We start from the raw sequence: 72,089 nt of genomic DNA, 5'->3' as shown, positions 1-72,089 counted from the left end.
ATAAAAATTATTAAGACATTTTATGCCCAAACCACAAGACAGGTAACTGCCAAGTCCGTGATCGGATGTTAGTCTTGATTAATAAAAAATTTCCAAAGTATTCTATGCTCAGGCCGCAAGGTGGGTAACCATCAGGTGTTAGTCTTGATTAATGAAAATTGCCAAAGCATTCTATGCCCAGGCCACAAGGCAGATAACCGCCAGGCGAATTTTCAGGTGTTAGTCTCAAAAGACAAATGTAAGTTTCTGTCGAAAAGCGCTACAAGGTGGGTAACCGCCAGACGAGTCTTCTAATGTTAGTCCTAAAAGACAAAGGAAAGTTTCTGCCTAAAAACGCCACGAAGCAGATAACCGCTAGACAAGTCTTTGGGTGTTAGTCCCAAAAAATAAAGGCAGGATTCTACCAAAAAGCACCACAAAGCTGGTAATCGCCAAACGAGTCTTCGGGTGTTAGTCCCAAAAGACAAAGATAAATTTTTGCAAAAAGGGCCACAAGGCGGGTAACCGCCAAGCGATTCTTCGGGTGTTAATCCCAAAAGACAAAGTTAAGTTTCTAACTAAAATGGCCATGAGGCAGATAATCATCAGAGGAGTCTTTGGATGTTCGTTCCAAAAGATAAAGGCAAGTTTTTGTCAGAAAGCGCCACAAGGCGGATAACTGCCAGGCACATGAGCGGATGTTAATCCCAAAGTTGTGAAACAACAGTTTTAATCTTCAAATTGAAGAATTAAAGACCGATGGGGAACATCTGATATAGCATAACAATCGTCCAAAGTAGGTCATAAGCTGACACTCGAATACAGGGCCACCTAGCAAGGGTCTGATCAAATGATACTCGGTCCCACGGGCAGAAAAGAAGACCCGAACACCATAGGTCTATACTCTTCATCAAGACTCGTCCTCTCAACTATAAGGTTAAACTCCATGAGAAGTTACCGTTAAATAATACAATCCAACAGATTTTCATTAGACCTATAATCGCAGGATCCTCTATTCATTGACCGGTACCAGTCAAATTTTCAGGAGATGCGATAACTAACTCCATCTTCTTACAATATAAAAGCAAATGACCATAGAGATCAAAATATACAATTATTGTACAACTACTATTGAGTTCAAAACATTACATTACACTCGCCCTTCTATTCAGTTTACTGACTTGAGCATTGGAGTGAATGCCGTAAGTGCCAATAACCTCACATTCTCTTTTTTGCAGGTTGACCAATCGCAGCACAGTTTCATTTCGGCCACGTCAATTACCATAAATTCTCATATTTAATATAGATTTGACTATAAATAAGATTAAAAATAGTTACAATACAGCATACATATTTAAGTTTAAATGTAACAATAATTTTATGACATGATAAAAAAATCATTTTAAGAATTCTCATTAGGAACATATATTCAAACAATTTTTAACAAAAAGTAGAAGATAATTGTTTAGGATCTATCTCTCTATATATAATTTCACATGATACAATTTATTCAATGAATTAAAACATTGAAATTTAAATTAAAAATGATTATAAGGTTTCACTTATAAGAATTTATAATCTAACCTGTATTAGTTTAGTTGATTGTTCAACTTAATTAGAAAGTCTTCATTTGATGCAGTTTAGATGGTTAGGCTATTATAAAAAGTGCAGGCTACATATACCTTATTTATTTATCTTTTATTTATTTATTAATAAATAAATCAAATTTTATTTTTTATATTTATTTTATCTTAATTTTATTATATGATATAATTTTATGATTATATTATATTATAATTAATATTAAATCATTTAAATTAAAATGTAGATTTAAATAGAAAAATTAAAAATGAATTCAACACAATTTAATATTTTTTACAACGTGAGATTCTTATGTGGATGTTTATTTGTTAAATTCTAATAAAAAAAATATAATATATTTTGAATTTAAAAACAAAACAATCAGTTTAAAGTTTCTAAATATTAATAATTTTAAATATTTTAAATTTTATTTAATTAACTCTTAACATTAATTTAAATGATGTGATAATGATAGCTATTATAAAAAGTTCAAATTATATATATTATTTATTTATTAATAAATAAATAAAATTTCTTCACATTTAATTTTTTAAATGTTGCAAGTATCTAAACTTTATTTTATATCAATTTTATTATATGGTATCATTTTATGATTATATTATAGTAAAATTAATGTTACTAATCTATGTATTACAATGTCGATTTAAATAGAACAATTAAAAATAAATTCAACACAATTTAATATTTTTTACAACCTGTATAAAATTATGAATAAAAAATTATAATATATTTTGAATTCAAATACAAAACAATTAATTTAAAGTATTTAAATGTTAATAATTTTATATATTTGAAAATCAATTTAACTAAATCTTAAAATTAATTTAAAATAATAAAAATATTATATTTTTTAAACTTAAATATAATTATAAATAAGTAAAATATTTATGGTTAACAGTATTAAAAATTATATATATGAATTTCATGAGCTAAAAGTGTTATAGATATTGTTAAAATTAATTAAGAATATCATTTTATTATTTTAATATTTGTTAAAATATATAAAATTTATTTTAAATTAATTTTAATAATTATTTAATTAATGATAAGGGAAAAAATATAATTCATAGGTAATTTGCTAAAACCAAGTTGATGAGATGGCCGAAATTGAATTGTGTTGCGATCGGCTAAACTTGTAAGAAAAAAAACGTAAGGTGGTGGGTGTCCACGACAGCCATTCCCACGCTCAAGTCAGTGAACTTGAGAATAGGGTGAATATAGAACTTGAGAGTATTTGTGTAAGAAAATTGTATATATTTGTCTCTATGATCCTTAATTTTTATACTGTAAGAAAATGAGATTAATTATAATATTTCTTCGAAGTCTAATAAAGATATGGCCGACTCATTGGTAAGGGATCTCGTTAGCTAATTTGGTTGAGAATCCTTGATTGCAGACGTAAAGTAGATTTACTGGATTGTAACTGTTAACGGTAATTTTCTTATAGAGCCTCGCACTATAGTTGAGAGGGCGAATCTTGATGAACTGAACCAATTTGAGGTTGACTTGAAGTGTCCGGATCTTTTTTTCTCTCGGTTGAAGGTACTATGGTCATCCCAAACTCCTTTCTACGAGTGAGACTGCGTATTGGTTTATTAGACCTTGCCACGTGGCCCTGTCTTATAGTGACAGCTCACTGTCTACTTTGGGCAATTGTTGTGTAGCATCAGAGGTCCGCTTGCTGGTCTTCAATTCTTTAGGTTTGAAGGTGACAGTTGTTTTCATGATCTGGAGTACGTGGCTTGCTTAGATTGGTCTTTTATACTCGCACCGCTTTGCCTTCCCTAGTGGTATGATCGTGAAATATATCACAGTCCTAAAATGTACATCATACTAATTATCCTAAGTGGAAATGTGCAAACTTAGTTTAATCTGTCAAACTAAGTCAGCCTTTATCAAGGCCGACCATTAAATGTCTTTACTCTCTTCTTACTTGCTCTGCCAACTAGTAAGGTTTAAGATCTTGTCTAGCAAAAATTGATTCGAATGATACAGTAATGTCTTGACGAGTTTCTAGGCTCTCTCTAGCACCAACCAACCCTGGGGATCATTCGGGTATTTTTCAGCTCTATCAAGCTTCTAACCCCAACCAGCCCTGTCGAGTTTTTTTGTATTTTTTAGCCTTGACAAGATTTCGGGTATTTTTCTAGCCTTTGCAATCTCCTTGGCTTTTTTCAGCCCTATTAAGCTTTCGGGCATTTCTTAGCCCTGGCGTACTTCCGAGCATTTTCTTGGCCCGATCAGCCTTGACGTGCTTTTGGTCATTTTCCTCCTTGCGGACTTCACTCGAGCTTCCGAGCGTTGTTTCAGCCCTATCGAGTTTTCGGGCATTCTTTAGCCCTGACAAGCTTTCATGCATTTTCTAGTCCTTGCGAGCTCTTTGGCCTTTTTAAGCCTTGACGGGCTTCCGTGCATTTTTCAGCCTTAACAAGCTTCCAGACATTTTTTTTAACCCTTGCGAGCTCCTTGACCTTTTCCAGCCCTATCGACCTTCTGGACATTTTTTCTGATCCACACCAAAATATGTGTTCATGAGTCATTCAGTAGAGTGTAATTCTTATACTTACCTTGGTCATTCCTTTCTCGGAAAACTGGGTAACTTTTGTGTTTTTCCCCATATCTTTGCCTCTTTTGGCTTTTGGTCTTGCTTCTTGCTCATCCTTTTATCCTCTTTCTATCCTTTTCGGTACCTTTAAGCTGTCCGTACCGGCTTTTAGTTGATGCCCTTTAGAGCATCGTTTGATGACTTCCCTTCCTTGAACTTGTCTTTGGACTACATCTGGATTGCCCTTGTCTGAGTTCTTCAGGTATCAACGGAGGCTTCCTCCCATCCCCTAGGAGCCATGAGTGACACCTACTCTTGAGCTTTACATTGCTCGAAAGTAACCTACAACGTTCTGACATACTGTAGCATTTGCTGGATGCTCAGATTGTTGAGATCTGCTTCGTTAACCATAGAGGGTGTATTTTGTTCACTGCCAGGATTAGAAGAAATGATAGCGTCCACATTGGTGGCAACCTTAGCAGTAGCTCGTGAAATGTCGACCACTTCGAGAAATAAAAGAGTGATTACTTTTTAAGAGAAAAGGAATAAGATACCAGTTTTAATCCAGATGAACAAAGAGAATTCAATAGATTTTTCGATAACGGAACCAAATGATGTTACTGAAACCAAGTTGATGAGGTGGTCGAAATGGAGTCGTGCTGCGATTAGATAAACCTGCAAAAAAGAGAATGTGAGGAGGTGGGTGTCCATGACAGCCACTCTGACGCTCAAGTCAGTAAACTAGAAAATAGGGTGAATGTAGAACTTGAGAATATTTGTGTAAGAGAATTGTGTACCTTTGTCTCTGTGATCCTTAGTTTTTATACTGTAAAAAAGTGAGGTTAATTATAGTATTTCTTGAAAATCTAACAATGATGTTGTTGGCTCGTTAGTAAGGAATCTCGCCCGCTAATTTGATCGAGAATCCCGTGATTGCAGGCATAAAGAAGATTTGCTGGATTGTAACTGTTTACAGTAACTTTCTTATGGAGTCCCGTCCTATAATTGAGAGGGTGAGTCTTAAAGCCGACCTGATCCGAGGTCGATATGAAGCGCTCGAGTCTTCTTTTCTCTCGGTTCTCTTTCTACTAGTGAGATTGCATATTAGTTTATTAGATCTTACCACATGACTCTATTTTATAATGACAGTTCACTGTCCATTTTGAGCGATTGTTGTGTAGCATAAAAAAAAATAATTTGATTTAATAAACATGATAAAAATAAAATTCATGATTTCAAAAAAATTATTTTTATTGGTCAAATAAAATTTCAAAGAATCATATTATAATTTATTATTAAGTTTGATTAATTTAATTAGTTTTAGCTATTATGAAAAGATTTGATTTGATTTTTAAAAAATTTAGAGGTTTTTTTTTTCTGGATATGTGAGCCGACAGCTATTATGTTTTATATTATAAGGGTAATTTTTTCTTAATAATGGAACATTATATTTCATAATTCCAAAGGTAACTCTAGTCCACTAAATTAGAATTGTTTGGTATTAGAAGGTAAATTTATCGGTGATAAAATTTAATTACTCATTTTCACTTTATTTTTTCCAAAAAAAAATAAAAAAAAATATACACTCTACTTTCCATAATTTTTATAATTTTTTAAACTGTTTAAAAATTATTATTATTTTTTAAAAATTATAATAATATATAAATTAATTATTATAATTCTATTTTATTTTATTTTTAAAAAAATTTAAATTTTTTAATATTTAATAAAATTTAATATATTTAATATAGATATAATTAAAAAATTAATAAACAATTATATTTTTAATATATATAAAAAAGTAAAGTAAATATAAAATAGAGAGCAGTTATTTTAGTTAAAATTAAAGTTTTCTATTAACTTTTCAATTATATTTATAAAATAATAACATTAATTTTTCTCAAAAGAATAAAATTATTATTAATTATATAATAAATAATTTAAATTTTTATTTTTAAAAATAAATAATAAATAATAGATTACATTTAATATAAAATAAAATAAAATAATAATAATCAATTTTATATTAATTATAGTGTAAAATATGAACGTGAACAAAATTTTGAAATAACTAAAAGAAATAGACACAAATTTTAGGATGAAAGTAAGTATCAATTAGGAAAAGAAAGAAAAAAAAAAGAAAAAAAAGAAAGCTGAGTACTCATTACTCTGAGGATCAGAATGCAAAATGGCTGGATATGAGTATCTCTTTAATTTCTACCATCCAATTAGTTTAAATTTTTTTCTTGAAAGTAATTATTAATTATTATATATTTTAACTAATAAAATAAAAGAATATTGAACGATTACTAATTGCCACTTAAAATCAGTGTTGCTAGCATTTATCGTATGATTATATTAAAATTAAAATAATGAGAAAGTGGCCCACTGTTTATTGGGAAAGTGACCCACCATTTAATAGATTCTGAATGACGACTGATTATCGAGGACCATTGTTTAGTATGCAATGGAAACGTCAAAGACGCAAAGACTTGCAATTACGATTTTAAATTGTTCAGTTGCTTTTCTTAAATTTGGTTTGTTCTCTTGCTTGTTTTCAACGCCAAATCCAACTTTAAATTTTTAATAAATTTAAGAAGAAAATTACACAATAAATTGAGAATACCACTTTTCAAGATAAGGTAAAAAAAATTAATATTTGAAGTTTATTAGTATTAGTACCACATTTCGACAATGGCCCACGACCCTTTGATGATTCAGGAGTCGCTCCAGAGTTTACTACAAATTCACACGCTACGCTGGCCAAACCGAGTCGCAACAACCTCATCATGGACACTTCCTCTGCCACTCCTATCCTCCATCAAAACCGGTGGTGGCACCGCTTTCTGCGTCTCAAAACCACCCTCTCCTCCGAACTCTCCGGCGCAGTGGGTGACTTAGGCACCTTCATCCCAATAGTTCTCACTCTCACACTGGTTTCCCATCTTGACCTTTCTACCACCCTCATCTTCACCTCCCTTTACAACATTTCCACTGGCCTCCTCTTCGGCCTTCCCATGCCCGTCCAGCCCATGAAGTCCATTGCTGCTGTCGCTGTCTCCGAGCTACCCCATCTCACCACTGCCCAGATCGCTACCGCTGGTGTAACCACTGCTGCCACCCTCCTTATCCTTGGTGCCACCGGCCTTATGTCCTTCTTCTACCGCTTCATCCCTCTCCCTGTTGTCCGCGGAGTTCAGCTCTCCCAGGGCCTTTCATTCGCCTTCTCCGCCATCAAGTATGTTCGATACAATCAAAATTTTGTCACTTCCAAATCTACCACTCGTCGGTCTTGGCTTGGTCTTGACGGTCTCATTCTTGCTATTTCTGCTCTTCTGTTTCTAGTTCTTACCACCGGATCCGGTGGTGATAATCACACAACCAACGACAATGATAACAATTCGTTGACTCGCTCTCAGCGACGGGTGAGTAAAAGATTGCGGGTTTTGTCAGCAATTCCTTCTGCTCTTATAGTGTTCTTATTTGGGTTGGTTTTATGTTTCATCCGAGACCCATCCATCATTAAGGATCTAAAATTTGGTCCTTCGAGAATCCAGCCGCTGAAAATTACATGGGAGGATTGGAAAATCGGGTTCTTGAGAGGTGCAATCCCACAAATCCCACTGTCCATATTGAATTCTGTAATCGCAGTGTGTAAATTATCCACAGATTTATTCCCAGATCATGAAGTGTCAGCGACAAAGGTTTCTGTTAGTGTTGGGATTATGAATTTGGTGGGTTGCTGGTTTGGAGCCATGCCAGTGTGCCATGGAGCAGGTGGGCTAGCTGGGCAGTACAGGTTTGGTGCCAGAAGTGGTGCATCTGTGATTTTTTTGGGGATAGGGAAATTAGTTATAGGATTGCTTTTTGGAAATTCGTTTGTGAGGATTTTGAACCAATTTCCAATTGGTATTCTGGGAGTGCTGTTATTGTTTGCTGGGATTGAGTTAGCCATGGCATCCAAGGATATGAATACAAAAGAGCAATCTTTTGTGATGTTGGTTTGTGCTGCTGTGTCGTTAACTGGTTCTAGTGCTGCATTGGGATTTGGGTGTGGGATTTTGCTTCATCTGTTGCTAAAATTGAGAAGCATGGAGTGTTCTTGTTTTGGTTTTCTCAGGTCGAAGTCTTCTGCTTCTGCTGTGGAGTCTACTCCTTCAGTTTAGCCCGCAAGGCAATGGAAATCGTAAAGAGAACCACCGATACTAAGCTGTTCATGAAAATTACCTCAAAAGTGGAGCTTGGTCATATTGAGTTAAACGAATAGATGTAAATAATTATCAAGATGATTAAGAATATATTTCTTTTATCATAATTCTGAAGATGCTCTCAATGAAATTAAAATTAATTTGTATTAGGAGAATTTGAGTGATGAAATTGGAATATTAGTTAAGAAAGTGAAAACAAAAGGCTCAGTGCTTTTTCTTAAAAAAAAAAAAGAAAAACAATGCATGTGGAGGCGGCCTCCAAACTTCGCTCATGGGAGTAGCAGCTGAACACAACAATTTGATGGTGATTTTGAAAAGTTAGTAAAACCAGAAGGAGGAGGTTGGTGATTACATGGGCTAGCCAACCAATTAGTGGCTTTTGCATGGTTACAAAAGAAAAGGCACGTCTTCATTCAGTTGTCTCTTCCTTCTTGTCACATATGGGATAGGCTGTGTTGATTGGGTCTAACAGAAGCACGGGACAAGACACAAGGGTCTAACCAGCACTGAAATGTGTATCGTGATGGATCAAGTAGCAAATTAAGCAAACCACGGCGCGTTCGTTGGCTTAAGATTCATTTGTCTGTATTTTGATTTATGATAAATCAAATTTAAATAAATATTTTTCTAATTATATATATTTTGCTGGACATAAAATTCAAACACATTATGCATAGGCCTTGTATAAGGAATGTATAAGGAATGAAGGAGGATTAAAGAAATGAATCTACTTCATCTAAGTTCTGATGATCTGAGATCCAATAGAATAGGGTTTTACAAGGGTTTATGTATTACGGAATAAGGCTTAAGTTTCCTGAGGAGGGGACTCCTCTTTTATACATTGTCTTGCTTGCTGGTGACGTGTAAAGGCCTCTCCAGGATTGGGCCACGCGTCTCTACCATGCGGATTCGGAGGTACTAGGGTATCAGCCGTCTACTCCATGCGTAACGGCCTCTGATTCTCCTCGTGCGTACGTTTAAGCGGATCTGCCAGGCTGTCTGGTGAATATTATTCTGGATCCTGGGTTGGGCCGAGAGTCGGGCCGGACGCTAGGCCTGAGAGGAGAGAGCATGCTTCGTGTGGGCTGGGTCGTTATGAGTGAAGAAGCTGGGCCGAGCCCGGTCTTGAAGGTTGAATGAGCCAGGCTTGTTGGGTATATCAGATACGTGGGCCTCTATGTTATGGGCCTTTAGCTGTGGTTAAGCCCCTGGTCCGGGGTGAAAAAATCCAGCGGTCATCAATTGCCCCTTCACCTTCTCGGGAGTTATTGCTCCAACTGCCGAGGGGGTGAATATCAAGAACCATTATGGCCGCGTCTGTTCGTGTCTAGGTGTCTTTATAATACCCTTTCCTCTTTTTATCGTTGCGCAGTTTCTGAATCCTATATGCTCTTTCCTCTTTCGGGCTTTTCTTTACTTTCCGCGTTCTCTGCTATCTTTGCTTTCTTGTCATCATTATCTGGACATGTCCTTTCTTTCCTTTCCCATGAATACCTTTTAAGGACTCTGACGGCATTAGTTGAGAATTCGGCTCCCCTGTCCTGCAAAATACAAACTTTCGGATATATATTAACATCACCTCCTTACCAGTCCCAGGCATTCTGTGGGAGCAAAGGGATTTTTCTTTCGAATTTGTCTGTCTGTTTCCTTCTTCCGGCGGGATTTTTGTATTGCCCCAGGAATTTGCTTTAATCTCGCTTTTATCATCTCGACGGAAGATTATCCTAACTTATCTCTGTTTTGGGACCCTTTTGCAGTACCTGAGATGAAGATGAGTCAATTCAAAATTTTTGAGGATTGAAGGTTACCTCTAAGGAGTTTGAACGTTGTTTCGGAGATCCTTCTGGTAGGGCGGTCGATGGGTGGGACCATTCGGCAAGTTGCTGAAACTACTTCGTCCAGGACTTCTGGTCGACCTCCCCCCCTGTTATCTTCTTTTGATATAAATGGAAGTGGCGCAAATGCTCAGCTTATTGTTCCTTTTGATGTGAAGTACCAGTATTATTGCTCCCTTCGATGTGAAGTACCAGTATTATGTGAGACTGAGATCTGCTGCACTCAGTCAAGTCTCCAGCGATTTCTTCGAATGTGTACTTCGCGATCTCTTCGGGGCCATAGCCCGAAGACTTATGTTTTTCATGTGTGGTGCACGGCCGGCATACAATATCTGAGCTTGTTCGAATGTACCGTGCATCACATTCGGGTAACCGAACGTTTGCCCAGGGGGACAGTGAGAAATGCTTATGGGAATCAACTTGTTCAGTTCCCCTATAATAGCGGGACGGATCTTGGCCTTTTCTGAAAAACTCACATTCCGAGCTGCGAGAAGTCCTCCGAACTGAAGACTAGAATAGTAGGGTAGGTGATAATCGTAGATGATGAAGTATCCGGATATGTAAATCCTTTAAGGGTGGTCTTCCATTCTGTAATGTAGGCCTTTGTAACGTGCTGTAATGTACTTTTCCTTTAATGAAATGCTTGTTTTTCATACTTGAGCTTGTTCTTTTCTCTGTCATGGATGAAGTACTGAGACTGCTCTTCTTCGTAGCTTTAGCCAACTAACTTTTGTTCCGTTTTTTCCGAGCTGAATCGACCGTATTTCGCGAACTTCTTCTTTTGGTCGATGAGCCGAGCCTCAGGCCTACTTAACCAATTTGACGGGCGGTTTACTCTTCCGAGCTTGACTAACCGACCCGTGAGCTCAGTCTTTTCTTGATGGATTGAGCTTTGAGCCTCCTTTAGCCGACCGAGCTCTCAAGTTATGTTTTCCGAGCTGGACTAATCCGACCTGTGAGCTCGGCCTTTTAATCCTTGAGTTAATCTCTGAGCTCTCAGCTCTGTATGATCCCGAGGTGCTCTTGGCGCCTCTTTCCGATCTCACAGCCTTTGTTTAACGATAAATCAAATCTTATAACTTTTTAAGTGATGAGCAAGTCTGACCTTTATCATGCTCCCATTTGCTTGTACTTTTGAGTCTTTTCATGACTTGCCCTTCTGTTTCCTCGGCATTTACCATAGGGATGGTAAAGTAGTAGGCTAAGTTGCTCTGACTGATGAGTTGGGCTTGTATTATGTGGATGGCGAATGGGCTTTTAAATGATGGGCTGTCATCGTATACTTGGCCCTTGATAGATGTAGATAAGCCCAGCGATCATCCTTTTGCTCCTTTACCTTCTCGCCGGGTATTACCTAACCGTTGAGAGGGTAAACTTCGAGAACAATTAATGATCGCGCCGCTCCAAGACAAAACTGTTCAGATCAACGCTCTGCCTCATAATTGCCTTTCTGTTCGAATTCCTTCGGTCTTTTGAAGAACTAGCTCTTGTCTGCTCTCTGTCTTCCTGCAACTCCTTCTACAGTTTTTCATCCCATCGTGTTCTCAGGTACGCTTCCTTATTCTTCCATGGCAAGTTCAAAGCTTCCTGATGTTTTTGACCTTGAGTCGCATATTACACCTTCCAACATAACTAAGCATATTTTCCGGAGGCTCTTAGATACTCCACTGTATCTTATTCGAGCGCCTCTTCCCAATGAGAGGATAGTTCTTCCTTACCCTCCCCCTCCTGGTTTGATCGATCCCCAAGAGAATCGCCGTATAGTGTTCTTTCTAAAGCAAAGGGAATTCGGTCTGCCATTTCCTTTTTCCCCTTTCTTTACTGAGGTCTTCGAATACTTCGGGGTAACTCCTCGGATGTTATCCCCAAACTCTATTTTGTTCATGTCTTGTTTTGAGTGTATCTGTCTGGGTTGGGGTTTTACACCCACGGCCTGTCTGTTTGTTACCTTTTTCCGCCTGGTTAGGGCGAAGCAAAACTTCTATTACTTTTCCCCCCGTAATGGGTTATCTCTTCTCACGGGTTATAAGGATTCTATAAAGGGCTGGGTAGAGAATTTCCTTGTGGCGGAGCTGAAATTAGGGTCCTGCCGATCATGGGAAGTAGATCTAACGTGGGGAGAGATTTTACCGGGCTGTAACGATTTGCCCCAATTGAGTTTTATTGAGCAGGTGGGGCTGCTTCGACTGACTTCCGTTGAGAGGAAGTATGACGTCGAAAAGTGTATGTTTGCTTCCAACCTTAGGGATATCCGTGATACGGGTATAGTGCTTTGTCCAGTTATTCTGTTTCTTCTTTGCTCGTAATATCAGAAAATATGCTGACTCTTTGTAACTTCTTGTTTTTTGCAGCTTCTGAGGTGAAAATGGATGGCATCAATTTCCCCAAGAATTTTGACCTGTCTCGGGAGAATATGCATGCAATTTTTGACGCCTTTGGGGATGGGCGTTCCGTAACTGAGATTGCTGCGGAGCTGGCTCAAACTGCTTCCTTCAAGAAGGTCAGCCGACCTCCCGTCAAAGCTTCTTCTCGAGCTTCCAAGCCGAGCTCTCGCAGCACCAAGTCAGCTCGGCCATCTAGCCGCGGTGGGTCGAGCTCAACTTTGTCGCTTGCTGAAGGGTCTAGATCTGCTCCAGCCTCCTCAGAGGTCGTGAGGGAAACTTCCCTAGCTATTGTGGAGCAGACCCAAGTTTCTGAACAAGTGGAGCGGGGTGCTGCCCATTCTACTGAGGGGGTGTCAGGGGGAAAGTCTGAGTCCCCTGTTGAAGACAAGGAGACCTCTGGGATAGGGATGGAGATCATCGTCCTAGAGGGTCAAAGCCCAGAGGTTTCTGCTGAAGGTGCCCCTGCCCCTGTGAGGACTGAGCCTGAGGGATCTGAGGGCGTCCCATCAAAGACCGGGGGCAAGCGTCCAACCCCTTCTGGAACGCCTACCCCATCTCCTGCTGGGAAGAAATCCAGGACTGCTGCGGGTCCTTCCCCACCTCTTCCTCCCATTGGGAAGGGGAAGGGTGTTTCTGCTGTTCCTTCGTCGTCCCCTACTGACAACATTCTGGACCTGTTAGGCATTTCCTCTGAGTCTCCGGCCTCTGCTGTTGCCGCACTTCTCCGGGAGCGGATGTTCGGCGGGATAACAGAGGCTTCGGATCCTCGTCTTCTGGCCTTGACTGGTCACTTGGCCAGTTCTACCAAGGAGCAGGTGTCCTTCCAATCTCGCTCTTGTGAGGAGCTCGGATCCACGATTAGAGAAATGCTTCTGATGGTAAGTTATTTTTTCACTTCTCTTTGAGTTTGCTTTGTTTCTTTTCTTGACAATTGTTCTTCCTTACTAGGTGTCGGGCCTATTTATGGAGGTGGATGCCCGTGACCTCTCTCTCCGGGAGTCCGTGGACCGCCGGATCGAGGAAGCGCGTCGCGATGAAAACCTGACTGCCACCAGCAACGCGAGGGGCCACCTGGCAGCCGCCCGGGAGCAGATCCAGTCTCTCCAAGTGGAGTTGCATTCTGCGGTGGAGGCCTCTAAAAGAGCTGAGGACAGAGCGGCTGAGGCGGCAGAACATAGCAAATCCCTGGAATCAGAGCTGTCTCGTACTCGCAGGGTTCTCCAGGAGTCCGATGAGAGGGCAGCTGAGGTGGAAGCTCGTTGTGTAGAGGTTGTAAAGCAGCTGTCCTCTATGACAGCGGCCCTTCAGGAGAGGGATGAGGCTGTAAGCCAAAAAGCTGAGGTCCAGCGCCAATATGAGGCCTTAAAGGCCGATTTTGAAGGGCTTCAAGCTCACCTGAATGAGGTGAGGGCTCAGAGGGAACGTGCCCTAGCCCGGGTGGAGGTCCTTGAGCAGGAATTGGGCACAAGTTCTGAACGTATAAAAGATCTGTCTTCATCGGCTGAAGAGTTCAACCTTCGCCAACAACAGCTAAAAAATGAAGTCAGGGCTTTGGAACGTAAATGTTTAGCCCTGCTCGAGGTGGTAAAGTATGCCGAAGGGAAGGCTCAGCTAAAGCGTGAACAGTGTATAGCGGAGTATCAAGAGTCTGATGAGCTGAAGGTTAAAATTGAACAGGCCTGTGAAGCTCATCTTCAGGACTACAAAGACTCTTTTGAGTTTAAGGAATTTGTAGCTGAGGCTTGTGAAGAACATCTTGATGAGTATAAAGCTTCTGGTGAAATGAAACAGGCAATCATTGATAAGGCCTTCCGCATGTATGTAATTGGCTACAATCGCGGTTTAAGAGAAGCTAGACAGGCTCCTGATATTCCTTTGGCCAAGCTTCGTAGGCGCGAAGTGGACTCAGATGGCGAGTCAGTGTTATACGGGGAGGATGATTTCCCTTTGCCCCGAGGAGATTCCCGGAGGAACATAGACCGGCCAGCTGAGTCTTCTTCAGGGGAATTCGAGCTAGGGTCGGAGGAAGATGACCCTGATTCTGAGAAAGAAAGCCTCCACCCTGGGTCAGAAGTTGCCCCTACTATTAATGTTGAGAGCTCTGGCCCAAGGGACACCGAGCTTCCTTCAGAGGTGGCTGTAAATAGAGATAATGCAGGCGAGGGTGTTCTTACTGATGTAAGTCCTTTAAGGACTATTTATCCTCCTGCCTCGCCGGAGAGATAAATTGTAATAGTCATTAATGAAATATCAGTTTCCTTCTTCTTTATTCTTGTTTTTCATATTTCTTGAAATTTATCTCTACTCTTCGTATTTGTGATGTAAACTACATATTTTCATTCATAAGCTCTGAATTAATCTTAAGGTGCGAGCTCAGCTCGTAGCTGATAGTCTGAGAGATCAAATCTCGTACCTTTTTAATGGCGACTATCATGTCTGTTTTGTGCTTTTAGTCCTTCTTTCTTGGTTGTGACTTTGTATATTTGTGCCAGATAAACTGATTTAGGCTTTGATTATAGCCTTTTTATCCTCCTAAGGATTTCTTCATTTATGAGTCCTTTTGGAGAGAGCTCGGCCTCTTTCATTGGCCTTTTATACTTTCAGCTTTTGAGGATGTAAGTCTATCCGTGCTGGGAGCTCGGTCTCTTGCTTTGTAGCTAAACTTTTATTGTTAGCATCTTAATTCGAGATCGGTGCTTTTTTAGCTATCAGGCCTGACTATCCGAGCTGGAAGTTCGGCCTCTTCCTTCGTACCTTGAGTTTTGAGAGGATAAGTCTATCTGAGCTGGGAGCTCGGTCTTCTTCTTTTTTTTTTTTTTTTTTTTTTACAGCTCTGGGCTCTTCTCTTTCTGAGGTCGGAATTGGATTTTATAAGTTGTCCCTGCATATGGTGTGGGGAAATTTGTCATTTCGGGAGGCTCTTAAGTCCTTCACCGACCTATTTTTGGTTCCAAGAGATCTTACGGGATCCTGGTTTTCTTTGAATTTCCGGGACGACCCCGGGGCCTCGCCGGTTGTTTTTTGTTTCCAGGAGATCTTACGGGATCCTGGTTTTCTTTGAATTTCCGGGACGACCTCGGGGCCTCGCCGGTTTTTTTTTGTTTCCAGGAGATCTTACGGGATCCTGGTTTTCTTTGAATTTCCGGGACGACCTCGGGGCCTCGCCGGTTGTTTTTGATTCCAGGAGATCTTACGGGATCCTGGTTTTCTTTGAATTTCCGGGACGACCTCGAGGCCTCGCCGGTTGTTTTTGACTCCAGGAGATCTTACGGGATCCTGGTTTTCTTTGAATTTCCGAGACGACCTCGGGGCCTCGCCGGTTGTTTTTGACTCCAGGAGATCTTACGGGATCCTGGTTTTCTTTGAATTTCCGGGACGACCTCGGGGCCTCGCCGGTTGTTTTTGACTCCAGGAGATCTTACGGGATCCTGGTTTTCTTTGAATTTCCGGGACGACCTCGGGGCCTCGCCGGTTGTTTTTTGTTTCCAGGAGATCTTACGGGATCCTGGTTTTCTTTGAATTTTCGGGACGACCTCGGGGCCTCGCCGATTGTCTTTGGTACTTACTTTGGGGTTTTGTACAAGATTCAGGCTCATTGGCCTTACTGTCGCTTCGTCATCTCAGCTGGTTTTGTGCCTAACTGAGGCCTTGTTTCAGGGGATCTTTTTATGTAGAACGTTATTCATAAAGATAATCACATTGTATAAACAATTTTTATTTACTCATGTCTGTCAAAATACAACGTTTTTTCTTTACGAATATTTTAAGGAAAATACCTTTTTAGGTGCTGGATGTTCCAAGCGTGGGGCTCGAGGTTTCCTTGTATGTCTTCGATTCGGTATACCCCTGGCTTGACCACTTTTGTTACCTTGAAAGGTCCTTCCCAGGTTGGTGCTAGTTTGCCTGCGGCTGCTCTTTTTCCTGTAGCTTCCAGGTTTCTCAATGCCAAGTCCCCTACCTTCAAGCTTTTTTCCCTGACCTTTTAGTTGTAATATCGTGCTGCTCGTTGTTGATAAGCAGCAGTCCGGACTTGAGCTTCTTCCCTGACTTCTTCAAAAGCATCCAGGTTGCTTCTTAACTTGTCCCCATTAGTGTCCTCACTAACAAATTGGACTCGATGAGTGGGGATCTGCAACTCAACTGGAACTACGGCCTTTGTGCCGTAAGCGAGTGCGAACGGTGTTTCTTTAGTGGGTGCTCTTGGAGTAGTTCGGAGTGCCCATAGGATACTATTGAGTTCTTCTGCCCAATTCTCCTTTGCACCATCCAGCCGCTTCTTTAATCCTTGGAGGGTTGCTCTGTTAGTGACTTCTGTTTGGCCATTAGTCTGAGGATGAGCCACGGAGGAGAACTTATGCCATATGCCCATGTTCGTCGTGAAGGTTTTGAAAGTGCTGCAGTCAAATTGTCTGCCGTTGTCTGAGATAAACACTCTGGGTATGCCAAATCTGCAGATGATATGCCCCCATACAAAATCTATCATCTTTCTGGCTGTGATTGTGGCAATTGCTTCTGCCTCTGGCCATTTCGAGAAGTATTCCACAGCCACTACTACAAATTTCCTTTGCCCCGTAGTCTTGGGGAAAGGTCCCAGGATGTCAATTCCCCATTGTGAGAAAGGCCATGGACTGGATATGCTTGCTTGAGGAGTGGCAGGGGTCCTGATGGCGTTAGCAAATCTCTGACATACGTCGCACCTCCGGACAAACTCTTCTGCTTCTTTTTTAACAATGGGCCAATAGTATCCTTGCCTGAATATTTTGTTGGCTAATGTCCCTGCTCCCTCGTGAGCTCCACATAGGCCTCTATGTATCTCTTCCATTATCCTCGTAGCCTCTTCCGGGCTCACACATCGGAGCCATGGGCTGGACTTCCCTTTTCTGTATAAGGTTCCTCTTATTACCTGGTAATTGGCAGCTCGAGCTGCTATCTTTCTGGCTTCGTCTTTATCTTCAGGGAGCTCACCCTTCTCTAAGTATTTTAGATAAGGACTTATCCATGTTAGGCTCTGTTCCACCTGCAGTGTCGTGTTTGCCTTTTTGAAAGCAGGTGTACGGACATGCTGTATATATACTTCATCGGGAAGCTGCTCTAGTTCTTCTCTAGACAACCGACTAAGCAGGTCTGCCTCCTCGTTTTCATCCCGAGGTATCCTTTGAAACCTGACGATAACTCCCCGACCCGTAAGCTCGGCCTCTATAGTTTTGACTTTATCAAGATAGTTCTGCATGATAGGGTCCCTAGCCTGATATACTCCCGTCACCTGGTTGATCACCAACTGAGAGTCGCTATTTACTTCGAGGTCGGTTACCCCCACTTCCAAGGCTACCAACATCCCATTCACCAAGGCCTCATATTCGGCCATATTGTTGGAAGCCTTGAACTCCATCCGTAAAGCATAACATACTTTAAAGCCCTCCGGTCCTTTAAGCATTACTCCAGCGCCACTGCCCTCAGCACCTGATGCTCCATCTACATATAGCTTCCAGCTAAATTCTTGGGAAAGCTCTCCCTCTCCCTCCTTTCTTGGTATCTCCGAGGATGATCCTTCCTTCTCCTCATTGAATGAGCATTCTGCAATGAAGTCAGCCAGCGCTTGAGATTTTATAGCTGTCCGAGGTCGGTATTCCAAACAATAGGGGCTGATCTCTACGGACCAAGCCAACATTCGCCCTGAAGTTTCCGGCCTGCGTAAAATCTTCTTTAGGGGTTGATCTGTCATCACAACTCCTTGGTGGCCTTCTAGATAAACTTTGAATTTCCGGACTGCCAACAGCAGGGCATAAGCCGATTTTTTTATGTTTGAATACCTGACTTCGGTATCTCTGAGCACCTTGCTGACGTAGAAGACAGGCTTCTGCTCTCCTTCTTCCACCCTTACTAGTACTGCGCTGACTGCTTGCTCTGAGGCTGCCAAGTATATCAGGAGTTCTTCCCCTTTTATGGGGCTGCTGAGCACGTGAGGCGAGCTGAGGTATTCCTTAAGCTCTATGAAGGCTTTTTGGCAGTCTTCTGTCCATTCAAAATTTGGAACCTTCCTCAATTTTTTGAAAAATGGCAAACACTTTTCTGCCGACTTCGACATAAATCGGTTAAGCGCCACTACTCTCCCAGTTAATCTCTGGACGTCCCTTACACAGGTCGGCTCCGGCATATTTAATATGGCTTCTACCTTCTCCGGATTGGGCTCGATGCCTTTTCCGCTTACCATGTATCCCAAGAACTTTCCTCCTCTAATGAAGAAGGCACACTTTGCTGGGTTCAACTTCATTCTATACTGATCTAATACCTTAAATACTTCCCTCAAATCTGCCGTGTGTTGTTGGAAAGTTGAACTTTTGACCACCATGTCATCCACATACACTTCCACGTTTCTGCCGATCTGGTTTCTGAAAATTTTATTCATCAACCTCTGATAAGTTGCCCCCGCATTTCTTAACCCAAAGGGCATAGCCCTATAACAGTATGTTCCATCTTCAGTTATAAATGAGGTTTTCTCCTCATCCGTCTTTTCCATTGGGATTTGGTGGTAACCAGACATAGTATCCAAAGAGGACATATAATCAAATCCGGCCGTTGAATCGACCATTTTATTAATGTCAGGGAGGGGGTAACAATCTTTAGGGCAGGCCTTATTCAGGTCAGTAAAATCTATGCACATCCTGTATTTGTCATTTGCTTTTTTAACTAACACAGGATTTGCCAACCACTGCGGGTACATAACTTCCCTAATAAAACCTGCCTCTTCTAGCTTCTGCACTTCCTCTCGGGTGGCTTGCTGCCTCTCTCTTCCCACTACTCTCTTCTTCTGCTTTACAGGTTTGGCCTCGGGGAGGACATTCAGTTGGTGTGTCATCACTTTGGGGTCAATTCCCGGCATGTCCGAGGGCTTCCATGCGAAGGTCGGCGAGTGACTTCGGATCAGGGCCATGGCTTTACCTTTTTGTTCTTTGGTGAGGCCGGCATTGAGACTGAAGACCTTACTCGCTTCTTCTTCTGATAGGGAGAAGGTCTCCAGCTCTCCAACGGGCTCTGTCCGGGCTTCCTTTGTCTCATCCCTGACCTCCAAAACTTCCGAGTCAAGCGCTTCTCCGGTTGAGCTCGGTTCCGTCACTGTGGCCAAGTATACTGCCCTTGCTTCTTCCTGGCTGCCCCGTACTATCCCCACTCCTTCCTCCGTTGGGAACTTGAGTGCCAAATATCTGATGCTAGTAACAGCTTCAAAGTTGAACAACGCCGGTCTCCCCAAAATCGCATTGTAACTCAGCGGGAGCTTGACCACCAAAAACACCTCATGATGGGTGCGAGCTCTGGGCGCTTCTCCCAAGGTAAGAGCCAGCTTCACTTTTCCTTCTACGAGTACCGGTGCTCCTCCGATCCCCTTGATTGGTGCCTGGTCTCGGACTAGCTGCTCTTCCGGAATCCCCATCTGCTGGAACACTCTGTATGGCAGCAGGTTGACCTTGCTCCCGTCGTCTACCAAAACCTTCTTTACCCGATAATTATGAATGACGGCTTCAATGACAAGCGCGTCATCGTGGGGCATCTGAATGCCCTGAGCATCTTCTGAGGAGAAGGTGATGGTCAGGGGAGAATGGTCAACGATCTGCATGACTTCCGCATTGCTGGTCTCTCCTTCCCGGTTTCTTTTCTTGCCTCGACGGCTCATCCGTCCTCCCGTTCCTCCAACAATCATGTTGATGGTCCCACTGGACCCATCATTCACTGGACCACCTCCAATTCTTCTCGGCGTCTGAGCTGCCGGACCGGGCTGAGGCCTCTGCCCCTCTGATTTCTTCACAAAATTCTTTAGGTGCCCCCTCTTTATCAACGTCTCGATTTCTGCTATCAACTGGAAGCAGCTGTTGGTATCGTGGCCATGCGTCCGATGATATTGACAATACTTGTCAGGATTCCGTTGGTCTGCTTCCGACTTCAAAGGTTTAGGCCACTGGAGAAACTCCTTATCCTGGACAGCCATGAGCACCTCGGCTCTGGACGCATTTAATGGAGTTGGTTTCTCCGGGACCCAAGGAGGAAGCACTCTTGGTTCAAGAACCCGAGGAGGAGGAGGCCTTTGATCCCTTCTTTCCCAGGCCTGCTTATACGGCTCAGGCCTCTTTCCACGCTTCTTCTCGTGTTTCTCCGGCCTCCCCTCCTCCGGGGCTTTCTCTTTTCCTGCCACCCCTTTGGCAAATCTACTCGTTACTAAGGCGTCATCCTGCCTTATATACTTTTCCGCCCTCTTCATCAACTCGGCCAGTGAGGTCGGAGGTTTCCTGCTCAGTGAACCAAAGAACTCGGCAGAGGTTGTTCCCTTTTGCATGGCCTCTACCGCCCTTCCTTCGTCGAGCTCGAAAATCTGCAGGGCCTCCGTATTGAAACGGGCGACATACTCTCTGAGGGATTCACCAGCTTTTTGTCTCACTGTTTCCAGATAGCTCGTCTTCCTATCTGCCGGCACCCCGGCTACGAACCGGCTGATGAAGCGGGTGGCAAGATCTCCGAAACTTTTAATGCTTCCGGCCTCCAGGCTGTTGAACCATGCCCTCGCTGGTCCCGAGAGCGTTGTTGGGAACACCTTGCACATCAGAGCATCTGACAGAGTTTGCAACTCCATGAAGGTCTTATAGTTCATGACATGCTCTCTCGGGTTACCAGCCCCATTATAGGCCGCCATCGGCAGCATCATGAACTTCTTGGGAACGGTCTCCTGCTGCATTAACTTTGAGAAGGGAGAAGAAGTAGGCAAGGAGGTTTGACTCTGATCTTTCTTACCTAGCTCGGCTAGGAGCTGCTCTTTCAACCTTTTCAGCTTTTGGTTCATCTTCTCATCTTCAGGGCTGGTGCTTTTGCCCAAGCTGCATTCCTCCTCCTCTGTTTCAGTTCCCGTTTCCCTGGTTGTTTCGGTGGAATAGTTGTCCGCCTCCTCATTTTCTATCAACTCCCTTGCCCTCCTCCCATGGATTCGGGCCTCCAGTTCTTCTTCTTCCCTGGCGTCATGGCTGTTAGTTTGGAGGCGGTCAGGGGTGGGTCGGGGCTCATTGGTTCTGGGTTCTTCCACCACTGGGAGTGTATTCATTGGGGTGCTAAGTCCCCTCTGTTGCATTATCTGCCCCAACCAGTGAGCAGTAGTCTGTAACTGGAGAGCCATAGTTTGAATGTCCTGGTTGGACAGGATCATGGTGGGAGTATTCCCTGCCAAGCTTGGTGAGGGATTAAGAGGAATAGGCGTTTGGTTATTCAGCGTTGTAGGGCTAGAAAAAGAGAACTGCTGCCCTTCTTGGGCAGAGTTCAAGTCATTTGGGGTGTTAAGGTTACTTTCTTGGTGGTTTGCCATCGTGGATCTCAGTGGGTTTTGAAAGTGAAAACTCCGGTGATGAAAAGATCTCCTTCGTTTCCTACAGACGGCGCCAATTGATGATCTGAGATCCAATAGAATAGGGTTTTACAAGGGTTTATGTATTACGGAATAAGGCTTAAGTTTCCTGAGGAGGGGACTCCTCTTTTATACATTGTCTTGCTTGCTGGTGACGTGTAAAGGCCTCTCCAGGATTGGGCCACGCGTCTCTGCCATGCGGATTCGGAGGTACTAGGGTATCAGCCGCCTGCTCCATGCGTAACGGCCTCTGATTCTCCTCGTACGTACGTTTAAGCGGATCTGCCAGGCTGTCTGGTGAATATTATTCTGGATCCTGGGTTGGGCCGAGAGTCGGGCCGGACGCTAGGCCTGAGAGGAGAGAGCATGCTTCTTGTGGGCTGGGTCGTTATGAGTGAAGAAGCTGGGCCGAGCCCGGTCTTGAAGGTTGAATGAGTCAGGCTTGTTGGGTATATCAGATACGTGGGCCTCTATGTTATGGGCCTTTAGCTGTGGTTAAGCCCCTGGTCCGGAGTGAAAAAATCCAGCGATCATCAAGTTCCTTTTCAAATATTTAAATGACAAAGTGAATGAGGATTAAAGAAAAGTGAAGTTTTTTTTGGGTTATTTTTAAGAATGAAAACTAAAAAGTAAATTAGAGCTAAACTCGTTTAAAATATACTTAAATTAAACCGAAGTTTTACTAAATAAGCTTTTACATTAAATTTCTAACCTGTATAGACCGATTCTTAAACATAAATATTTATTATTAGTTATTTATAGTTATATTTTTATTTTTACGTGTATAAATAAATTATATAGATTCTTGCATGATAGATTTAATAATAATAATAATAATAATAATAATAATAATAATAATAAGAAAAGTAAAATATTGTTCAATCGTAGATGCATAATAAAATCTCTGCTTTAGTTATTATATATATTTTTTAAAGTAGAAGGATTTCATTACAAAATTATTATAGGTTAAAGATTATAAAAAGAGTCTAAAAATTAGATAGACAGATTCAATGCTAATTTAAAATAAATATTTCAGAACTAAGGTTTGAGGGTCCAAAAAAAATTTTTTAATTAAATATTAAACCCTAAAAACTCTACCTGAAACTCTAATTTCCCAACTCGATTAACACAAATAAATACACTGCTACTTTGCAAGAACACTAGTATCCTCCGATGACCAGGAGGGATTCCTTTTTTCAGTGGCTGAAACTAATCACAACTAGAAACTCAAAGAGAAAACGCAAGTAAGATGACAGAGATTTTCAGAGTTTGAAAGAAAGGAAACACTCTTCTTAGATTGTGTCAAACTCTCTCCGATCTAAGAAAATACTCTCTTTTTATCTAACAGCTAGAAATGATCTTATTATTATGGATTAGTTATTATATTTTCAAAAACTAATCTTAATAATGCTCAACATTTTAATTAATATATTAAATAATCCATGAAATGGCTGTCCGTTTGAGGAAAAATATGCAATGCCCTTTACTTATTTGCTATTAAGTAGGGGTATGTTAAATTAAAAAAAAAAGTAGGGGTATGCAATTTTGGGTTAAAACACAACCAAATTAATTCAGTCCAATGGATTGAATGTTTTCCGATAATCAGGTGGTTCAATTTTAAAATTTTTAATTTTTTTTTTGATAAAATTTTAAAATCTTCAATTAATTTTGATTTGAATTTTTTCAAAAGAAAAATTGAAAAAAAAAATGCACTAACTGACATATATATAACTTATTAAATCAAATCCGTATTGACTAATAAATGTTAAAGATAAATGGTAATGTAATTTTTCCACTTAAGTGAAATTGAGAATTCAATTGTAATAAATAGAATAAATATACCATCCGAATTACTTTATTTTTTATTTCTTACGTAAACCGAATAAAGGCGATGATTAAAATTAATAAATAAAATAATTTCTTTCGAAACATGAAAATAGATTTAATTTCTTTTTTTCATTTATCTTAAATTAATTATATTTTTTTAATCACTATGATAACTATAAATTTATATTTATAGGACGGAAATAATAGCAATAATTATGTGGCGGAAATTGTTGCAAAGTTTGTGGGAGTGCTTGAAGTATACCTAACTATGTAGGGCGTGTTTATATATTTGCCTTTAAATCTCCTTCACTATAAGTAAGAAGTGGCGTGTTGCATTGCATGTTCCATTGATTTCTATGAAGAGAGATTTATAATTTAATTCCTGATTATTACCATTATTAATAAGTTAGTTTTTATATTTTTAGAAACTTATTAAAACGTCTTTATTTTTTCTCTTCATCAATAAAATAATATTTCCGTCTATTTTTACTATTAAAAATATAATAAAAAACTAAATTACCTCAAATTATTTTTCTCCTCCTTTTTTATTTTCATCAATTATTCCTCCTTCTTTTGTTTTTGCTTCTTCTTCTACTTCTACTTCTGCTTCTGCTTCTGCTTCTGCTTCTGCTTCTTCTTCTTCTTCTTTTTTTTCTTCTTTTTCTTCTTATTCTTCGGAGGAGGAGGAGGAAAGAAAAAATAGAAACTATTTCGTTGACAAAAATAAATGATAAGAACGTTTTAATAGATGTGAGAAAAGATAGGGACTATTTCGTTGACAAAAAGAAATGATAAGGACGTTTTAATAGATGTGAGAAAAGATAGGGACTATTTCGTTGACATAAAGAAACGATATGAACGTTTTAATAGATTTCTAAAAATATAGAGAGGGACGATTTCATTGACAGAAAGAAACGATGAGAATGGACTATTTCGTTGACGCAAAGAAATGATAAGGATCTATTATGATAAGGACATTTTAATAGATATGAGAAAAGATAGAGACTATTTTATTAACGGAAAGAAATGATAAAAACGTTTTAATAGATATGAAAAAAGATAAAAATGTTTTAATAGATTTTTGAAAATATAAGGACTAACTTGTTAATAATAATAATATCCAAGGACTAAATAAAGAGTTTTATTTGAGGGTAAAATTAAATTTTAAAAATTTTTTCACTTCTCCTTTATCTAATTTTAACAGAAAAGTGAATGAAATGATTATTTCGTTGACGGACAGAACATTTTAATAAATTTTTAAAAATATAAGAACTGACTTGTTAATAATATTAATACTCAAAAACTAAATTATAAATCTCTCTTCTATAGATCGTCGGAGCTTATGTCCTCACACTAAAGTAGAGTTTTGACTATTACTTCATACACATAGCTGAGAGTTAATTACTTAATTTTTTTTTTTTAAATGGAATGCCCATTAACGAAGATAAAATATTTATATTATTCTCTCGCTTGACACAAATAATTTTATAAAAGATAATTTAAATAAATTATTATAAAATTATCCATAATTTTATTTCTATACATAATAAAAAATTTCAAATTAAAAACTTTTAGATTTTTTATTTGAAATGAAAATTTTATAAAAGTATATGAAAATAATATTAGGAATTCTTTTGTGCTTTAAATAATTTTTTTTAAAACAACTATGAACAATATTTAAATTTTAATTAAACCTATAAATTTAAGGTTTTAAATTTGTGACAAGCTAATACTAAAGAAGTTGTAAAGATGTAGGGTAGGCCAATTTGTTTTGAATTACATGAAAATAAAATTTGTGATAAAATATATTTTCTCCCTCATTTTATTTTTTTCATAAATATTAAAAAATATTATTTTTATTAACTTTTTAATTATATCCATTTTAAATACATTAAATTTTATTAAATACTAAATGAAATATTTTTAAAAATTTATTAAAAATAAAATAAAATTAAATAGGGGTATAATAATTGATTTATATATTATTATAATTTAAAATATATAATATTTTTTAAAAAAATAAATAAAAATTATGAGATAGAGGAAATATTAAAATAAATTATTATTAATTTCTAAATTTTTATGAAATTAATTTATTTATTTCTACTTTAAAATTATTCAATTAGAATGTGTTTATATTTTATAAAATTTAACTTTTTAATCATGTTAAAAAAACTATTCAATTTAAACTAACCCATTTTATGGATGAATCAAATTTGAAAATAATTTATAATCGTATAGTATCAAGAAATAATTTAGTCGGACTCTATTTATTTCAGCGTTTTAATAGTAATATTTAAATTGTTTGATGAATAAATTAATTTCACCTTATTTTTAACAAAATAAATTATAAAATTTACCATTAATTTATGTATAAGAAATTTAATGAGATACTTTAATTAATTATGGCATAAAATAATTGAAAAATTACTACTTAAATTGTTCAGTTGCTTTTCTATTAAATTTGGTTTGTTCTCTTGCTTGTTTTCAACGCCAAATCCAAATTTAAATTTTTAATAAATTTAAAAAGAAAATTACACAATAAATTGAGAATACCACTTTTCAAGATAAGGTAAAAAAAATTAATATTTTAACTTTATTAGTATTAGTACCACATTTCGACAATGGCCCACGACCCTTTGATGATTCAGGAGTCACTCCAGAGTTTACTACAAATTCACACGCTAAGCTGGCCAAACCGAGTCGCAACAACCTCATCATGGACACTTCCTCTGCCACTCCTATCCTCCATCAAAACCGGTGGTGGCACCGCTTTCTGCGTCTCAAAACCACCCTCTCCTCCGAACTCTCCGGCGCAGTGGGTGACTTAGGCACCTTCATCCCAATAGTTCTCACTCTCACACTGGTTTCCCACCTTGACCTTTCTACCACCCTCATCTTCACCTCCCTTTACAACATTTCCACTGGCCTCCTCTTCGGCCTTCCCATGCCTGTCCAGCCCATGAAGTCCATTGCTGCTGTCGCTGTCTCCGAGCTACCCCATCTCACCACTGCCCAGATCGCTACCGCTGGTGCAACCACTGCTGCCACCCTCCTTATCCTTGGTGCCACCGGCCTTATGTCCTTCTTCTACCGCTTCATCCCTCTCCCTGTTGTCCGCGGAGTTCAGCTCTCCCAGGGCCTTTCATTCGCCTTCTCCGCCATCAAGTATATTCGATACAATCAAAATTTTGTCACTTCCAAATCTACCACTCGTCGGTCTTGGCTTGGTCTTGACGGTCTCATTCTTGCTATTTCTTCTCTTCTGTTTCTAGTTCTCACCACCGGCTCCGGTGGTCATAATCACACAACCAACAACAATGATAACAATTCGTTGACTCGCTCTCAGCGACGGGTGAGTAAAAGATTGCGGGTTTTGTCAGCAATTCCTTCTGCTCTTATAGTGTTCTTATTTGGGTTGGTTTTCTGTTTCATCCGAGACCCGTCCATCATTAAGGATCTAAAATTTGGTCCTTCGAGAATCCAGCCGCTGAAAATTACATGGGAGGATTGGAAAATCGGGTTCTTGAGGGGTGCAATCCCCCAAATCCCACTGTCCATATTGAATTCTGTAATCGCAGTGTGTAAATTATCCACAGATTTATTCCCAGATCATGAATTGTCAGCGACAAAGGTTTCTGTTAGTGTTGGGATTATGAATTTGGTGGGTTGCTGGTTTGGAGCCATGCCAGTGTGCCATGGAGCAGGTGGGCTAGCTGGGCAGTACAGGTTTGGTGCCAGAAGTGGTGCATCTGTGATTTTTCTGGGGATAGGGAAATTAGTTATAGGATTGCTTTTTGGAAATTCGTTTGTGAGGATTTTGAACCAATTTCCAATTGGTATTCTGGGAGTGCTGTTATTATTTGCTGGGATTGAGTTAGCCATGGCATCCAAGGATATGAATACAAAAGAGCAATCTTTTGTGATGTTGGTTTGTGCTGCTGTGTCGTTAACTGGTTCTAGTGCTGCATTGGGATTTGGGTGTGGGATTTTGCTTCATCTGTTGCTAAAATTAAGAAGCATGGAGTGCTCTTGTTTTGGTTTTCTCAGGTCTAAGTCTTCTGCTTCTGCTGTGGAGTCTACTCCTTCAGTTTAGCCCGCAAGGCAATGGAAATTGTAAAGAGAACCGCCGATACTAAGCTGTTCATGAAAATTACCTCAAAAGTGGAGCTTGGTCATATTGAGTTAAACGAATAGATGTAAATAATTATCAAGATGATTAAGAATATATTTCCTTGATCATAATTCTGAAGATGCTCTCAATTAAATTAAAATTAATTTATATTAGAAGGAGAATTTGAGTGATGAAATTGGAATATTAGTTATGAAAGTGAAAACAAAAAGCTCAGTGCTTTTGCTTGAAAAAAAACAAAACAAAACAAAAACCAATGCATATGGAGGCGGCCTCCAAACTTCGCTCACGGGAGTAGCAGCTCAACACAACAATTGATGGTGATTATGAAAAGTTAGTAAAACCAGGAGGAGGTTGGTGATTACATGGGCTAGCCAACCAATTAGTGGCTTTTGCATGGTTACAAAAGAAAAGGCACGTCTTCCTTCTTGTCACATATGGGATAGGCTGTGTTGATTGGGTCTAACAAAATTATTATAGGTTAAAGATTACAAAAGAGTGTAAAAATTAGATATGTAGGACCAATGCTCATTTAAAATAAATATTTCAGAATTAAGGTTTGAGGGTCCAGAGAAAATGATCCAATTAAATATTAAATCCTTAAAACTCTATCTGAAACTCCAATTCTCCAACCTGATTAACACAAATAATTACACTGCTATTCTGCAAAAATCAACATCCTTCGACGATAAGAAGGGATTCTTCTTCTTTAGCAGGCGAAGTATTACAACTAGAAAGTCAAAGAGAAATCGCAAGCAAGATGACAAAGAGATCTTCAGAGTTAAGCAAGAAAATGAGATGAACAATGAAAATACATGCAACTAGATCAGGCGGAGAATCAATCAGGTGGTTCAATTTTAAATTTTTTTAATTTTTTTTGATAAAATTTTCAATTAATTTTAATTTAAATTTAAAAAAAAATTAGAAAGAAAATACACCAATTCACATATATAATTTATTAAATCAAATCCATATCGACTAACAAATATTTAGAAATGAGTGGTAATTAATGTATTTTTTTCTTTACATGAGGTTGAGCGTGATGAATAGAGCAAATATACTCGCTGGGAATACTCCGTCTAAAACATGTTTTAAGTAAAATTTGTGTGAGTGTTTAGACTTATACCTAACTATCTTGAGCGTGTTTATTGTTTGCCTTTAAATCTCCTTCACTATAAGTAAGAAGTGGCGTGTTGCATTGCATGCTTTCATTAATTTTTATCAATTACTCGAGCTCATCGTCCTCACACTAAACATTTAAATCTCCTTTAAATCTCCTCGTTATCCGCAAAATGTCAAAATCTGCATCATCATACATGACACCTCTCAGGTGTATCAGGATGCACTTTCCACCAAGCTAAGTTTCGGAGTGCAATGGGGACCGAACTTTGAAGTTGAGTGTTTAGTAATGTACCAAATTAACAAACATTTTTCATTATTCATAAATGTAATTAATTTTAATTATTTTACTATATATTTAGACTCTTTAATCAAAATCAATAAATTGACCAATATTTTTAAAAAAATAATAAAAAATTAAAAGAGTTATTTTACATAATATAACAATGTTTTAATTAAAATTTTTAAAAATATGAATTAAATAATTTTATAAAATACAATAGTTAAATAATATTTCACTCAAATGAATATAATATCTATTTTTACTTTATTATTTTATTAATAATTAATAATATACGAATCAAGACCTATAAAAAATACTTTTAAAATCATCTACTATAAAAAATTGATTATAGATTTTAAATATCCACCGTTAATCATTCAAAAAGAGACGACTCCAAAAAGAGACGGCTGATCTATGGTATTTTCAATTTGTTATAGTTATAGACTCGTCAAATGAAATCTTACCAAACTTCGATGTTGAAAAGTCACCAATCAGATTTTAATTTTTTTTATAGGTGAGATTTTTACGATGATAATTAAATTGTTAGATTTTTTATTATTTTTTAATTAATTAGAAAAACTAGATTGAAAAATCAATACCACACCAGCTTAATAGATACATCCTGCACATTAAACTTGAAATCCAAAAATAACAGGATACAAAACAAGACAAAAAGTTTGGAGCCTTTATTTTTCCACATCATTCTCATTATTGTTCATTTCTTTATTATTTTTATATTTAATTATAATATTCTTATTTGTAGAGTTTTCTACCTAGATACTCATACTATATAATATTTAATTATTTATAAATAATTATAATATAACGATATATAAAATTAAAAGTTTTTCTCTGTAATAGTTACTCTCATTTGTTTTTTTTAAATCTAATTTTTTTTTTTCTTTTTATAGAAAACGATTTGCGTCAATTGACTATTCATAAACAAAAAGATATTATTGTTCCCGTTAAGAGTTTCAGAAATATTCCGATCGTCACATATGATTTCTGTATAATGGGGATATTTCTCACATACAATTCAATTAATTTTCTGAATATGCAGACCTCTTTGGTAGATCTATGGCATCCTTTAGGGGTATTTAGTATGGAATTAGAGGCAAAAAGATATCTGTTTTGGTTACAGGTTGTTATAGATTTTTATTCCTCTCAAACACTCCTGCGAATGTTAATTTGATAGGCAACAGTGAAGCGACTCATCCCGTCAAAGGTCGGGATAGTCGAAAGCAATGCTCGTCTGATAGCGGTTGTCGAAGCCGTCAAAAATAAATTTATTAAACAATCAACAATTAACTTGCAGATAGTAGCAATAGGGTCGAACCACATGGATTTGACACCAAATATTTTTCTAATAATGACTAAGGCAAATAAATGACAAATAAATAAAAGAGGGAGGTTTTATTTTAATGAATTAAATCTAGAAAGCAAGAGAAAGTAATAATTTAAATAAATGAGAATTTCAATGGGAAAGAGATTCTAGTTGAAATATGAGTTTAATTCAGTTTGTTCAGAATTGATCATTGACTATTTAAGACTCCTATTTTATTTCAATAAATTAGTTTTGGTTGTGGAAGACGCTTCTCACAACCAAATTCCTCCTTAGTTCTAGTTTGATTAGGAAACGTTCGCCAATCAAACACTAATCAACAAGTTGCCAAGGAACGTCCTTGGGGTATTTAGCATCGAACAACTGTTGACTGCATTAAGACTTAGAGAAACTCAATTCTATCCTTGCCAACTATGTGGCCAAGTCTAGATTATGCAACTGATTATATTTGTGTTCAAATAATATAAGCAATTACGGACTTAAATCATTCAAACAATTTATTACTCAAGCAATTTAAAAGCAATGGACCCTTATTGATTCTAAAAGCAAAGTAACAATCATAGAAAAGATCAAGTTGCATAAATATTGAAAGCAAATAAGAGTTTAACCATGAAGTTTTAAATCTCCCAATTCATCACAAATATGAATTTCCTCAACTATGATCACAATTAGATTGTTAGATTTTTTATTATTTTTTAATTAATTAGAAAAACTAGATTGAAAAATCTATACCACACCAGCTTAATAGATACATCCTGCACATTAAACTTGAAATCCAAAAATAATAGGATACAAAACAAGAAAAAAAGTTTGGAGCCTTTATTCTTCCACATCATTCTCATTATTGTTCATTTCTTTATTATTTTTATATTTAATTTTAATATTCTTATTTGTAAAGTTTTCTACCTAGATACTCATATTTTATAATATTTAATTATTTATAAAAAATTATAATATAATGATATATAAAATTAGCAGTTTTTTTTCATAATCTCTTTGTGTCTCGTACTCTCATCTTTTCTTCTTTTTTAAATTTAACTTTTTCTTTTTCCTTTTTTATAGAAAACGATCTACGTCAATTGACTATCCATGAACAAAAAAGATATTATTATTCTCGTTAAGAGCTCCAGAAATATTTCGATCGTCACTTATGATTTCTGTATAATGGGGATGTTTCTCACATACAATCCAATTAATTTTCTGAATATGCAGACCTCTTTGACAGATTTATGATATCTTTTAGGGGTATTTAGTATGGAATTAGAGGCAAAAAGATATCTGTTTCGGTTACAGATTGTTACAGGTTTTCCTTCCTCTCAAACACCCCTAAAAATGTTAATTTGATAGGCAACAGTGAAGCGGTTCATCCCGTCAAAGGTCGAGATAGCCGAAAGCAATACTCGTCCATTCTCGGACAGTTAATACATTGAAAGATTTGATTACTAATTACAAGCCGGATATTTTATTTTTGATAGAAACAAAAGCTCTTAGTTTTCCGTATGAAATTTTTTCATAGTCTTTTACATTTTGATGGTTGCTCTCGGTCAATAAATAAGGATTGTGATGAGACCTTTTGTTAATGTAGAAGAGTCATGTGTCTGTTTCTGTGATTGGTTTTTCGTCAAATTTCATTGATTCGGTTGTTTCAAAAGGTAATGTTCAATGGAGGTTTGCTAGTTATTATGGGTTTTCGAAATCGCAATGACGATGTCAGTTTTGAAATCTTATTTGAGTTTTATCTCGTAAGAACTTTTTTCCGTGGTTTTATTCGGGAGATTTTAATGATTTATGCTTGAGAGATGGGAAAGAAGGAGTAGCATCTTTGCCAAATTATCTTATGTAAGGGTTTAGACAAGTACTTAATGAATATTTTTGCCAAATTATCTTATGCAGGGATTTGATTTTGAATGAAAAAATTTTTGTTAGACCTTAATGGTTCGTCGTAATGCCACTCTAACTGCTCATACTTTAATTAGAGAATCTATTAGGTATAATCGTCTCTGTTTGAATTGATATCTTTTTATATTTAATAAAATTTTATTAACACGATCGCTAGTTTTACTTTAAATATACATATATATAACTATATATAAATTCTATAATTCATTAATGCTAAAGGTAGATTGTATTTTTTAAAAATTTTTACACTCAGATCTTTTAATTTTAAAAAATATTAAAATATTTCTAAAATTTTAAAAATATATTAATTAATTTTTTATTAATTTTAATTATTAAAGATTTTATTCTTTATTTTATATGATATAAAATAAATTTATTAATTAAACTTTTAATTCTGTAAAAATATTTTAGTAAATGAATTAATTAATATTTCCACTATTTTATAATTTTTATCTATTTTATTTTTTATATATATTAAAAACTAATTTTTTTTATTAATTTTTCATTTATATCTATTTTAAATATATTAATTTTTTATTAAATATTATGAGATATTTTAAATATTTATTTCAAAAATAATAATTAATGAGTAATTATTTTAAAAATAAAATAAAATAAATATGTTTAAAATATTTGATTTATATGATATTATACTATAAAAAAATACATAGATAATAATTTTAAAATAATTAAAAAAAAAATAAACAATAATGTTAGAATAATTAAAAAAAATTATGAGGTGAGAAATTTTTTTTTTTTTAATTTCCACCGAAGTTAACTATTTTTTTTATATATATAATTTACAAATTGAGGGACAGAGACCGATTTATATATCCTAGAGTTAAAACAATTTCATGCATATATATATAAGGCTAGGCTTCCAGGCACTTGGACCTACGCCCTAGGTTAGATTGAGCACACACCTACCTATGATCGTTTGAGGAAAGGTATATTGACTACAATTACTGGCGGAGTCGGTGAAATTGATGTACACAATATTGGTTTGCAAGAAAGGAAGAATTTGCTTGAGCGGTTAGTGAGAGTGGCGGATGAGGATAATGAAAAGTTCTTGTTGAAGCTTAAGAATCGTATTGATCGGTAAAATGAACAATTTCCATTAAACTGAAAGTAATGCAAGTATTTCAAGCCAAACAGAGGAACTCTGTTCTGGGTTTTTGATATTATTTCTTATGTTTCTTGGTTTTCTAGGGTTGGAATTGATATCCCCACAATTGAAGTTCGGTTTGAGCATCTAACAGTTGAAGCAGAAGCCTATGAAGGAAGCAGAGCTTTGCCTACGTTCTTCAACTACTTTACTGATATGCTAGAGGTAACAAACTGCAAATACTGCTCATGAGTTTTATATCACTCTACTTTTAATAGACTTTTCAAAACTACATGAACATTTTAATGCGTTTCTGAAATTCAAGAAACTAATTTAACTACCTATGACACATGGACTAAATAATAATTTTTATATTTAACTAATTAGTTTGAGAATTATGGAGCTAACATTTAAGTTAGCTATAACACAGAGACACAGAGACACAGAGACTAAATCATAATTTTTTCTTTTTTTTTTTCTCAAGTGTTTTTGGGAGCTGACTAAAAATATCAGATTGCCATTTCTAATCACGTTGCTATGTTTTCACGTTTATAACAGAATAACATTACTTTTCGGTCCTCCAAGTTCTGGAAAGACCACGATTTTATTGGCTTTGGCTGGAAAGCTTGATCCCACTCTAAAGGTGATAATTCACAGTTTTAGCTTCATATTTGTCTTGGGGATTTAATGTCAAGCCATTATTTATGTATTTATATACATAATTTGATGAGTTAAATTTGTAGTGCAGGTTTCAGGAAGGGTCACTTACAATGGTCATCACTTGCATGAGTTTATACCCCAAAGAACTGCTGCCTATATCAGTCAACATGATCTTCACATAGGAGAAATGACTGTAAGAAAGACTTTGGCCTTTTCTGCCAGATGCCAAGGCGTTGAAAGCCGTTATGATAAGTTCAATGGACACTTTTTTCCCTGTATAAGTCATGTTTTTTTTTTCTTCTTTTCTTTATTATTATTAATTTTTGAATTCAACTTGCAGATCTGTTAGCAGAGTTATCACGAAGAGAGATTGCAGAAAATATTAAACCTGATTCTGATATTGACGTCTTCATGAAGGTGAGGGAAGCCAAAGCATAATGGAAATATGAAACTTTTAGAGGGGAGCATAAAGGCTAATGAAAACTTTTTTTTCTGAATAAGAGGTTCGGATTGTTGTTTATATTTTTAATCATCAATTTTGAGTTTTCCGGTTTCTTCCGTGTTATATTCCAATTTCCAAGACAATTTTGAAGGTTGTCATGGAAGAATAAGTTGCATATTTGGTGCTTGGTTTTTATCGCCTCTACTTCTGCTATTACAGGCAGCTGCAACAGAAGCTCAGGAAGCCAATGTCATCACAGATTATATTCTAAAGGTAATATCTCCAGCGGTACAATAAAAATGATATCCCTTGATTTATTATAATTTATTTAATGACATTTCTCTTTTCTTTATAGGTTTTAGGACTAGTCTGTGCAGATACAGTGGTGGGGGATGAAATGTTGAGGGGAATTTCTGAAGGACAAAGAAAACGTGTTACAACTGGTAAACAAACTCTTTTGTGAATTGTTAATATCAAAGATTCTATTTGGAATTTTTTATATCCAAATTCGATTGTAGGCGAGATGCTGGTTGGACCAGCATTAGCATTGTTTATGGATGAGATATCTACTGGTTTGGACAGCTCGACAACTTATCAGATTGTGAACTCACTCAGGCAAAATGTTCAAATTCTGAAGGGAACTGCTTTAATTTCTCTCCTCCAGCCAGCACCAGAGACTTATGATCTCTTTGATGACATCATTCTTCTTTCTGATGGCCTGATAGTGTACCAGGGTCCTCGTGAGCAGGTGCTTCGGTTTTTTGAATTCATGGGCTTCCAGTGTCCTATAAGAAAAGGCGTGGCTGACTTCTTGCAGGAAGTAGGCAGAAAGATGGGTTTTCTGTCTTAACTATTTTTTTATTGGATGATTGAGACAAATATTATTTTAACTATCAAATTAATCTCAGTGAAACTGAAAATCATTGCAGGTAACATCAAGGAAAGATCAGATGCAGTATTGGGCTCGTAAAGATGAGCCTTACAGATTTATCACTGCCAAGGTATTTTCTGAGGCATACGAGTCATTCCAAGTAGGAAGAAGACTTGTGGAGGAGCTTGCAACACCATTTGAAAAAGCTAACAGTCACCCAGCCGCTTTGACAACCAAAAAGTATGGTGTCAACAAGAAGGAACTATTCAAAGCTTGCTTCTCGAGAGAACTCCTACTTATGAAGAGAAACTCATTTTTCTATGTCTTCAAGTTCTCTCAAGTGAGTATATCAACTTTGTTTTAACAATTACTTTGTAAATTTTTGCATCTGAGTTGTGATTTTTCATCTTTCTTTCTTCTGTTAGCTGACAATATTGGCATTGATTACAATGGCACTCTTTTTTCGGACTGAGATGCACCAAGATTCAGTAATTGATGGAGGAATTTACATGGGTGCTTTGTTCTTTATCATGCTTATGGTATTGTTCAATGGTATGGCAGAGATTCCCATGACCATTGCGAAGCTTCCTGTCTTCTACAAGCAAAGAGACCTCCGTTTCTATCCTGCATGGGCTTATGCTCTTCCCTCATGGATCCTTAAAATCCCCATCACATTCATAGAAGTTGCCATTTCTGTATTCTTGACATATTATGTTATAGGATTTGATCCAAATGTTGGAAGATAAGAAGTGAAATTTATTTTAAAACTTATCAGGAACTTTGATTGATATATGTTTTATTTCGATGATTGTCTCTTCAAGGCTGATATACAAGTTGATATTTCTTACATCCAAAGGTCATATATTTCTATGGCAGGTTGTTTAGGCAACACCTCCTGCTCTTACTTGTTAACCAGATGGCTTCTGGATTATTCCGATCTATTGCTGCAGTGGCTAGGAACATGATTGTAGCTAACACCTTTGGCTCATTCATACTGCTGCTGCTCTTCGTTTTGGGTGGATTTATCTTGTCACGAGGTATAATAAAATAAGCTTATGACAAGATTAATATATTTGTCAAACTTAAACCTTAATCAAATTCTATCTTAACTTTATTTAATGTTGCAGATCATATAAAGAAATGGTGGTTATGGGCCTACTGGACATCACCGACGATGTATGGGCAAAATGCTATTGTAGTTAATGAATTCCTTGGACAAAGTTGGAGTCATGTAAACTCAGAAACTACTCATTTTCTACATTTTGTTTTTCCGTCTTCATGATAAACTAAAATCTGAGCTTTCTTCCTTATTAAAGGTTCTCCCAAACTCAACAGGACCATTAGGAGTTCAAGTTCTAAAATCTCTGTGGCTTCTTCACGGAAGCATATTGGTAATGGCTAGGACTAGGAGCACTTTGCGGATTCTCAATTTTATTCTTCTTATACACCATAGCTCTCACTTATCTTAATGGTAAGTATCTTTACAGATTTCATGTTTTTTAAAAGCAAGTGGTTGTGTTTTATTGTTGTGTACTTAACTATAATGCAGAATTTAGCAAGCCTCAGGCTGTTACATCAAAAGAACCTCAAGACAATGGAACTGCTAGAATGGAAGATGGTGTTCATTTGAGTTATCTTCAGAGCAGCTCTAATCAACAAACAAACGCAGGTGGTGATGCTCATTAAGAATATGTGTTTATGTGCGAGTAATTTAATTCTTTGCCTTCTAAATAGAAATCAAAGTTTTGCTGATATATGCAGTCATTGGAGATGAAATTATAAGAGGGAAGTCACCCAAGTCTTCACAGAACAACCACAGAAAAGGAATGGTTCTTCCATTTGAACCACATTCCATTACATTTGATGAAATTGTATACTCCGTTGACATGCCAAGGGTAACAAAGATTGCCACAAGGTGTAATATCAATGCTATCAATTAGAAATGTGATGACTTATTCGTGAATTGGATTTTTCAGGAAATGAAAAATGAGGGCGTTTGTGAAGACAAACTGGTACTCTTGAACGGTGTGAGTGGTGCTTTTAGGCCTGGTGTTCTAACTGCTCTAATAGGTGTTAATGGTGCTGGTAAAACAATTCTGATGGATGTGGTAGCTGGTAGGAAAACTGGAGGATATATTGAGGGGAGTATCAAAATTTCTGGGTACCCAAAGAAGCAAGAAACATTTGCTAGAATATCTGGATATTGCGTGCAAAATGATATTCACTCTCCTCATATTACTGTTTATGAGTCACTGGTCTTCTCCGCCTGGCTACGACTACCCCATGAAGTAGACAATGAAACTACTGAGGTAAATATGTGCAGTACTATTTGAAACTTTTAACAAGTTCAATCACATCAATAAGCATGATTGAGATGAAGGGATGATTGCATGAGTACTGCTGGCCAATGGTGGATTTAGATGCTTATCTTCCTGGGGCAAACTAATCTAGAAGTCCTATTAGTTGTAAATTTTTCAAGTAGTTTTACTAACTAAATCCTTAGAACCACTGCTTGATGACAAAATTCTAAAGGTAACAAGTTCTATATTAATTAGTCCATATTAATTAGTCCATATCAGTACAACTCTTTTAAACTTTATGTGCCTTAGAACCACTGCTTGATTACAAAATTCTAAAGGTAACAAATTCTATATTAATTAGTCCATATCAGTACAACTCTTTTAAACTTTATGTGATACTAATTTTCTTTTGGAGTTTGTGATGAGCATTTACAGAACCTTAGCAAGAAGGGACCATTTTTTAAGTTTAGCCGGTAACGGTCTCCACGTGGCTCTGCCTGTACTGATTTTGCCAGAAAAATTGAGCTCAACTCGGGAAAAGCCGTTAGCAGTCAGATACAACAAAGTTTAATCTTCAGATTTTAATAATGGTGCAGATGTTCGTCGAGGAAGTCATGAGGCTTGTGGAACTGAATACATTGAGACAAGCATTAATTGGGTTGCCTGGTGTAAATGGTCTGTCAACTGAGCAACGCAAGCGTCTAACCATTGCGGTTGAGCTAGTGGCAAACCCCTCAATCATTTTTATGGATGAGCCAACTTCAGGGCTAGATGCAAGAGCTGCAGCAATAGTTATGAGAACTGTCAGAAACACAGTGGATACTGGAAGAACAGTAGTCTGCACCATCCATCAGCCGAGCATTGACATATTTGAAGCTTTTGATGAGGTAAGGAAGTGTTCAGATGACCATGAACTAAGTGCTTCATTGTATGTTTTTCAGTATATATGAGTATTTTTTTGACATGTTTAACATGGGATGATCAGCTATTCCTAATGAAGCGAGGAGGACAAGAGATATATGCGGGGCCATTCGGACGATATTCTTGCCATCTAATCAATTATTTTGAGGTATGCCATCACAGAATCAAAAACATGTTCAGATATATGTTCGTGTAAACAACTAACACTAATATGTTTAAAAACATGGGAATTGAAGTAGTCGAAAAAATCAAAGATGGTTATAATCCAGCAACATGGATGTTGGAAGTCACCTCAACAACACAAGAAATGGCTTTAGGGGTTGATTTTGCTGATATCTACAGAAATTCAGAGTTGCACAGGTAATTTCTTGATAAAACAACTTGATTATTTGGTTAGACTGAGAGTTCATTTAACCATATTTCCAATGTGTCGTAACATGGAATAAGCAAAGCACTGATTCATGTAAATTTCTCAGGAGAAACAAAGCTTTTATTAAGGACTTAAGCAAGTCTGCTCCTGGTTCAAAGGACCTCAATTTCCCTAATAAATATTCAAAGTCATTTTTGGGTCAATTTTCGGCATGCTTATGGAAACAGCATCTGTCTTATTGGCGTAATCCACCATATACTGCTATCAGATTTGTCTTTACAGCCTTCATAGGCTTGGTCTTCGGAACAATGTTCTGGGATCTTGGCTCCAAAATGTATGCCACAACTTAAGAACTACTAGAACAAAAAGCATCCATTCATATAACTTCTAATGTCATCTGTGACATATTGCAGGAAAAAGCAAGAAGATCTTTTTAATGCAGTAGGTTCAATGTATGCTGCAGTTTTATTCCTTGGCTTTCAAAATACGTCAGCTGTGCAGCCGGTGGTGTCTGTTGAACGAACAGTGTTCTATAGAGAAAGAGCTGCTGGAATGTACTCAGCCTTTGCCATATGCCTTTGGACAGGTAAAAACTGTTAAATATAAATCTCATTATGCAAGAACCTCTTGTATATTTCTTTACAAAATTTTATTTTTCCTTTCAGGTTGTGATTGAGCTTCCATATGTTTTTATGCAAGCTGCAGTATATGGAGTTACAGTCTATGCAATGATCGGATTTGAATGGAATGCCTCTAAGTTCTTTTGGTATTTATATTTCATGTACTTCACATTGTTATACTTCACTTTCTATGGCATGATGACTGTGGGTGTATCGCCAAACCACCACATCTCATCTATAATTTCTTCTTCATTTTTCGGGATATGGAACGTGTTTTCCGGATTCATAATCCCAAAAACAGTAAGTTCTTTCCACGCATGGTTATTTTTGGCACTACATTTCCAAAGTGCATAGTTATGATGATTGATTTTCATTAAAGTTTAGAATTAAATAACTCTTTTCTAAGGTATTTACCATTTAGTTCATTTCATTTTAAATAATAAACTATTTGATTCTTATGTCTAAGTTGTTAATTATATATAAAATTATTAAAATATATTTTTTAATTAATATTTATAATTTTAAAATATAATTGTTGAATCTGTATAATTTTAAAAAATAATGATTAATTTCTGTAATTTTGTGATAATAATTATTCGGTGTTTATAATTTAAAAATAACAACTACTTAATTTATTCAAAAAACGGAATGAACTAAATAATTAATAATATGAAATAATATACCACATTCAATATTTTTTTAATAAAAGAATTGATTAATTAATTTTATTAAATTATATAAAATAAATAATAATTTTTTTAAATAGTATTTTGCTTTTGAAAATATTTTTTAAAATTACATTTTAAAAATATTTAATTTCTGAAAATGTCAATTTTTATTGGTATTTTTAAAAGTATTATGTCATATAAGTCTGAAAATGATATTTTCTATGATCTTTTTAAGAATACTTACATAATAAAAAAATAATTTTTTAAATGATATTTCTTAAAATAACATTAATTTTATAAATTATTTTAAAACCACATTAAATTTATAAAAAAAAAAATTCAATTCACATTATTTTAATAATAAACCCAAAAGTAATGGTAAGGTTTTTTTGAAAGCAAGAAAAAAAAAAGATTTGAGGGATTTTATATGGTAAAAATATTAAATTTGGCTTTAAACTATCAGAGGTTAAATTGTTTTTAGTTTAAATTATTATTAAAATATTAAATTTATAATAATAAAATAAAATAAATTAAAGAAAATGTATCTCACCTTCAAATCTTGGTAAATAGTATTTTTATTTAATTTTTTAATAATATATTAAAGACAAAATAAATTTAATTTTTTAATCGATTTATTGTTTAGTGGACGTTAATATATTTTTAAAATAAAATAATCTGAATTTTATTATATCATATTAATTAAATAATTTTTTTTTTAAAAAATACATGCATTTTATTTTTTTATTAATTAAAATAAATAAATTACTTGAATGTTTTTTATTATTTGGTAGAAAGCTAAAGTGCAATTGTATCATTTAATTTTTAAGCTATCTATTATTTAAAATTATATTTTTTTCCAAAAAATTAATTTTATAATATAATTATTTTATTTTATTTTATTTAATTACTAACTTGAAAATAATATTAAAATTTTTTGTAACATTACAACTATAACTTAGATTTTATTTTTTTGAAAAGTAATGGAAAATATCTATTATTAATTAATTTCTAAAGCTTAATTTAATTATAAAATATGGAGATTAAACTATAACTTATAAAATATATCCTTTTCGTACTAATATTTTATTTGCGTTGTTATGTATCTTTTTAAGTATATGTTGACTCAAAATAACGATTTTTAATTAAAAATTTTAAAGTAAGTTATAAATCGTTTGTATTAAAAAAATATTTTTTATATTAATGTTTATAATATTCTAAGAATTTAATAAAAAAATATTTTCATGATAAAATATTAAAAAAAAATTTTAGTCATTTTTTATATTTTAAAATTATTATTAAAAGAAAGTCAGCCATTTACAAAATTTTTTTTTTTAAAAAATATTTTTTATATTTTAAAATTATTATTAAAAGAAAGTCACTGCCATTTCGTGTATATCGATTAGGGTGAGCAGTATTCGGTTCAAACTGAAAAAATTGATTGAATCGAATCGATTTGAAAATTTAGTTTAGTTTTTTATATACTTCGGTTCGGTTCAGTTTTTAATTTCAGAAATTTTAGTTATTTCAGTTCGGTTCGATTTTGATAAAAAAATCAAAAAAACCGAACCGAACTGATTAATAATAATAATATATTTTTTCAATAATATAGAGAAATTAAATTATATTAAAATTAAAATATTTTAATTAAATTTTAAAATATTAAAAATAAAGTATAAAAAATAAAAAAATTATTAAAAATTAAAATCGATTAAACCGAACAGAATCAAATCGAATCAGATCAGTTCTATTCGATTTGATTTCTGACTAAAATCAATTTAGTTCGGTTTTCATAAACACTAAAATTTCAATTTTTGGTTTATTCAGTTCAGTTTGATTTTAAACCGAACCGATCGAATACTCCCCTAATTACGGTACTTCATAAACACAATAGACTTTACCGCACTTCATAAATACGGTAAATAAACGCAGGAGTGTTGATTCGCACTTATTTAAAAAAAATTTTTCTGCGGATTAAAATTTGAGAAATATTCCTTTTAAAATCTTATTTTACAAAAAGCCCCGAAACATGGCCTTAAAGTAAATGAGTTATTGTCTTCAACCTTTAAAAAGATAAAGTACATTTATCTATCTATCTATATTTATATGAAAGTAAAAGAAAAGTCACTTCAATTTTGGCGATTTCTAAAATTTTAAACATATTATTCTTAATTTTAGGATAATTTATTATAACAACTTATGAGTTTTAAGTTTAAAACATTTATATTTTTTGTTTTTAATTTTTTTAGCCATCTATCTGATGTAATAAATAAAAAATAATTCTGAAAATATAAAATTTAGAAAAAATTAACTTTACCCCTTTAAGATACGTTAAAATTAACACTTTATCTTTTTTTTTCCTCAAAATTTAATATTTGAGTCTAATAATATATTATGAACCATACACTATACTCATTCACGGATCCAACTCCGCACTGAGTTGGCCCGGGGTGTGGGGGCGGGAGCTCCCCACCTAATGGCGGGTTTGGATGCAGAGATCTCAAGACGAATTTTTTTAAAGCTATTTTATCTTTTTATATTTTTTCCGAGAATATAAATATGTAATATTCTCTTAGTGTATTATGTTCAAAAACTTACAGAGAAATAAGAAAACCCTAATCGCCGTGGACATAGTCAAATTGGTAAATCACATTAAATCTGTGTGTTGATTTTTCTTTTGTACTTATTTTTGGATTGTGTAATTGTTTGATTCTTAACAACTAGAATTAGAGGTTTTGATTCGTATCACAACAATCTGAAAAGATGATGGAAAGCTTGAAGATTTGAATTGAGAAGTTCAATGAAACTGATTTTAGTTTTTAGAAGATGCAGATTGAAGATTATCTGTATCAAAATAACCTCCACGAACTCCTGTCAAGGAAGAAGCAAAAAACTATGAAACAACAGGTTTAGGATCTGAAAGATCAGAAGGCACTAGGGTTGATTCATTTGACATTGGCGAGAAATGTTGTCTTCAATATCGTTAATGAGACGACGACTATAGGATTGCTGGCAGCTCTGGCAAATATGTATGAGAAATCGTTGGCAATTAACAAGGTATATCTAATATTCACAGATCATATTAACGAATTTAATATGATCATCAGTCAATTAAGCATTGTCAAGGTTAATTATTAATTTTGATAATGAGATTAGAGCTCTAATTTTGTTATCCTCTCTACTTGAGTCGTGGGATACTGTTGCTTCCGCAATTAGCAGTTTACGTGGGTTGGAGAAGTTAAAGTTTGATGAAGTCTGAGATGTTGTCATGAACGAGCACTTGCAAACGAGAAATCGGGAATTCATTTGGTAACGTACTTAGTGTTAAGGGTAGAGGCAGGAGTAAGTTGAAGGGAGGCTATAGTAAACATGGTTGATCGAAGTCAAAGGGCCGAGGAAAATCTCAGGGAAAAAACAAGGTTATTTGTTGGGGTTGTGGCGAAAAGGGACACTTTAATAAGGACTGCCTTAAACCTAAGAAGAAGAGTCAAGTTTAAAAATTATGGAAAGGTGTATCTTACTGATAATAAAGTCTTAGAGGGAGATGTGTGTATCTAGGCCTCAGGTGGGGATAAGTGGAAGCTACAAAATGTCAAGTATATTTCTAACTTGAATAATAATCTGATCTCTATTAGCTAGCTGGACAGTATGGTTTACAAAACAGTATTCAGAGAGAGTTCCTAAAAAATTGTAAAAGGAGTTATGGTGATAGTACGAGCATAAAATCTGGAACTTTATACACTGCAGAGTGTTCGGACATGGTTGTTACGGTTGACAGTACATCGAGCTCAAGTCTGTGGTACAATAGGCTTGGACACATGAGTGAGAAGGGGATGAATATGCTAGCTTTGAAGGGGTATCTGCAAGAGTTGAAATCTATTGATATGGGACTATGTGAGAGTTTGTTCTGAAAAAGCATAAATGGGTCAGTTTCACAAAAACTATCAGAGAACTAAAGGCAGAACGGTTAGAGCTAGTACATACAGACATGTGGGGGCCATCCCCGGTTTCCTCTCTTGGTGGTTCGAGATACTATGTTACCTTCATTAATGACTTTAGTAGGAAGGTATGTGTGTACTTTCTGAAACACAAATAAGATGTGTTTACCACTTTTAAGAGGTGGAAAACTGAAGTTGAAAATCAGACTGGGTTGAAGATCAAATGCCTAAGGTCTGATAATGGAGGAGAATATGATTCTACAGAATTCAAGAAATTTTGTGCTGATGAGGGAATCAAGTATGTTAAGATAACAACAGATATGTGATATGCTTCTCAAAGATAAATGTACTGACTCTTTCAATATTTGCTTTGATTCAATTAGTTGTAAATATATTCCTTTGATTTCATATGTATATTTTAGTTAGTTGTGATTTCTTTCTCCTTGGTTGTAGCTTCATATCTTTTGTATTTGGCTATAAAGCCATGCTGCTGTACTTCATTAAATACAACTTTCTACTCTTCACTTCTCTATCTGCTGATTGTACATGGTATCAGAGCTAACTAAATGATTGATGTACCAAATCAACTTTCTTCACAACCCACGAATGCCCAACATTCCTTTTCTATCAAATTAAAATCCACAAATTACCTTGCATGGAAAACACAATTCCAACCCCTCCTAAACTATCACAATATGAATCACCTAATTGATGGCTCTCCCCCACCTCCTAAGACAATTAAATCTTCAACAGACCTGGCAATTGATATTCCCAACCCTCAATATGCTACCTGTTTCAAACAAGACCAACTTCTTCATTCTTGGCTTCATTTTTCCCTCTCTGAAGACATTTTCTCTTATATTGTTAGGCTAACCTCCCCCCAAGCCGTCTGGCAAGCCTTAGCATAGGCTTTCGGTTCCATCTCTCAGTACCGTCAACTCCAAATTCATATTGAACTTCAGGAGTTCAAGAAAAATGATATACCCATCTTTGCTTATCTTCAACGTGCAAAAGCACTCAAAGATGAATTGCAAGCTGCTGGTCGACCTCTCTTGACTGCTGAGTTCAATGCCATCATCTACATAAATATTAGCATTGAATATCATAATATCATCACTGCTTTGAATATTCGGCCCGACCCAGTTCCATTTCATGAGCTCCATGGTGAACTTACTGCTCATGAAATTCTCTTCAAAAGTTGTCATGATCCACCACATGCTAATATGGTTTCTCGGCAATTCACCAACAATCCTCTTCCACTACTTCTTCCCACACCCAATTCTAATGGACAAAAAAAAATTCAACTTCAAAATCCAAAGGCCCATGTCAAATTTGTAGATATCAAAACCATACTACAAATAAATGTCACTGTCGCTACCAACGCTCTAACCAAAATAAAAATCAGCCTCGTTACTTTACACTAATGGAAAATTACTCTTATAATTGCCCACCACCCTCACCGTATTATCCACCACCATATCCCATACCTACGTAGTTTCCTCCTCCTCAGCCATTGGCAAATTATTCTTCTACTTCATCTTAACCAAATTATTGGCACCCTGATATTACGGGCAATTATCATGTTACTCCTGACATTAAATCCTTGAGTACTGCTTTCGAATATCAAGGTAATGACAATCTTCTTGTTGAAAATGGCACAGGTCTGCTGATTTCTCATACTGGTATAATTACTATTCCCTCACCTAATAGTCCACTTTTGTTCAAAAAAATACCCTTTGTGTTCCAAAAATTATTAAAAATCTTTTGTCTGTTCAAAATTCACCACTGCCAATAGTTGTTTTTTCAAATTCTGGCCTCACTGTTTTTTTTGTTAAGGATCAGGTCACCCGGAGGATTCTTCTATAGGGTCCAAGTGAAGATGACATCTATACCCTTAAATCTCTGCCCAAATCCGCCTTGACAGCAACTGTTCCGTCCTTTTCCAATTGGCATTCAGCCTTGGGTCATCCTCATCGTTGAACCGTCTCTAAAATAATAAAGGACTTCAAGTTACCTTATTCTAATTTTCAATTTAATCCATGTTCTGCTTACAATCTAGGAAAATTATCTAGACTTTCTTTAGCTTCTATTGAACTCAAGAGCACGAGTCCTTTTCAAATAATTCATTCTGATGTCTGAGGCCCTGCTCCTGTTATGTCTAGCTTAGGTCATAAATTTGTTCTATTTATTGATGATTTCACTCGCTTTACTTGGCTGTACTTGTTAAAAATAAAAGTGATGTATATGCCATGTTTTTACAATTTCAATCTCTTATCCAGCGTCAATTTAATTCAAAAATTTTAGCTTTTCATTCTGATTAGGGAGAGGAGTACCAAAAGTTGCATATATATTTTTTGCAGACTGGCATAATTCATAGGATAGCATTTCCTTATACCCATGAACAAAATGGAACCGCCGAAAGAAAAATTCGTCATATCATTGACACCACTCTCACTTTACTCTCTCATGCTAAATTACCTCTGAAATATTGGAACTACGCTATTGAAAATAGTGTTCAATCTATAAATATAATGCCATCACCAACTCTTCAAAATTATAGTCTCTTTATGTGTTTGTACAAGTCTTCATCCAATTACCTTGAACAACAACTTTGTATAAGTTTTCACCCAATTATCTTGAACAACAACCTTTTGGTTGTACCGTTTATCCATTTCTTAGACCATATTCTAATCACAAATTTTCTTTTCGGCCCATTTCATGTATTTATTTAGGAACAAGTCCATCTCATCATGCTCATCAGTGTTTAGACCCTTCCTCAAAACGTGTTTACCTAGCAGACATGTTCGGTTTGATCCAAAATTATTTCTTGGTTTAATTTGTCTACAGGTTCAATTTCTCCATCGTCCAGCCACCCATGGTTTTCTATTTCCAATCAGATGCCGTCTCCCTTGGACACTCCAATTCCTCAGGTATGCTTGCTTCTAATAATAATTCTTTTACTGAGTTCAATTACACCTCAAACAATTTGCCTAACCCAAACCTCTCGCCTAATACCATATCCAAAAATAATCAGACTTCCCCTCAGACCAATCAAATCATTCCATATATCAGTACCCAAAGTCGACCAACCTTGGATCTTGTTGCCAATCTTTATTCTCACTTTCTGCCCAACACCCAAACGCAACAACCAGTTCGAATCCACCCTATGCAGCTTCGACCTTCAACCAGGCAGAGATGCCATGCTTTAATTTGTACCACCAAACTTGATTACTTGTGTCATGAACCTCATACATATAATCAGGCTCAGCCTCATATTCAATGGTGAAAAGCCATGAAAATAGAAATTAACACTCTTCTACAGAATCAAACTTGGTTGTTAGTTCCACACCCTTCAAATGTCAACATTGTGGGCAACAAGTGGCTATTTCGCATTAAACGCAAGGCAAATGGGAATATTGAGCGCTATAAGGCTCGTTTGTTTGCGAAGGGCTTTTCACAGCAACCTAGAATTGACTATAATGAGACATTCAGTCAGGTTGTCCAAAACCACAATAATCCAACAGTGTTGTCCATTGCTACTATATCCAAGTGGCCAGTCAAACAGTTGGATATATCCAATGCTTTCCTCCATGGATATCTTGAGGAGGATATATATATGGATCAGCCACTAGGCTTTGTTGATTTAAATCATCCTAATTATGTTTATCATTTACAAAGATCTTTATATGGGCTTCGGCAAGCACCGCGTGTGTAGCATTTAAGCAATTTCTTGTTACAACTTGGTTTCAAGCGTCCAAGGCAGACACATCTCTATTCATATATAATAATGGTAATATCAAATGTTTCATTTTGATATATGTTGATGATATTTTGCTCACATATTCAAATACTAGCAAAATGGAATATTTTTTTAAAGCCTTTCAAGCTGCATTTCTAGTAAGAGATATTAGCTAATTACACTATTTTTTGGGTGTTGAGGTTCAGCCAACATCTCATGGAATTGCATTATCACAGTAGAAATATATTAGTGATTTATTGACTCAATTTAATATGAGTAATATCAAGGTAACTTTGACACCTATGGCTACTACTCCGCCCCTTTTTAAGCATGGAGGTGATCTTTTGTCTAATGGTGAGCAGTTTGGACAATTAATTGACTCACTTTAGTATGTTACACTCACGAGACCAGATATAGCCTTTTCAGTCAATAAACTTGCGCAATTTATGCGTCAACCTACTAAGGAGCATTGGACAGCTGTAAAACATTTATTACGCTATCTTAACGATACTGTATCTATGGGCCTCTTCTTCTTTAATACGTCTCCAATGACTTTACAGTGCTTTACTGATAGTGATTGGGCAGGATTCCTTGATGATTGAAAATCCACATCCGGCTATGCTATGTATTTGGGACATAATCTAATTTTCTGGTCATCCAAGAAATAGTCCACTGTTCCTCGTTCTTCCACCGAGAGCGAATATCGTTCCATTGCTCATGCTACTTTTGAGATTATGTGGTTGCTGTCTTTATTATCTGAACTTGGATTTTTATTGTCACCGACAACCCTTTGGTGTGAGAACATTGGGGCTATCTACTTGTCTTCTAATTGCTAGGATGAAACATATTGAACTTGATTTTCACTTTGTAAGAGATTAATTTCAGCAAAAAAGAGTTCAAATTAAGTTTATGTCTGATCAAGATCAGATTGTAGACATCATGACTAAACATTTAGGGTCTCGTTTGTTCCTTCGTCATCAAGACAAGCTTCGTCCCCTCTCTTCTCCATCTTCAGCTTGAGGGGGGCATGTTAAGATAACAACAAATATATGATCTGCTTCTCAAAGATAAATGTGCCGACTCTTTCAATATTTGCTTTGATTCAATTAGTTGTAAATATATTCCTTTGATTTCAGATGTATATTTTAGTTAGTTATGATTTCTTTCTCCTTAGTTGTAGCTTTATATCTATTGTATTTGGCTATAAAAGCCACGTTGTTGTACTTCATTAAATACAACTTTCTAGTCTTCACTTCTCTATCTGTTGATGGTACAAGGTGCACTAGGACAGTTCCTTGAAAGGCAAGATAAAATGGGATTGCTGAAAGGATGAACAGAGCATTGAATGAGCGAGCAAGAAGCATAAGGCTACATGCTAGGCTACCAAAAATGTTTTGGGCAGATGCAGTGAGCACAACAACATATTTGATAAATAGAGGGGCCTTCAGTTTCTTTGAGTTTCAAGATTCCAAAAAAAGTTTTTCAAGTAAGGAGGTCAAGTTTACGGACTTTTGGGTGTGCTGTCTATGTTCACATTGATCCAGAGAAGAGAGAAAAGATTGATGCAAAGGCTTTGAAGTGCTACTTTATTGGTTATGGTTCAGATTAATTTGAATACAAGTTTTAGGATGACAAGAACAGGAAGATTTTGAGACACTATGATGTGACAGTTGCTGAGAATATCCTATATAAGGATAAGTCTGGGGTGCAATCTGAAGATGTAGAAGAAGTGAGAGTTGAGGTTGAGTTGCAAGAAATTTCACCTAGTGATATTGCAGTAAGACCATAGGAGAATCTAGAAAACACTGTTGTAGGAACGAAATAGCAGCTAGTCACACTTGCACCAATGTTGAGGAGATCTATCAGGGTTACCAAGTCACCAAAAATGTATTAATCTTTCTTGTATTATTTGTTGTCAACTGATGAAGGGGAACTAGAATCCTTTGATGAGGCTTTATAGGTGAAGGATTCAATCAAATGGAAGCAAGCCATGGATGATGAAGTATGGTCATTTGAGAAGAATGACACTTAAAAATTAACTGAGTTGCTTGCAGGGAAGAAAGCTTTGTTGAACAAGTGGGTTTACAGGATCAAGAATGAAACTGATGGTAAAGTTAGGTTCAAGGCTCAATTGGTGGTTAAGGGGTGTTCACAAAGAAAAGGTATTGATTACAACTGAAGTATTCTCTCCTATTGTGAAGCTAACCACAATCAGAATTTTACTGAGTATTATTGAAGCAGAGAACTTGCACCTTGAGCAAGTGGATGTAAAAATAACATTTTTACATGGGGATCTAGAGGAAGAGATCTACATATAGAAATCACAGGGGTATGAGGTTCCTGATAAGGAATATATGGTGTGTAAGCTCAAGAAGTTTGTATGGGTTGAGGCAGGCTTTAAGACAGTGGTATAAGAAGTTTGACTCTTTCATGTGTAGAAATAGTTTTCACAGGAGTGAAAAGGATCAATATTATTATATTAAGAAGTCTACTGATTTCTCTGTTATTCTACTCTTATATGTGGATGGTATGTTGATTGTAGGGTCAAACATGGAAGAGATCAATAATCTTAAGGGGTGACTGTCATTAGAATTTGAGATGAAAGATTTGGATGCATCAAAGCAGATTCTAGGGATGAGGATTTCCCGAGAAAGGTCTACTGGAATTCTAAATTTGTCCTAGGAGCAATGCATTGAGAAGATATTGTCTAGGTTTAGAGTTGATGATATTAAGCTCAGGAGCACGCCTTTGGCTAACCATCTCAAATTGTCAAAGGAGCAATCACCCAAGACAGTTATGGAGTATGATCACACAACAAAAGTACCTTAAACTTTTGCCGTTGGGAGTTTGATGTATGCTATAGCTTGCACTAGACTTGATATAGCACATGCAATGGGAACCGTGAGCAGATATATGTCAAATCTAGGGAAAGAGCATTGGGAAGCTGTGAAGTGGCTTTTAAGACACTTGAAAGGAACAGCTAGTACTTTACTTTATTATAGGAATGGCAAGGTAGTATTAGAGAGTTTTGTTGATGTTGATCTTAGTGGGGATATGAATACAAGCAAAAGTACATCCGGGTATTTCTACACTATGGATGGGACAACAGTGAGATAGATGTCTAGACTTTAGAAGTGTGTCTCTATATTATTTATGTAGACTAAATATGTTGCAATTGCTGAAACTGATAAGAAGATGATATGGTTGACCGATTACTTGAAAAAGTTGGGCAAAAAACAGCTTGACAAGATTCTTTTCACTGATAGTCAGAGTGTCATACAATTAGTGAAGAACCCAGTGTATCACTTCAGAGCAAAACACATCCAATGTAGGTACCATTTATTCGTAGTCTAGTGGAAAAAGGTGAGATGTGTTTGAAGAAAATTAAAATTACTAATAATTCAGCAGACATGTTGACTAAAGGTGTTAATACTGAAAAATTAGAGCTATGCAAGATCTCAGTTGGTTTTCTATAATAGTGTAGAAGATGTTTGGATTATGTGTTTTTTATTGGATATATTAATATAAAGAATGAAAATAGTTGAGTTAATTGGATTAATCTTCAAGTAAGAGAATTATTAATATATAAAGTTTAATAATATATTATAAATTGTACACCATATCCACAATGTATTTTTCTATTATATTTTAAAAATTATTTTATTTTTTTAATATATTCTATTTAAAAATTCAAAGAAAAATCGATAAATTACGTTAAATCAGTATTGATTTTATTTATATTTTGAATTCTGCAATTTTTCAAATCTCAACAAACTTATCCACCAAACATTATTTTGGATGCATGTGGCCGTGAGTTATGAATGCATGCACATGGAGCATCATTCATAGAACGTAATTATTTAGCGAAACAAATGAAAATAACCATTTTACTTTTTTTTTTTCAATTAACCATTTTAGTTAAACGTCATTAATTCAATCTCTAAATTGCTCTTCCTTCACATATATGTAGTATACTAAGTTATCGTCAAAAATGAAAATTGACCACCACGCCAAAAAAACAATCGTAAAATATTATTATTTAATTAGAAAAATGAAAATAACCATTTTAAGTAAAAATTATTCCGTCTCCATTTTTTAAAAGAGAAATGAGACCGTTAGAGTTTTTTTCTCTTTTAAAAAATATCAAAATTAAATTTTAAAATAAAGCATTTTTAAAACTCGTGAAGAAATTTTGACATGACTATATAGGGTTGGGTTGTGCCTCTTCAATTAGAAAGTGATTTGACATTTTTTAATAAAATTTGGGGAAATAGTACAAAATATCTTAGAAATTTATAATTTAATTATTGAGTATTATCATTATTAACAAGTCAGTCTCTATATTTTTAGAAATCTATTAAAATATCTTTATGTTTTTTTTTTCCGTCAATAAAATAGTCCTTCCGTCCTTTTTCCATTAAAATTAGATAAAGGAGAAGAGATAAAATTTTTAAAATCCAATTTTACCCTCAAATAAAACCATTTATTTAGTCATTGGATATTGCTATTATTAACAAGGTAGTCCTTACATTTTCAAAAATCTATTAAAACGTTTTTATCTTTTTTCATATCTATTAAAACGTCCTTATCGTTTTTTTCTGATCAATAAAATAGTCCCTATCTTTTCTCATATCTATTAAAATGTCCTTATCATTTCTTTCCGTCAATAAAATAGTCACTCCTCATCGTTTCTTTCTGTCAACGAAATCGTCACTCCTTATATTTATAGAAATATATTAAAACGTCCTTATTGTTTCTTTTTATCAACAAAATAATACCTATCTTTTTTCAGATCTATTAAAACGTCCTTATTGTTTTTTTTTTGTCAACGAAATAGTCCATGTCTTTTCTTTCCTCCTCCTCTTCCTCAAAAGAAGAAGAAGAAGAAGAAGAAGAAGAAGAACGAGAAGAAAAAGAAGAAAAAGAAGAAAAAGAAGAAGAAGAAGAAGAAGAAGGAGAAGAAGAAGAAGAAAAAGAAGAAAAAGAAGAAAAAAGAAGCAAAAGAAGAAGAAGAAGAAGAAGAAGAAGGAGGAAGAAGAAGAAGAAGAAGAAGAAGGAGGAAGAAGAAGAAGAAGAAGAAGCGGAAGGAGGAAGAATTGATGAAAAAGAAAAGGAAGGAGGAGGAGGAGAAAAATAATGGAGGGTAATTTAGTCTTTTACTATATTTTTAACGGCAAAAATAGACGGAATGACTATTTCGTTGACGGAAAGAAAATATAAGGACGTTTTAATAAGTTTTTAAAAATACAGGGACGGACTTATTAATAATGACAATATCCAAAGACTAAATTCTAAATCTCCCTTTTTATAATTACATTTTTTTTTCTATAGTTATACCCTGAATTACCGGCCATTAGTAGTTGCCGTTAATTTTAATGATAATTTATAATGGGAGAGTATAATTGATTAAAAAGTTATAGTTTAAGGTGCAATTATTGAATTTTAAGTAAAATTTTTGAATTTTTTTTTCACCGTATCTCATGAATTTTTTCAGAAAAAGTTAATTTTATATCAAAATTAAAAAAAAAAGTATATATCATTTTAGGTATATTAAAAAAAATCCAAATATTTATGATACAATAAAATTAATCTTTTCATATTTATTTTAATTTTAATAATTTTTTAAATTAATTTTGATAAAAAAATATATAATTCAAGTGTTATACCACATACAATTATTCATCAAAAGACCTATTAGATAAACGAATCTAACCATTTACTTTAATTTATATTTATATTTAAAATTTTAAAATTTACATAATAAAATTAAAATTTTTTTAATTTATCACAATTATAATTAAGAGTATTAAATTAAATTTAAAAAATTATAATATAATTTTTAAAATTTTATTTGACTAATAAAATAATACTTAAAATATAAATTTTTATTTCAACAATATCATTTTTTTTGTTAATCACATCATTCACTTTTTATTCTCACTTTTATAGATATATTATAGTTTAATAAAATTTAAAATATAAAAAATTATAGTATAAAATATATAATATTTTATTTTATTTAATATTATTATATAAAATACAATTTTTTATTAAATCAATAAATAAATTAACATATCATAAATTTATTGAGTAAAATAAAAATATAATATTTGAAATAAATTATAAGAAATGTAGTTATATTTAAATTTTTATAAAAATGTGACTTTACATATTAAAATATATAATATTTTATTTTATTTAATATTATTAATATAAACTATAATTTTTTATATGTTAAAAATATATATATAATAATAGTGAGTAGAAACTTTTAATGAAATATTTTAATATATAATATTTATATATGATATTTTATATAGCAAAAAATTTATTTGTAATGACTATTTATTTAATATTATATATAATAAATATAAAATAAATATATTTTTAATATAAATTTTAAATTAAAAGACTATATATTTATTAATATAAAACTTTATAAACTATATTATAATTTGCTATTAACTTTTTCATATTTAATTTCATACTTTTAATTATAATTATGGTAAATTAAAAAAATATTTAATTTTATTATTCAAAATTTAAAATTTAAAATATAAATATTAAAATTTTTTTATTTAATAAATACTTTGAAAAATAATCCCACGTGTCAGGAAATTTAAACAATAAATTTTTTATCAAAATTAATTAAATTAAATAGATAAAATTGAAATAAATATGAAAGATTGACTTTATTATTTAAAATTTTAAAATTAATATATATGTTTCCTTATTTCTAAAATTCAATATTTTCATTTCTATGTTTTTACAAAGTTAAATTGAAAGTCTCTTCATAAAAATATTATATATTTTTTGTTTGATAAATTTAAAATTTCTGTGAGATTTTGAAAAAAAAAAATACAAAAAAAAAATTAAATTAATTATTTTATTTTATTAATAATTTATTTTAAATTTTTAGCTTAGAATAAAATAAACATTTTAATTTATGAGGGAAATGAAGCTTAAAAATGAAAAGCTTTATACACCAAACATGATTTTGGATGCATGTGGCTGTGGGTTATCAATACACGTGGAACGTTATTATTTAGCTACAGAAATGAAAATATCCATTTTATTTTTTTTTTAAAAAATTAACCATTTTAGTTAATCGTCATTAATTCAATCTCTAAATTGCCCTTCCCTCACATACAAGATTGTCGCCAAAATGGAGAAATGGACAACAACTATAAAAAACAATCATGCAACGTTATTAGTTAACTGGAAAAATGAAAACTAACCATTTTAATTAAAAATCATTTGGCCTCTATTTTCTAGAGGAGAGATGTATGATAGAGTGTAGCTGTAGTCACGTTCGGTTCAATTAAAAAAAATTAGAATTAATTAATGAGTAATATTATATTTAATAAAAAATATAAATTTATTATATTTAGAGGTATGTAATCGATTTTCAAATTAAATCAAATTAAAAAAATTAAAAATAAAATTATAAAATATTAAAAATTAAAAAAATTAATTATAAATACATAACTTAACTCATAAAAATCGATTCGATTTGATTTAATTATTTCAAATTAAAATCTGTAATTTTTTTTAATTTTTTACTTTTTAATTTAATAAAATATTTTAATAAATATTTTATATAAATTTATTAATAAATATTAACTAAATACATAATAATATTACTTCAAAAATTTATATAAATTAATATGAAAAAATATATATAAAATTGATTATTTAATTTATTAATTATTTAATTAATTTAAATTGAATTAAATTAAAAATTAAATAAATTTAAAAAATAATCTAACTATTCAACTGAAATTAATCCATTGAATTTGATTTTTCGATTCAAAGTGAAATATGCTCTCCCTCGTTATAATGTCTAAAAGCTGATTTGTGGAAAAATATATATATATCTATTTATAAAATTTTTATTAATTTTTTGACCTTATAAAATTAACTACGTGTTAGGATGTTATACTGTATAATTACTCCACCAGCTTAAGTTTCAACACGGAAACTTCTCCTACTATAAATATGCCCTCTTCCCCTCGACAACAATTAAAATCCTCTTTCAACTTTCCCTCCCATTTTTCTTCCGAAAGAAAATTTTCCTGCTTCTCCTCTACATTTTATTCCTCCTAAATCTTTATGTAACTGCCATTAACTCATGTTTGCAATAAATTGACAGAAACGCTTTTCCTTCTAGAGCCCAGCGGCAAGAATAACTATCTTGGTCGTTGTTTTAAGCACTACTTCTGCATCAATGGAAAGTGTTGATCTTTATAGAGCGAGAAGCAGCTTCAGAAGAAGTAGTCCTTTGACTCGGAGAAACAGTGGTTTGGAAATTTTTGCGCCATCTTTTCGAGAAGAAGATGATGAAGAGTCTTTAAAATGGGCTGCGCTAGAGAAATTGCCTACCTACGAACGTTTGAGGAAAGGTATATTAACTACGATGACTGGCGGAGTCAGTGAAATTGATGTACACAATATTGGCTCGCAAGAAAGGAAGAATTTCCTTGAGCGATTGGTGAAAGTGGCGGATAAGGATAATGAGAAGTTCTTATTGAAGCTTAAGAATCGTATCGATCGGTAAAATTTTCATGTGTATGTGTATATATTGCATGAGAGAAAATGAACAATTTCCATTAAACTGAAAATGCAACTATTTCAAGTCCAAACAGAGGAACTCTTTTCTGAGTTTTTGGTATTATTTCTTATGTTTCTTGGTTTTGTAGAGTTGGAATTGATATCCCCACAATTGAAGTTCGGTTTGAGCATCTAACAGTTGAAGCAGAAGCCTATGAAGGAAGCAGAGCTTTGCCTACATTCTTCAACTACTATATTAATATGCTAGAGGTAACAAACTGCAAATATTGCTCAGGAGTTTTTACATCACTCTTTTTTTTTTTTTTTTTTTTTTTTTTTTGTGAACAAAAATTTATGGATTTATTTAACTTTTTAACTGATTTATTCTCCAATATTTAGGGTCTTTTGAATAATTTCCATATTCTTTCAAGCAGAAAGAAACGCCTGCATATCCTCAAAGATGTGAGTGGTATCATCAAGCCATCAAGGTCAAGAAAATTAACTAGTTATATTTTATTTCCAGGGAAATTATTATTTCATCTGTGTGGTGTAAGAGTTCTTTGGTTTTCAAAAATACATTCCCCCCCCCCTTTTCAGTGGTTTTGAAAGCTGACTAAAAATATCAGATTACCATTTCTAATCATGTTGCTGTGTATTCACGTTTATTACAGAATGACATTACTTTTGGGTCCTCCAAGTTCTGGAAAGACCACGATTTTGTTGGCTTTGGCTGGAAAGCTTGATCCCACTCTGAAGGTGATAATTCACAGTTTTAGCTTCATATTTGTAATGGGGTTTTAATGTGAGGTTATTATTATTTATTTATATTCATAATTTGATAAGTTAAATTTGTAGTGCAGGTCTCAGGAAGGGTCACTTACAATGGTCATCACTTGCATGAGTTTATACCCCAAAGAACTGCTGCCTATATTAGTCAACATGATCTTCACATAGGAGAAATGACTGTAAGAGAGACTTTGGCCTTTTCTGCTAGATGCCAAGGCGTTGGAAGCCGTTACGGTAAGTTCAAAGGATACTTTTTCCATAAAGAAGTCATGGTCTACAAGGTCTGAACATTACAAGTTTTTTTTTTCTTTATTATTAATGTTTTTTTTTCTTTATTATTAATAATTTTGAATTCAACTTGTAGATCTATTAGCAGAGTTATCACGAAGAGAGATTGCAGAAAATATTAAACCTGATTCTGATATTGATGTCTTCATGAAGGTGAGGGAAGCCAAAACCAAATGGAAATATGAAACTTTTAAAGGGGAGCATATGTTGTTTATATTTTTAACCATAAATTTTGAGTTTTCCTGCATCTTCCATGTTCTATTCCAACACAATTGCGAAGGTTGTCATGGAAGAATAAGTTGCATATCTGATGCTTGGTTTTTCATTGCTTCTACTTCTGCTATTACAGGCAGCTGCAACAGAAGGTCAGGAGGTCAATGTCATGACAGATTATATTCTAAAGGTAATATCATCAGCGGTATCAGAAAAACGATATCCTCTTGATTATTATAATTTATTTAATGCCATTTCTCTTTTCCTTATAGGTTTTAGGACTGGAAGTCTGTGCAGATACAATGGTAGGGGATGAAATGTTGAGGGGAATTTCTGGAGGACAAAGAAAACGTGTTACAACTGGTAAACAAACTCTTTTGATATCAAAGAACATTTTGTTCCATTTGGCATGTGTAATATCTGAATGAAAATCTCCTACAATTGAATTTTAGGTGAGATGCTGGTTGGACCATCATTAGCTTTGTTTATGGATGAGATATCTACTGGTTTGGACAGCTCAACAACTTATCAGATTGTGGAATCACTTAGGCAATATGTTCAAATTCTGAAGGGAACTGCTTTAATTTCTCTCCTCCAGCCGGCACCAGAGACATATGATCTCTTTGATGATATCATTCTCCTTTCTGATGGCTTGATAGTGTACCAGGGTCCTCGCGAGCAGGTGCTTCAATTTTTTGAATTCATGGGCTTCCAGTGTCCTGAAAGAAAAGGCGTGGCTGACTTCTTGCAAGAAGTAAGCATAAAGATTGATTCTGTCTTAATTATTTTTTTTTATCGAACTCTCCATGAATACTGAAAATAATTGCAGGTGACATCAAGGAAAGATCAGATGCAGTATTGGGCTCGTAAAGATGAGCCTTACAGATTTATCACTGCCAAGGAATTTTCTGAGGCATACAAGTCATTCCATGTAGGACGAGGACTTAGAGAGGAGCTTGCAACTCCATTTGAAAAAGCCAACAGCCACCCAGCTGCTTTGACAACCAAAAAGTATGGTGTTAACAAGAAGGAACTATTCAAAGCTTGCTGCTCCAGAGAATTCCTGCTTATGAAGAGAAACTCATTTTTTTATGTCTTCAAGTTATGTCAAGTGAGTATATCAACTTTGTTTTAACAATTACTAAGTACACTTTGCTTATTAATTGTGAATTTTCATCTTTCTTTCTTATATTAGCTGACAATAACGACATTAATTGCAATGGCACTCTTTTTTCGGACTGAGATGCACCGAGATTCAGTAACTGATGGAGGAATTTACGTGGGTGCTTTGTTCTTTATTGTGCTTGTTGTATTGTTCAATGGCATGGCAGAGATTTCAATGACCATTGCAAAGCTGCCTGTTTTCTACAAGCAAAGAGACCTCTGTTTCTATCCTGCATGGGCTTATGCTCTTCCCACATGGATCCTTAAAATCCCCATCACATTCATAGAAATTGGGATTTCAGTATTCATGACATATTATGTTATAGGATTTGATCCAAATGTTGGAAGGTAAGAAGTGAAATTTATTGTAAACTTTATCAGGAAGTTCGATTTATATAGTTTTGTTTCAGAGATAGTCTCTGCAAGGCTATATACGAGTTGATATTTCTTACATCCAAAGGTCATGTATTTCTATAACAGGTTGTTCAGGCATTACCTCGTCCTCCTACTTGTTAACCAGATGGCTTCTGGGTTATTCCGATCTATAGCTGCAGTGGGTAGGAATATGATTGTAGCTAACACCTTTGGTTCATTCGTACTGCTGCTGCTTTTTGTTTCGGGTGGAGTTGTCTTGTCACGAGGTATAATTAGTAGAATAAGCGTTGTAAAGGATTAATGTATTTGTCAAACTTAAACCTTAATCAATACTCTTTATTTTCTTTGTTTAATGTTTTAGATAACATAAAGAAATGGTGGATGTGGAGCTACTGGACATCCCCAATGATGTATGGACAAAATGCTATTGTAGTTAATGAATTCCTGGGACATAGTTGGAGTCATGTAAACTCAGAAACTACTCCTTTTCTACATTTCCGTTTTCCTCTTCATGATCAACTAACATCTGAGTTGTCTTTTTTGTTAAAGGTTCTTCCAAAATCAATAGAACCATTAGGAATTCAAGTTTTAAAATCTCGTGGGTTCTTCACAGAAGCATATTGGTACTGGCTAGGAGCAGGAGCACTTTGCGGATTCACAATAGTATTCAACTTGTTATACACTGTAGCTCTTACTTTTCTTAGTGGTAAGTATCTTTACAACTTCCATGCTTCTTAAAGCAAGTGCTTGTTTTTTATTGTTCTGTGCTTGACTGCGCAATGCAGAATATAGCAAGCCTCAGGCTGTTACATCAAAAGAACCTCAAGACAATGGAACTGGTAGAATGGAAGATGGTGTTCGTTTGGGTTACCATGGGAATAGCTCTAATCAACAAACAAGCACAGGTGGTGATGCTCATCAACAATATGCGTGTCCGTGGAAGTAATTTAATTCTTTGCCTTCTAACTAGAAATAAAATTTTTGCTGATATGGGCAGTCAGTAGAGATGAAATTATAAGAGAGAAGTCATCCAGGTCTTCACAGAACAACAGAAAAGGAATGGTTCTTCCATTTGAACCACATTCCATTACATTTGATGAAATTGTATACTCTGTTGACATGCCACAGGTAACAAAGCTTGGCACATGGCATAATATCAATGCGATCGATTAGAAATGTGATGGATTATTTGTATTTTATAGGCGATGAAAAATGAGGGTGTTCATGAAGACAAACTGGTACTTCTGAATAGTGTGAGTGGTTCTTTTAGGCCTAGTGTTCTCACTGCTCTAATGGGTGTTAGTGGTGCTGGTAAAACAACTCTGATGGATGTGCTAGCTGGTAGGAAAACTGGAGGATACATTGAGGGGAGTATCACAATTTCTGGGTACCCAAAGAAGCAAGAAACATTTGCTAGAATTTCTGGATATTGTGAGCAAAATGATATTCACTCGCCTCATATTACTGTTTATGAGTCCCTTCTCTTCTCTGCTTGGCTACGACTACCCTGTGAAGTAGAAACCAGAGAGGTAAATATCTGCAATGCTATTTGAATTTTTTAACAAGTTCAACCACATCAATAAGCATGGTTGAGATAAAGGGATGATTGCATGAACATGAGTACTGCTGGTCAATGCTGGAGTTAGATGCTTATCTTCCTGGGGCAAACTAAATTAGATGTCTTATTAACTGTAATTTTTTCAGTGTTACTAACTTAATGCTTAGAACCACTTTCTTATTAGACGATTCTAAAGGAAACAAATTCTACTTTTAATAGTCAACATCAATACAACTCAAACTTTATGGGATGCTAATTTTCTTTAGAGTTTGTTTTGAGCATTAACGAAACAGTAGCAACAAGAGACCATTTTTTAAGTTTAGTTGGTAACGGTCTCCATGTGGCCTGAGTACTTGTGAAGTTGATAGCATTTAATGATTTTACCAGAAAAATTGAGTTCAGCTCGAGAAAAGCCCTTAGCTGTCAGATACAACAAAGTTTAAGCTTTAGATTTTAATAATGGTGCAGATGTTCATTAAGGAAGTCATGGAGCTTGTGGAACTGAACACGTTGGGGCAGGCATTAGTTGGATTGCCTGGTGTAAATGGTCTGTCAACTGAGCAACGCAAGCGTCTAACCATTGCGGTTGAGCTAGTGGCAAACCCCTCCGTCATTTTTATGGATGAGCCAACTTCAGGGCTAGATGCAAGAGCTGCAGCAATAGTTATGAGAACAGTTAGAAACACTGTGGATACTGGAAGAACAGTAGTCTGCACTATCCATCAGCCAAGCATTGACATCTTTGAAGCTTTTGATGAAGTAAGGAAGTGTTAAGTTGATCATGAAACAAGTGCTTCATTGTGTGTTCTTCAGTATATATGAGTGATTTTTTTGGCATGTTTAACATGGGATGATCAGCTATTCCTAATGAAGCGAGGAGGACAAGAGATATATGTGGGGCCATTGGGTCGACATTCTTGCCATCTAATCAATTACTTTGAGGTATGCCATCACAAAATCAAAAACATGTTCAGATATATGTTGGTGTAAACAGCTAACACAAATATGTTTAAAATCAAGGGAATTGAAGGAGTCGAAAAAATCAAAGATGGTTACAATCCAGCAACATGGATGTTGGAAGTTACCTCAACAACGCAAGAAATGGCTTTAGGAGTTGATTTTGCTGATATCTACAGAAATTCAGAGTTGTACAGGTAATATATTGATAAAACAACTTGATTATTTGGTTAGACTGAGAGTTCATTTAACCATAATTCCAATGCGTCATAACATGGAATAAGCAAAGCACTGATCCTTGGAAATTTCTCAGGAGAAACAAAGCACTTATTAAGGATTTAAGCAAGTCTGCTCCTGGTTCAAAGGACCTCTATTTCCCTAATCAATATTCACTCTCATTTTTTGGTCAATATTTGGCATGCTTATGGAAACAACATCTGTCATATTGGCGTAATCCACCATATACTGCTATCAGATTTCTCTTTACAGCCTTCATAGGTTTGATCTTCGGAACAATGTTCTGGGATCTTGGTTCCAAAATGTAAGCCCCAACTTAAGAACTACTAAAACAAAAGGCATCCATCCTTCCATATATCTTCCAATGTCAAGTTTGTGTGACATATTGCAGGAAAAAGCAACAGGATCTTTTTAATGCAGTAGGTTCAATGTATGCTGCAGTTCTATTCCTTGGTTTTATATATGCATCAGCTGTGCAGCCGGTGGTATCTGTTGAACGAACGGTGTTCTATAGAGAAAGAGCTGCTGGAATGTACTCAGCCTTGCCATATGCCTTTGGACAGGTAAATACTGTTAAGTATAAATCATCACAAAACTATACGTTTACAAAATTTTGTATATTTCTTTACAAAATTTAATTTTTCCTTTCAGATTGTGGTTGAGCTTCCATATGTTTTTATGCAAGCTGCAGTATATGGTGTTACAGTCTATGCAATGATTGGATTTGAATGGAATGCCTCTAAGTTCTTTTGGTATTTATATTTCACGTACTTCTCATTGTTATACTTCACCTTCTATGGAATGATGGCTGTGGGTGTATCACCAAACCACCAAATCTCTTCTATAATTTCTTTTGCATTTTTCATAATATGGAACCTGTTTTCCGGATTCATAATCCCAAGAACAGTAAGTTTTTTCAAGCATGATTACTTTTGATACTACATTTCCGAAGTTCATAGTTATGATGATTGATGTTCATTAATCTTTGTCCTTTCATATCTGTTCCTGCTGTATGACAGATGATGCCCGCATGGTGTTCATGGTACTATTGGTTAAATCCAGTATCTTGGACCTTATATGGATTGATTACATCACAGTTTGGAGATATAAAGGAGACACTTGAAACTGGTGAAACGGTGGAACATTTCACCAGACATTATTTCGGTTTTAGACATGATTTTCTGGGATTAGTTGCAGCTATGGTTTTTGTATTTGTCATACTTTTTGCACTTTCTTTTGCAGTTTCTCTTAAGGTGTTTAATTTCCAGAAACGATGAAAGTCTGCTCTGATGTTGTACTTATGAGAAGTTCTTTTACCTTTTTCTGATAACATTAAGCAGCATACTTGCAAGCATTGTAACTCTACCAAATATATGTGGGAATATATTATGATGAAATATGTAACACTTGAGTTTTGGTTATTTTGTTTTAAAAATCTCTTTAACTTTCAATATTTTTGATGAATTTTAATATCTTAGATTTGTTGATTTAAATGATATGTTAAAGACTAAGGCTGTCTGAGAAAGCATCTTGCCGCGAGAAGCATGGAGAGACTTTTTAGCAGAGTTCTTTGACCTGCATGAGGCTCTTGGGTTAGTGGCTTCTCTATGCAAATTGGTAGAACTTCGGCTCTAGAGGCTGAGCTTCGTGCTATCTTTGAAGGTTTGAGATTGGCTGCCTTTATTTTGGAACACACCGTTGATTATGGAAAGTGATTGCAAGGTGGCTGTGGACATGATTAATGATAAATCTACTACCCTCTGAGTTCAAGGATCTGATTATTGTAGAGAAAATTTCTCTATTAAGAATTACAGAGGAAAAAATTGAGTCTCTCATCTTCTACATTGATATTTATATACAAACTCTAAAAAATAACTGCTAAGTAAATAACTGAATTTTGATAACTTTGGCGCCAAGAATAAGTTATGAATTTGAATTCTGTTATTGAGCTGAAACAGAAAGCAAGTTGATGTTGATGATCATGGTGACAAATTTGTGATCTCGTAATTAACGGCCGTGACGCAAGGATGAATCGAAACTTGCTATTATGCATGCTGTTACTCTGTTGCTTCTAACTGCCTTGCTAAATCAGTTGCATGTTGTTGCTTCTAATTGCCTTGCTGAATCAGTTGCATATTCCAACAGCCCCCCTCAAACTGGTGATGGTGTGAAAGCAACTAACCCCAGTTTGGATATCAAAAACTTGAATGTGTGAGAGGGTAAAGACTTGGTAAAGAGGTCTGCCAATTGAAGTTTAGATGGAACATGAGAAGTATCTATGAAACCTGCCTTTAACTGATTCCTTATAATGTGGCAGTCTATATCCAGATGTTTGGTCCTCTCATGAAACACTGGATTAGCTGCTATATATAATGCAGCTTGATGATCGCACAGTAATGGGATGGGAAGCTTTAATGGAACCTGTAAATCTTGTAGGATGTATGTTATCCATTGCAACTCACATACAGTAGAGGCAAGAGCTCTATATTCTGCCTCAGCAGAACTTTTACTGACAGTGGTTTGCTTTTTAGTCTTTCATGAGACCAAGGAATTTCCTAGAAAAACACAATAGCCAGTGATAGATTTTTTGATGGTAGCACATGTGGCCCAATCAGCATCGCTATAGGCCTGTAGTTGAAGATTGTTAGATGCAGGAAAGAAAAGTCCAATGTTTGATGTGCCATACAAGTATTTGAGTAAGTGTATAGCAGCTTTAAGATGTCCTTGACAAGGCTCTTTCATAAACTGTGTTAATTGTTGAACACCATAAGTAATATCCGGCCTAGTCAAACTCAAATATAGTAATCTATCAAAATTCTTCTGTATTGATCAGGCTGCTCTAATATGCTCCCCATGGAAGGTTGTAACTTCAATCCTTGAATTAAAGGAGTATAAACTGGTTTTGCATCGGAGAGTCCAGCTTCTTCAATTATATCTGTAATGAACTTATGTTGAGAGATATATAAACCAGCAGAGGATCTTGCTAACTCAATTCCCAGGAAGTATCTTGCATTCCCAAGGTCTTTTATGGTAAAAGCCTGATCTAGTAAATGTTTGACCTTAGTAATTAATGCTTGATTTGGTCCTGTAACAAGGACATCATCTACATATACAAGCAAAGCCATAAAATTGTCACCTGAGCCCTTAGTAAAAAGACATGTATCATGAATTGATTGATGAAATCCAAAATCAGTCAATGTTTGTGTCAGCATTGTATTCCACTGTCTGCTTGCTTGCTTCAGGCCATACAGGGATTTTTGTAACTTGCAATACTGACCTGGATAAGCCTTAGTATATCCCTTAGGAGGTATCATGTATATATTTTCCTCAAGATCACCATGTAAAAATGCATTATTTACGTCTAACTAATGTTCAAAGAGATAGAAACAACTAACAATAATCTAACAGTAACAAGCTTGGCTACAAGAGAATATGTATCTGTATAATCTAAGCCAAGCATATGAGTGAAGCCTTTAGCCACTAACATGCTTTGTATTTGTCTATTGTTCCATCAGGTAAGTATTTAATCCTGAAGATCCATTTGCAATATGTTGGCTTCTTGTTAGCTGGCAATGAAGTCAAAGTTCATGTATTGTTTTTCTCCAATGCTTCCAATTCAATTTGCATGGCATTGATCCATTTCATATCTTTAATAGCTTCCTTGTAAGTACAGGGTTCGTAAACTTTGGATATCTGTGCCTGATAAGCTGAATAAGGTTTGGACAACACAATAGAGGCTTTGGGAAAGAAGTCAATGTTAGCAGTATAAGCAGTAGTATAAGCTATATTGCAATTGGACTTCGATTTGGACAGGACAAAATCATCATGCCATTTGGGTGGTTTGGATTGTCTAGTGCTTCTTCAAAGAGTAGAAGAAGTATTAGTGGGAGGCATAGTAACTAATTGAGAATCAAGAGTTTCAGGAACAGTCAAAACATTATCATTAACAAGTTGTACAGGAGAATGAATAGGAGTGTTATTATAATCAGATATGGGCATATATAGGTCATGGACACTAGATGTATCAGATAAAGAGTAAGGATTATGAGATGTAATGTCAATGGTAGAATGATCATGTGTGATAGGAGGAAAATAAGGTAGGTTGTCATTAATAAGACAAACAGGTAAACTAAAATCTGAGATAGTGGTAGGCTTTGTTAAATGATATGGGAACATAGTTTCATTGAATTTGATATTTCTGGAAATAAAGATCTTTTTATTTTTCAAATCATATATCTTGTAACCCTTTTGTTGGGGTCCGTATCCTAATAAGACACCTGTGATTGCTCTCTCACTAAACTTGTTCTTGTGAGGATATACATTTGTCGCAAAGCACAAACAGCCAATAACTCTAAAGTAGTCTATGTTCGGTATATGACCATACAAGACTTCAAAGGGGCTTTTCTAGTTAAGGTTTTCAGCAGGTAGTCTATTTATTATATGTGTAGCAGTAAGTAAGGTTTCTGACCAGAATTTATCAGGGAGTTTGGCTTGAAAAAGAATGGCTCTCGCCACTTGCAAAAGATGTTTGTGTTTTCTCTCAACTATGCCATTCTGTTGAGGTGAATAGACACATGTCTTTTGATGCTTAATGTCATTTTCTTGAAAAAGCTTAAGGCAATCAACATTGAGAAATTCAGAACCATTATCAGTTCTGATAGCTTTGACCCTTTTTGAAAATTGAGTAGCTATATATGTCAAGTAATGTTTAATGATTTCTGATACTTGTGATTTAAAAGTGATCATGTCAATCCATGTAAATCTAGACTTATCATCAACAACAGTTAACATGAAATGAGTACCAGTAATGGATTTTGTCTTATAAGGTCCCCATAAATCTAGGTGTATTAAATCAAAAGGATATTCAACACTTGAGTCACTTAAAGGGAAAGATAGCCTCTCTTGTCTCGCCAAAGGACAGACAGTACAACTATTTATTTCATCCGCAACAGTAGGTACATTAGATACATGCTTCATTTTAGCTAAGGAAATGTGACCTAATCTACTGTGCCATAACAAAGACAAATGGTTCTTGTGAGAAATACAAGTGTGTAAAGCTTTACTAGCTGAAGGAATATGGAAGGAATGTTTATTTAGATGATAAAGTCTATCAATCACTAGTCCAATAGCAATACATTCTTTACTCTGCAAATCCTGCACAACACAATGATCAGAAAAGTTGTTAATATTCACATTACATGTTTCTGTCAAGGCAGTAACTGAAATAAGGTTGCAAGTGAAGTCAGGTATATATAATGTGTTATGCAATGTTATTCTAGGGTTCAAAGCTATATTTCCAATATGTGTAACATGTTTAACAGATCCATCAGGTAGATTGACAGGTTGTGGTATAGGTAGTTTAAAGGCTGAGGTAAAATTGGAAAAGTGACAGGTCATATGGTCAGAGGCACCAGAATCCACAATCCAATTACCCTGTGGATAACAAGTGACACTATTTGAAGAGTGAAAAGAAGCAATACCTGCAAATGTAGAACTGAAATGTGCAGCAGAAGATTCAACAGCATTATCCTGTGGTATTTTACCTTTAATAGCTCTCTGCACTTCAAATTGAATTAGTTTGGAGATATTGTCTTTAAATGCTGCATTTGGTTTAGAAACAGGATTAATTTGCTCAATTTTGACATTGTTATCAAAAGTCAAAGGTGTTTCAGATGTCTACTGCACAGAATAAGCTTTGGTGACTTGCTTATTCTTCTTAAAATCACTAAACCATTCTGGATAGCCATGAAGTTTGAAGCACTTCTCTCTAAGGTGTCCAGATGTCTGACAATAATCACAGAATCTGTCAGATTTTGATTTGTTAGTATACCTGGAGTTATCAGTATTTGTAAATCTTCTAGATCCAGAAGATCTTTGAACAACCAGAGCCATTGTTGTTTCAGTAGACTCGGGAAATGCTATCTGAATTTCATTTTGTCTTTCAATGTTTAAAACCATAGCATATGCCTTAGCAGAAGAGGGTAACGGCTCCATGATCAAGATTTGATTTCTGACATGATCATAATAATGATGATTTAATCCCATAAGGAATTGAATCAATTTCTCTCTTTCTTCAAACTCAGACAGAGCCTTTGTTGCTCCACAGCTGCAACTAGGTAAAGAGCATAAAACTGATATCTCATGCCAACATTTCTTCAGTTTTGTATAGTATGTAGCCAAAGTAGAAGTACTTTGACTAATATTCACCAATTCCTTTTTGATTTGAAAGAATTAAAGTCCATGACCTTCACCAAATCTATGAGCAATATCATTCCATAGCTCTTGAGAACTACTGGTATACAGAAATCCTTCAGCAATTTCTCTGGATATTGCATTCAATATCCAAGATATGACCATAGAATCAACAGTCAACTATTTTTCATGCATTGGTGAGTCTACAAGAGGTTTAGCAATCTTACCTGTTACAAAGCCAATTTTCTCCTTTGCTCTAAGAGCCAGTAACATAGATCTGGTCCATGAGAGGTAGTTAGGGCCAGTGAGCAAAAAGCTCACTAATTTCATATTAGGATTATCTGAATTTGATAGAGATAATGCAGTATCCATTTCAGCTTGAGAAGCCATTGAAGTTAGTAATTAGCAAAATCAATAAGAGGATCAAGAATAAGAATTTGATCAAAAAAGAATCTAACAACAATGAAGAAGAAAGGAAGTAGAACATATTGAAAACAACACAGAAATGCTTAGATCAGCTCTGATATCATGTAGAGAAAATTTCTCTATTGATGAAAGAAAGAATTATAGAGGAAAAAATTGAGTCTCTCATTTTCTACACTGCTATTTATATACAAACTCTAAAAAATAACTACTAAGTAAATAACTGAATTTTAATAACTTTAGCGCCAAGAATAAGTTATGAATTTGAATTCTGTTGTTGAGCTGTAACAGAAAGCAAATTGATGTTGATAATTATGGTGACAAATTTGTGATCTCGTAATTAACGGCCGTGACGCAAAGATGAATCGAAACTTGCTGTTATGGTTATGCATGCTGTTGCTTCTAACTGCCTTGCTGAATCAGTTGCATATTCCAACAATTATGAATATAAAGAGTTTGATGCAACCATATTGGACTCATTCCATAAACCATATTCACATGGAAGCTAACGAAGGTGCTGATAAGTTAGCTAGATGGGCTCTGTCTAGTAAATGCTGGTTTCATGCACTTGTCCGGCTACCAGATGTGCTGATACCATGGCTGGTTCAAGACAAAGCTAGTTTAGAATCTTTCAGTTTGTGCTTTTCTGAGCTTTGAGCTCTATTCTTATTCTTACTCTTTTGTGAGCTTTGAGCTTTGAAACTTTATCACAGCTTTTAGCACGTATAGATGTTTTTTTGGAGTTTTGCTAAGAGCACTTTCTGGAAATACATTGAGTTAAGATTTTGAGAATATTGAAATTTTATTTTTATTTTTTCCGTAAACATAGATTTTACATTTCAACAATATTAAATTTTTTATTTTTTTTTTTTGTAATATTACAATTATAAGTGTATGAATTTTTAAAATTGTGGGTTTTTTCAACACAATTAAACCTATAAATTTGAGGATTTTAATTTGGGACAAGCTACTACAGGAGAAGCTGCAAGGATGTAGGGTTGGCAAATGTACTTGTTTTGAATTACATGAAGATAAATTTTGTGGTAAAATATATAATTCTCAGTCTCTTTCTGTGCAGATGAAGAATTTATGAAAGGAAAGAAAAAAAGAAAAAAATCTGCATCATCCCATAATGCCATGACTTGCCGGTCCATGAAATAGGAACCGACTTTTGAAGTTTGAGTGCTAAGTAGTCTACCAAATTAATAAATGTCTTAAAATATTAAATTTTATATTTTAGTTTAAATTTATTTTTAATTTATTATTAAAACTGAACTTAATTTAAAATTAAATTAAATTAAAAATTAAAATTTTATTATTTATACAAATTGAATTGAATTAATTAATTTTAATAAAAAATTTAATCGAATCAAACCAACTCTAATTAAGTTCGATTTAATTTCAAGTTTAAATTTTTATTAATTTTTTTTTTAATTTTAATATTAAAATTTAATTAAAATATTTTAAATTTAATTTCACTATATTATAAAAATAATATACTATTATCATTCATCGATTTAATTTATTTTTTTAATTAAAATTAAATCAAATTAAAATAGTTAAAATTTTTAAAATTAAAAATTAAATTGAACTCAAATAAATAAAAAATTAAATTAAATTTTAAATTAATTTAATTCAATTAATTTTTTTAATTTAAATCCAACGTTAAGGGCGGATTTATGGATTTGCTGCGGCTGATTCATCTCACATCCAACATTAATTTGTATATAATAGATTTGAAAAATATTGATTTGTATAATAACTAACAGAAAACTATTAAATAATTTAGATTAATCATTTTGAATCAAGTAGAGATTGAATCTAAAAATTATTTGGGCCAATTCGGACCGGACTGTTTCAATTAGTATCAGAGCTAGATTGGGTCAGACAAATTGTGCGGAGCTAGTGGGCTGTGAGGAAATGGCTACCTGTGATAGATGAGATGGAGCCGCCCGAAATACTAGTGAACCACAATATCCAAGGGTCCGATTCTAGTTAACAATTATAACCGATTCAGTTGCGATGAGAATGTCGCAAATTTAGTGAGACCGAATGTAACGATCAGTTATCAGTTTACGGATTTGCGATAACTGATCCATCCCACATCCATAAATTTAAAAAAAATTAATTTGTATATAATAGTTAGCACAAAACTACTAAACAACTTGGAATTGATTTGTATATAATAGCTAATACAAAACTATTAAACAACTTGAATTAACTATTTTAGAGCAAGTGAAAGTGAATCTAAAAGTTATTTGGAACAGTTCAGAACAAATAAAAAATAAATCTAAAAGTTATTTGAACCAGTTCAGACGGAACTGTTTTTTAATAAAAATATCAAATTTTTAAACTAATATTTTTTTTAAATATTAATAAAAATAAATATAAAAATATTTTAATTGAATGTTTTACAAAAATAAAAATTAAATAATTTTATAAAAATACAAGGTTTTGATAATAATTCAACTGAAATAAATAAAATACTCTGGAGTCCCTCTCTTAGGAAAGACTTGTGACACAAATGCATGAAGTCTGATGGATGTTGACTGCATTTGGCTTTATGTTGATACTTTTAGACCTATTTGAATTAAAAAGTCTGAAAAGTATACAAGCTCTGTTTGAACTTGTTCAATTCATAAATTATTATTCATAAAATATTATAATATTTATTATTTTTTATTTTAATATATAGTACAAATTATATGTAAATTAAAAAAAATAAAAAATTATACGATTTATAGTAGATAATAATTTAATTAGATTAATATTTGATTAAATAATTTTTATTTTTATTTTTATTTTTAAATGTAATACATTATAAAATTTTACTTTTTTTTCTTAACATATTAAAATACATTACTTCTCATTAGTATTATTATAAATATTTTACTAATTTTTATAAAATTCATTTAATTAAAAAAAATATAATTGAATCAAAATGACCATTCGATCGATTTAATTTTAAATTAAATAGAATAAAATAAATTAAAAATCAAAATTTTGGTATTTATAAAAATCGAATCGAACTGATTTTAATCAGAAATTGAATTAAACTGATTTGGTTCGATTCGGTTTGATCGATTTGAATTTTTAATAAATTTTTTTACTTTTTATACATTATTTTTAATATTTTAAAATTTAATTAAAATATTTTAATTTTAATATAATCTAATCTCTA

The 72,089-nt window shown here is 34.6% G+C and overlaps 3 protein-coding genes and 1 pseudogene across 3 annotated transcripts; all 4 read left to right on the top strand.

Moving 5' to 3' along the window:
• The first annotated feature begins 6,848 nt into the window (after positions 1-6,848).
• Positions 6,849-8,481, top strand: LOC110626146 (molybdate transporter 2). Its single transcript, XM_021771909.2, has one exon. It carries the CDS (start codon positions 6,916-6,918, stop codon positions 8,290-8,292), a length of 1,377 nt encoding a protein of 458 aa, XP_021627601.1. The 5' UTR covers positions 6,849-6,915; the 3' UTR covers positions 8,293-8,481.
• A 17,950-nt stretch (positions 8,482-26,431) lies between these two features.
• LOC110626136 (molybdate transporter 2) lies at positions 26,432-28,378 on the top strand. Its single transcript, XM_021771893.2, has one exon. It carries the CDS (start codon positions 26,479-26,481, stop codon positions 27,853-27,855), a length of 1,377 nt encoding a protein of 458 aa, XP_021627585.1. The 5' UTR covers positions 26,432-26,478; the 3' UTR covers positions 27,856-28,378.
• A 5,015-nt stretch (positions 28,379-33,393) lies between these two features.
• Positions 33,394-40,201, top strand: LOC110625480 (annotated as a pseudogene).
• Positions 40,202-56,209: 16,008 nt separating this feature from the next.
• Positions 56,210-63,677, top strand: LOC110625481 (pleiotropic drug resistance protein 1). Its single transcript, XM_021771085.2, has 24 exons — positions 56,210-56,718; positions 56,865-56,985; positions 57,115-57,203; positions 57,387-57,471; positions 57,576-57,735; positions 57,866-57,942; positions 58,139-58,192; positions 58,275-58,365; positions 58,455-58,756; positions 58,832-59,113; positions 59,198-59,514; positions 59,647-59,807; positions 59,903-60,006; positions 60,091-60,247; positions 60,327-60,446; positions 60,539-60,669; positions 60,744-61,070; positions 61,568-61,858; positions 61,958-62,041; positions 62,120-62,253; positions 62,370-62,597; positions 62,685-62,856; positions 62,945-63,199; positions 63,313-63,677. Exons 1-24 carry the CDS (start codon positions 56,393-56,395, stop codon positions 63,568-63,570), a joined length of 4,326 nt encoding a protein of 1,441 aa, XP_021626777.1. The 5' UTR covers positions 56,210-56,392; the 3' UTR covers positions 63,571-63,677.
• Positions 63,678-72,089: the final 8,412 nt, after the last annotated feature.

Source organism: Manihot esculenta, chromosome 11 (assembly GCF_001659605.2).
Source record: "Manihot esculenta cultivar AM560-2 chromosome 11, M.esculenta_v8, whole genome shotgun sequence".
Lineage (NCBI taxonomy): Eukaryota > Viridiplantae > Streptophyta > Magnoliopsida > Malpighiales > Euphorbiaceae > Manihot > Manihot esculenta.
This window is presented reverse-complemented; position numbering and strand designations above follow the sequence as displayed.

Bases quoted from the DNA above. Each gene is read 5' to 3' on its own strand.
- LOC110626146 (XM_021771909.2), top strand. From the start codon at position 6,916: ATGGACACTTCCTCTGCCACTCCTATCCTCCATCAAAACCGGTGGTGG.
- LOC110625481 (XM_021771085.2), top strand. From the start codon at position 56,393: ATGGAAAGTGTTGATCTTTATAGAGCGAGAAGCAGCTTCAGAAGAAGT. The intron at 57,736-57,865 runs GTAAGTTCAAAG...TTCAACTTGTAG, and splicing joins AGGCGTTGGAAGCCGTTACG to ATCTATTAGCAGAGTTATCA. The intron at 61,859-61,957 runs GTAAGGAAGTGT...TGGGATGATCAG, and splicing joins TCTTTGAAGCTTTTGATGAA to CTATTCCTAATGAAGCGAGG.
- LOC110626136 (XM_021771893.2), top strand. From the start codon at position 26,479: ATGGACACTTCCTCTGCCACTCCTATCCTCCATCAAAACCGGTGGTGG.